General features: G+C 41.9%; 1 protein-coding gene across 6 annotated transcripts in view; it reads right to left on the bottom strand.

The window, feature by feature from the left end:
• Positions 1-72,060: 72,060 nt before the first annotated feature.
• Positions 72,061-72,089, bottom strand: part of LOC132883488 (uncharacterized) — a 22,670-nt gene continuing 22,641 nt past the window's right edge. For all 6 annotated transcript variants that reach the window (XM_060917185.1, XM_060917206.1, XM_060917190.1 and 3 more), the window contains one exon: positions 72,061-72,089. This exon is cut by the window's right edge and continues 1,939 nt beyond it. The gene's annotated coding sequence lies outside the window, so the exon portion shown is untranslated.

Raw genomic sequence — 72,089 nt, 5'->3', positions numbered from 1 at the left:
GGCCACTAGGTTCGAACCCAGAACCTTCTTGCTGTGAAGCGACCGTGCTAACCACTGCACCACCGTGCCGCCCTTTATGTACTCAATACATAATTCCTCATGATTCCTTGAATCTTTTTAATTATATTATGCACCATGGAGGGTGAAATAGCCAAATCCCTTCCCACTTTTCTTTGAGAAACATTGTTTTTAAACATTTCAGTAATGTTCTCATGCATTTCTTGACAAACTGGAGATCCTCGGCCCATCTTTGCTTCTCAAAGACTAGGCCTTTCCTGGATACTGATTTTGTACCAAATCATGATTACAGTCACCTGTTGACATCACCTGTTTGAAATCACATCGTTAATTGTTTTACCTCATTACAAGCCCTAAATTACCCAACTTTTTTGGGAACATGTTGCAGGTCTGAAATGCAGGAATTGATGTATATTAATAAATGAAATTGACCAACAAAACATGAATTATCTTGGGTTCATTCTGTCTGTAATGCAATAAAAGTCAAAGTATATTTAGAAATCACTGCTGCTTTTTTTTTTTGCATTTTCCACACCGTCCCGATTTTTCTGATTTGAAGTTGTATTTTTTCGTCTCTCAATTTTCAGTGCTGTTTGTTTTTTACGCTGGCGTTACCGCTGTGGATTCATGGCCTGCCGAATTTAGAACAAACCAAAATTCAAATCAAATCAAGTTTATTTGTATAGCGCTTTTAACAATAAACATTGTCGCAAAGCAGCTTTACAGAATTTGAATGACTTAAAACATGAGCTAATTTTATCCCTAATCTATCCCCAATGAGCAAGCCTGTGGCGACGGTGGCAAGGAAAAACTCCCTCAGACGACATGAGGAAGAAATCTCGAGAGGAACCAGACTCAAAAGGGAACCCATCCTCATTTGGGCAACAACAGACAGCCTGACTATAATATTAACAGTTTTAACAGGTATAACCCTCAACTGTCCTCATGGGGCCGTCCTTCACAGGAGCGGTGCGATAAAACTCCGACCAGACACAGGGCACCAGGATGGATCAAGCAGGTCCGAGGGGCAGAAGAGGCCAGCATCTCAATCCCAGGACCAACATGCAACCCAGAGGGACAGATTGGGGGGGGGGGGGGAGAGAGAGAAAGAAAACACATTGTTAGGTATGCCCTAAAAATGACAAGTATAAAATCTGTGTGGTAGGCTCGCAGAGACGAGAGTCTTTACATCAGGCATAACACACAACAATGGCATGTTAATATGGTAAAAAATATATCATGACCTGCTCTGGCTGGATGCTTGATTGGGTGATGGGAGCACACTCCTCAGCAATGATGAGATGCAGATGGGACCCTTAGGGCTGGCCAAGACAATTCAGTTACATTTCACCGGGTCTGGGACATGCGACAGAATGTCTGACGGCCAATTCCCTGCAGGTTACGATAGCCAGTCGAGGTCTCCACCCTCTCCACCAAAAGATTTCCTGTTGACTCCATGTAACTCAGAGGGACAGATTTGGGGTGGGGGGGGAGGGAAAGAAAACACAGGTTGTTAGGTATGCCCAATGTCACCTGAATAAGTAGGAGCAGTATACATATTGCACCGAGTACAAGCAGGGACTCCGGCAACTAACTATGACAGCATAACTAAAAGGAGAGAGCCAGAAGGTAACACAGGCATGAGGGAGCCCCGGGACATAAAGCAGCCAGCCACTACACCGTCAACAAACTCGAGTGAGCAAGCGAGTGGGGACTGACAGCATCCATACATCCCAGTTTACCAAAACACTATGTCTGAGGACCCTCCAGATCTACTCCTTTACCTCATAAACACCATTAACAAAAGGCTTGACTAAACAGATATGTTTTCAGCCTAGACTTAAATGCTGAGACTGTGTCTTATTCCCGAACATTACTTGGAAGGCTGTTCCATAACTGTGGGGCTTTGTAAGAAAAGGCTCTGCCCCCTGATGTAGCCTTCACTATACGAGGTACCAGCAGATAGCCTGCACCTTTTGATCTAAGTAGGCGTGGCGGGTCATAAAGGAGCAGAAGTTCACTCAGGTACTGTGGTGCGAGACCATTTAGTGCTTTAAAGGTCAATAGTAGTATTTTATAATGAATACGAAATTTGATTGGGAGCCAATGCAGTGTAGATAAGACAGGCGTGATGTGGTCATATTTTCTAGTTCTAGTCAGGACTCTTGCTGCTGCATTTTGAACTAACTGGAGCTTGTTTATGCACTTATTGGAACATCCAGACAGTAAGGCATTACAATAATCCAACCTGGAGGGAACGAAAGCATGGACTAGTTTTTCTGCGTCATGCAATGACATTAAATTTCTTATCTTTGCAATATTTCTGAGATGAAAGAAAGCTATATGGGTGATGTTATCAATGTGAGTTTCGAATGAAAGACTGGGGTCAATAATCAGTCCGAGGTCTTTTACTGCTGCACGTGAAGAAACAGAAAGGCCATCCAGAGTTACTGTGTAATCAGAAAACTTACTTCTAGCTGTATGTGGTCCTAGCACAAGTACTTCAGTCTTGTCAGAGTTAAGCAGAAGGAAATTAATAAGCATCCAGTGTCTAATGTCCTTAACACATTCCTCAATTCTATTAAGCTGGTGTCTCTCATCAGGTTTTGCAGAGACATACAACTGTGTGTCATCAGCATAACAGTGGAAACTAATACAATGTTTACGAATAATATCGCCCAGAGGTAACATATATAGAGAAAAAAGCAGTGGGCCCAAGACAGAACCTTGTGGAACACCAAACTTTACCTCAGTACGTAGAGAAAGATCACCATTTATATCAACATACTGATAACGATCAGTTAGATAAGACCTGAGCCAGGAGAGGGCCGTTCCCTTAACTCCCACAACATTTTCTAGTCTATCCAGAAGAATGGAATGATCAATGGTATCAAATGCTGCACTAAGGTCAAGCAACACAAGTAGCGAGACACAGCCCTGATCAGACGCCAACAGTAGGTCGTTTACTACTTTAACCAGTGCTGTCTCTGTGCTATGATGAGGTCTAAATCCTGACTGATACATTTCATGGATGTTATTCCTATGTAAATATGAGCATAACTGCTGTGCCACAGCTTTTTCAAGGATCTTGGAGATAAAGGGGAGGTTTGATATTGGCCGATAATTGGACAGCTGACGGGGATCAAGGTCAGGTTTTTTAATCAGGGGTTTGATAACTGCTAGTTTAAAGGATTTGGGTACATAGCCAATCATAAGAGAAGAATTTATTATTTTTAGAAGTGGTTCAATTACTCCAGGCATTATCTGTTTGAATAGATGTGTCGGTAAGGGATCTAGTACGCAAGTTGAGGCTTTTGATGTAGAGATTAATGAAAGTAATTCAGTTTCTTTTAGGGGAGTAAAACATTCTAACTGATGATCTGATACAGTTATATTGTTAACTACAAGGTCACTTTCATTGTCTAACCTTAAATTAGTAGTTTGAATTTTTTGTCGGATATTCTCAATTTTGTCATTAAAAAAATTCATGAAGTCGTTGCTACTACATACTGCAGGTGTGCATGTGTCTATAGTGGACTTATTCCTGGTTAATTTTGCTACAGTATTAAATAGGAATCTAGGATTATTTTTGTTATCTTCTATTAGGGAGGAGAGATATGTTGATCTCGCAGCACTAAGAGCTTTTCTATACTTCAGGAAGCTCTCCTTCCAAGCTAATTTGAACACTACCAATTTTGTTTGACGCCATTTACGTTCCAACTTTCGAGTGGTCTGTTTTAATGTGCGAGTGTCATCATTATACCAGGGTGCTAATTTTTTGTCTCTGACCATTTTCCTTTTTAGAGGAGCTACATTATCTAAAGTATGGCGGAATGTTGACTCTAAGCATTCAGTTGCCTGATCAAGTTCTGCAGGGGCCGACAGTGACCCAATCAAAGTTGACAGCTCTGGGAGATCATTTATAAAGCTCTGTGCAGTAGTTGACGTGAAAGTACGTTTAATACAGTAGCGTGGTGAGGTGCATATATTATTACTCAGACATAGTTTGAATGAGATGAGATAATGATCTGAGATAACTTCAGACTGTGGAAGTATGACTATATTATCTACGTTTAATCTGAATGTTAGTATTAGATCAAGGGTGTGACCACCATTATGGGTCGGTCCTATGACATTCTGCTTAATCCCGACTGAGTCTAAGATGGACACAAACGCTGTTTTTAAAGGGTCTTCTGGGTTATCGAAGTGAATATTAAAATCTCCGACAACTAAAGCTTTGTCTAAGGAAATAACCAGATCTGAGATAAAATCTGCAAATTCAGGAAGAAACTCAGAATATGGCCCCGGGGGCCTGTAAATAATAAGCAATGGAATTAACTGGGTAGACTTATTTTTCGAGGCTACATACATTATATGAGTATGAAAAACTTCAAATGTATTAAATTTATAACCAGGTTTTTGTGTTACACCTAGATAATCATTATAAATAACCGCAACGCCTCCTCCTCTGCCAGTTAGACGAGGCTGGTGTATATAACTGTATCCAGGAGGACTCGCTTCATTTAATGCTATATATTCATTTGGCTTAATCCATGTTTCTGTTAAACACAGTACATTAAACTCCTGATCAGTAATGAGTTCATTAACCATTAGCGCTTTAGATGTAAGAGATCTAATATTTAATAGCCCCACCTTTAGATCAAAGGTGCTGGCAGCAGCTGTACAGTCAGTATGATCTAATTTTATATTGATTAGGTTACTGGAACAAACTCTCTGAAAATTTCTACCTTTTCTACCTTTTTACCTTAAAGAAGATGTTTTTTAAATTCAAGAAGATGTTTATCCCAGTTGTTATAATTGTCACACAGATTAGAGACCACCATGGTTTTAAGAGTTTAGTTAAATCATCTCCATAAGATTGAGCTGAGGGTGATAGGTGGTAGTTCATTTCTGGCTTACATTCCACTTCTTGCATATGCCCTGAAACATGGAAGAAACAAACTGAGTGCCACAGTCAGACAGGATGTAATCTGGCACATCCCACTGAGTCAGAAGGTCTTGGATGAGTACTTGTGTAACTGACTCTGCGGTGGCCTTTCTCAGGGCCATGGTGGGTAGGACTCATGGTGGGTAGAATTGTCAACAAAGTCTAGCATGTATATGTTCCCAGTCAAACTCTGAGGAAATGGTTCCATTAAATCACCTAGTATCTACCATGGTCGGTGGAACACATTTTTCTCCAGTTTACCTGTCCTTTGTCTGCTCTCAGGTTTAATAACACTGTGCAAGCCTGTCAGGTTTGACATGTTTCACATCTAAATTGAGGTTTGGCCAGTAAGCTACAGTGGATAAAGTATACACACCCTGTTAAAATGATAATTTTTTGCATCAGAAAAACCTGAGACCATGATAAATAATTTCAAAACTTTTCCCACCTTTAATGTGACCTATAACATGTACACTTCAATTGAAAAACAAACAAATCTGTTAGGGGGAAAAACATAAAAAAATAAATGTAGCTGCTAGTGGCAATAAAGGGCCCTCGCACATGAGTACATACCGAAAACAATAGGGCATTGCACCCAGGGCCAAGCCTCTATCCCTGAGTAGCAGTGGTCAGGACTGATGTGTGTACCAAATTTCATGAGTCAAAGTTTTTAGGCAATGGAATCATTACTGTCCAGGTCCAAATGGTGGCGCTACACAAAAGGCTCACCTTGGGCATGTGGATATCATCAGAACCATCCTATCCTATAACCTGTGAATTTTTAGCCATATCAGGTAATGCATGGTGAATTTATGACGTTTCCTGTTCATGTGGCATAACAAATTTATTGGTTTGCCATTTCAACATCTTGGAAGATATCAAGTCCCTTTGCAACTTAAAATCAGCAACATCTTGACATGACGATGCCAGTCACCCTCTGCACACCGTCATCAGCAACCAGAGGAGCCTGTTCAGTGACAGAATGCTCCTTTCCAAGTGCAGGACGAACAGACTCAAAAACTCCTTTGTCCCTCACGCCATCAGACTGTACAACTCCTCTCTGGGGGGGAGGAGGGGTAACAGGAGGACAGAGGACGGGAAGGAGCAGTAGCCTAACCTGACAATAAGCAATACTGGACAATGTGCAATATAATGTGCAATATCTCTCCTGCTGGCCCCTCCTTTCACCCCTTATATCTTATTCTTTTTATATTTGTATATGTAAATACTTAATTTATCTAGAAGTTTTTTCCTCTATTTTCTATTCTCTGTTTATCTGTAATGATGCTGCTGGAATCTTAATTTCCCTGAGGGAACCCTCCCAAAGGGATCAGTAAAGTTCTAATCTAATCTAATCTAATCTAATCTAATCTAATCTAATCTAATCTAATCTAATCTAATCTAATCTAATCTAATCTAATCTAATCTAATCTAATCTAATCTAATCTAATGATGTAGACCAAATATGGCATGAATCCAACAAACCGCCTAGGAAGAGTACATCAAAATGTAACACGTGTTTTGGCAATGGAGTCATTACTGTCCATGTCCAAATGGTGGCGCTATACCAGAGGGTGTCTTTGGGCATGTGGATATCTTCTGAACCATGATATCCTATAACATGTGAAGTTTGAGCCATATCAGGCAAAGGATGGTGAATTTATTGCTCACTTCCTGTTTGTGTGGCGTAAAGTATAAATTTACTTGTTTGCCATTTCAGCATCTTGCAACATATCGCAAATCCCTTCAGAATTTAACATCAGCAATGTCTTGCCATGACATATACCAAATATGGCATGGATCCAACAAAGCTGCCTAGGAGGAGCTCGTTAAAACATAACACGTCAAAACACACCAAATCAAAAATCTAACTTCTTGTTGAGTATGGCTGATATATGAATTTTGTTTGTTTAGGGGCACTCCACCAAATTTGACACAGATGGGTGAAGCTGTATACCAGGCAGGAGTCTCAATGTGGCATCCAAAGCTATAAATTTGAATCTAACATTTTAGGGGGCACTATGGTGTCTTCTAGCCTCACCCAAGGCAAGTAACCTAAGAATAATAAACTTTTGCCATTTTACATTTCTTGCCCAACAGGACATGAGATCCCCCCCTAAAAAAGATGTGTTATACATTTCTCGCCCAACAAAATCCCCCCGATTAAAAGGATGTGTTTCCTTTTCTTGCTCAACAGGACATGAGATTCTCCCCCCCACACATAAAAATGACTTGTTGGGGCATTAGTGAGCAAGACATGGAGTAAGAAGAAGAAACCTTTATTCGTCACATGTACACTTCAAGCGCAGTGAGATTCATCCTCTGCATTTAACCCATCTGAAGCAGTGAACACACGCACACACACCCAGAGCAGTGGGCAGCCACACTACAGAGCCCGGGGAGCAGTCAGGGGTCAGGTACCTTGCTCAAGGGCACCTCAGCCCAAGGCCGCCCCACGTCAACCTAACTGCATGTTTTTGGACTGTGGGGGAAACCGGAGCACCCTGAGGAAACCCACGCAGACACGGGGAGAACATGCAAACTCCACACAGAAAGGCCCTCGCCGGCCACTGGGTTCGAACCCAGAACCTTCTTGCTGTGAGGCGAACGTGCTAACCACTACACCACTGTGCCGCCCACAGCTTCCATGGAATCGGCAATATTTTTCTATAAAAACAGTTATTTTTACACAAAGACCAGCCCAAAAGTTCACAAAGGACAACATAAGGACACGAGCAGTCAAACTGTACGCATAGAGTCGATGTGAACGGTGGAAAAGTTCCAAAAATATAAGTACGACGGCAAGGCTAGCACCTCACGGCCTACAAGAACCACGAGGCAGCACACACCAGGTGATTCAGACCAACCCTCGCCCACCCGGACTGAAAGTTTAGATTATGGCTACTGAAGAAATTAAAGCAGACGTCTTCGTGTCCTCCTTGAGGGGAGAGATTTCTAAAGTTATAAGGGCCGAACTTAAAGTGTGCTGGCAGAGGATTTTAGCTCACTTAAAACAGCACCACAAGGGGTGCACTCTGAAATCGCCAACAGTACGAAAGTGATCCGAGCGGAAGATGACCACATAAAAGCGGACATACATAGGGTGACCAGACTTCCTGAGTCTAAAACCGGGACACTTTGTGCGTGACCGTGATACTCGTGCACGCACACGCATTTTGATGTAATCATGCGCCGGCTCAAACCATGGCTCAGACAGGTGCTTTTATCATTTTGTAGAAGCTCACTTTTATCAACATTTCAGAGAATAATCAAGTATTTTCTTGTTATCTACATGTACTTCTATCACAATTCAGTTAAAGTAAGAAAATTAGACAGCAGGTGTGATGATGGGGAATAGGCCAATAGCCTAAATTTCAACTGATTTATTTCACCTTTGTGAAAATGCCAAGAAAATGCATTGCTTGCATATTAACATCAACATTTTATGCAATTAACTTTTTTTTTTAAACAATAGGCTATGCATTGTAACAGGAATGAGCACATGAGCCTAATCGTTGTCACCTCCGAACCTTTACCCAAAATGCCTCTGTTTAATCTTAACCAGTGTCGGCTATTAACTCGATTTTGAAAACGTGAACCCTGAGTTGACAGCAGCATCAAACAAGTCAAGACAATCTGTGATACAGATTAAAGACAGATGAAACAGATGAAAGACAACAAAAAATGTTTCCGAAACACAGCCACCCAACCCACCCACCCTAAAGAAGATGCCATTTTATTGCATATATTTACATGATGAGTGAATTTGCTCCAGTAGCGCTTTATTACCTGAGAGCCTGCTGTGAAACTGCGAGTAAGTATCGCAGCAAGGCTTTGAGAGTAGGCGCGGTCATGCGATCCCTCTCGTCAGTCCAGGTGTTGCTCATGAGTGAAAATATTCGCTCAACTGGAGTATTGGTGCCAGGTAGGTACATAGCAAAGCTGGCTGACATTGATCTAAGGAATCTCCCTATTCTTGAAGTGCGTGAACATCTCCGCCCAGCGCTCATCCGTTCGGCATTGTCGCCACTAGCGAAAAAAACATTATAACGCAGCCTCTATATTGCAACATTGTACATTGGAAGGTTGACTGCGCACACACGCACATTAATGCTGAATTACTAGAAGCTTTACTGACATCTCGTTGGCTATATAGGATCGCTGTAACTGGGACAGTTTGCTAGTGTTTGGTGTAAACCAGGATATTTCAGCATCCCGATGGACCTTTGTCGGGACTGGGGACACGCAACTCAAAATCGGGACTGTCCCGGTCAAACCAGGACATCTGGTCACGTTATAGGTCACGAAGGTGATACCTGGAAGGTGATGTGCACTGAAGCACACCTTGTCACAAACTCAAACACTTGGAGGGAATTAAAATGGAAAATAAATCACCAGATTTTTCAGAACACCAGAAATAACAGCCAAGATGAGCCCAACCAGCGTTGTAGTCGAGTCCCTAAACCTCGAGTCCGAGTCCAGTCTCGAGTCCCCAGTGTTCAAGTCCGAGTCATTAAAGAAAAGTTCGAGTGGAGTCCACTGTTGATCCGAGTCGAGTCTGAGAACAAGACTCCAACCATTCTATTTGACGGTGGCTGTTGCTACCTTCATGTAGGTATCTCATCTCATTATCTCTAGCCGCTTTATCCTTCTACAGGGTCGCAGGCAAGCTGGAGCCTATCCCAGCTGACTATGGGCGAAAGGCGGGGTTCACCCTGGACAAGTCGCCAGGTCATCACAGGGCTGACACAGACAACCATTCACACTCACATTCACACCTACGCTCAATTTAGAGTCACCAGTTAACCTAACCTGCATGTCTTTGGACTGTGGAGGAAACCAGAGCACCCAGAGGAAACCCACGCAGACACGGGGAGAACATGCAAACTCCGCACAGAAAGGCCCTCACCGGCCACGGGGCTCAAACCCGGACCTTCTTGCTGTGAGGTGACGGCGCTAACCACTACACCACCGTGCCGCCCTCATGTAGGTATATCAGGTGGAATTCAATCCAAATCACTTGAAACTGCTCACTGAATTCAGAAATTATTGCAGAACAGACTTTTTACAGAATTAAAATATTTGTTCTTGAGATATTACAAATCAAAGAATGAAAAAACGGCTTAATATTTAGAAAACTGCCATAATATTCTGTTTGAGGATCACATGGTCCAAAATGGGCCTCATTAACCAATCAGATCAAATGTTTTTTCCTTAATAACTTATTTTCAAAGATAATTACATGGAAATTGGCAGGGACACAGATTGTTGTCCACTGAATACAACTTAAAAAAAAATTACTAAAAGCAAGTTATGCAAATTAGTATTTAATAAGTATTAATTATGCTAATAAGGTAAAAACATTAAATTGGTCCACTCTCCTTGAAAGTTTCACCAAATGGCTTTATTTGTGAAATATAAATCTGATCTTAACTCATTTATACATCACAAAGCAGGAAAAATCAATGTTAATTACAAATACAGTTATAAAATATGCATAAAAAACTATCATTCACATCTTTCATTCTCTATAAAAATAAAAAAGTAATAAAAGATTATTTCTAATCCCCTCCTTGTGCTCTGTAGGCCTTTGTATTTCTCAGTAGGGCCGACTAGTGTTTATATGAAAGAATATAAATGATTATTTTGATTAATATTCACAGCTTTCAATGCGAACTTGGAAAAAACCTGTCTGATCCACATCCAATAAACAACTCACATTAACTGAACTGAAATTGACGCTCGCATTTCTGACTTCCGTTTGTTTTTAAATATAATTCCAACCAATAAGATCTCAATATTTTATCAAAACAAGTCCAGTTATATTCTAAAACAGTTATTTATTTACAGGAATCAGTTTGATTTGAAAAAATAAAGTAGGTAAAGCTCTGAAAACTCACTTCAAAGTCGGTCGTGAATCAGAACATCAAACCTAGCAGAGGGAAAATTTTACTGAATCCTTCATCAGAAACAGTGAGAGCGAGAGAACATCCCTATAAAAGTGATCTGATTGATATTGATGAGTAATCCAGTGGGAAACCCATCAGGGGAGAGAGAGCGAGCCTGACCGCTTTCCCATCACTCAAAAAGCAAAGCACCAGCAGTTTCCCGATGTCCCGCAAGCAGAGTTTTTATTCTGTTCTATCAACTTCAACCTGCCGTTACTCCCAAAGTACTGAACAGATCTTACCCAGATACATTTCTTTGGAAAGCAGAGATTATAAGCTTTTTAATGAGAGTATTCACAATAGAAAAGATTCAAGAGTTAAGCAATGACAGATTTGGAAACTTTGATGAGCGTCTGCATGGATGATTTTCACAGCATGGCCAGCGAGCGTCTGATACGACTAGTTTATTTGAATCTGTTTACGGTAATCACGCGAGAGTACACTTGGCACGAGGGTCTGGAGCACGCCCAAGAGTCGATCTGATGCACGTGCCAAGGCGTGCAGGTGACACTCTTGCACGAAATTCATACAAAAATTAATGTAGATATAAATATCTTATGCCAAATTATTATGGCATGTTACAAAAAATAAAGAAAAAATCAGAGTCCTCGTCTCCAATTTACGAGTTCAAATGCAGTTAATGCACAAGTTCGAGTCATCAGTGCTCAAGCCCAAGTCAAGTCACGAGTCCTTAAAATTAGGGCACAAGTCAGACTCGAGTACTACAAGACTGAGCCCAACACATCCCAGTTCATGCTGGAGGAACTGTGGAGCACAGGTTAAGAAGAGGAAGAAACCTTTATTTGTCACATGCACACTTCAAGCACAGTGAAATTCATCCTCTGCATTTAACCCATCTGAAGCAGTGAACACACACACACTCAGAGCAGTGGGCAGCCACACCAGAGCGCCCGGGGAGCAGTCAGGGGTTCGGTACCTCGCTCAAGGGCACCTCAGCCCAAAGCCGCCCCACGTTAACCTAACTGCATGTCTTTGGACTGTGGGGGAAACCGGAGCACCCGGAGGAAACCCACGCAGACACGGGGAGAACATGCAAACTCCGCACAGAAAGGCCCTCGCCGGCTGCTGGGTTCGAACCCAGAACCTTCTTGCTGTAAGGCGACCATGCTAACCACTACACCACCGTGCCGCCCAATCACACTCGTGTATCCTGGCTGTGCCCTAAACTTGGTTTATTCTGGAGAGAAATATTTGATGCTCTCAAACAGGATATCCCACAAAGCCCTACAGGGGCATTATTGGAAGCAACACCCAAAGGTATGGACAGGAGGGCCAATAAATACCTCTTAAATATACGGCTCACAGCAGCACTAAAACGTAGAACTATTAGATGGTTGAAATCGGATCCTCCCACATATAACCAATGGATCCAAAAAGTATGGGACCAAGATCAGATGGAGCAAATTACAGATTCATTAAGACTCCAAAGATCCACTTTTACTAAACGATGGAGTCCTGTTATAACTTTATTAATCCAATCAGACTTTGGCCCTCCTATTTGTTTTACCTACTTAGATTTTTGGTGTGTACACTGTACGTACTCATACCACCTCTTCCGAGAGCAGATACTGCACTGGTGTTTTTGCCGAGGCGATTATACTGCGGAGTGGTTTGTTCTCTCGCTCCCTTTTTTCTTCATGGGCAGATTTGGATGAATTCGTTGTTTTGTCTGTGTGCACCAGGGGCGATTTCTCAGAGACAAGGGAAGCCGAGCTTCCCCTAAAATTCTCTCCCCAAACTGTGGCATCTATGACGTTGAATTCTCATTAAAACAATAACTTGCATAACATAATATATGCCCAAGATTGTATTTAAGTTCATAACTATCCTGTAACTTATTTGAGTGATGTCTGATGAACTTGCAGTTCGCTACGAGAATCACCTTTGCTGCCAAGCTGTAACCAGCGTTACCAGATACTGCTGACGTTTTCCAGCCAAAATATGTTCAAAACCCGCCAAAATGCACTTAAAACCTCCCAATCTGGCAACACGCTGTAACCTTTCTTATTTCAATGGGCTCTATGGCTGGCAGTCGGGTATCCGTTGCAGTCTATGAGACGGCTCTGAACAGCCAATTTTGGCTAGTTGTTATTGGTTAAAATCGACAAAATCGTCACTTCCAGGGAAGCCGGGCTTCTCTGGGACTAAACGAGACAGTGGGAGGGACAAGAAGCCGGGCTGATGAAGGATTATTGGAGGTAGTGTTTGAAAGACATGAGGAGGGCGGGCTCTGTCGGCGAGGAACACGGAAGTATGATCAGTGAGTCCCCAGCGGATGTCATACATACATACAGTGGTGCTTGAAGGTTTGTGAACCCTTTAGACTTTTCTATATTTCAGCATAAATATGACCTAAAACATCATCAGATTTTCACACAAGTCCTAAAAGTAGATAAAGAGAACCCAGTTAAACAAATGAGACAAAAATATTATACTTGGTCATTTATTTATTAAGGAAAATGATCCAATATTACATATCTGTGAGTGGCAAAAGTATGTGAACCTTTGCTTTCAGTATCTGGTGTGACCCCCTTGTGCAGCAATAACTGCAACTAAACGTTTCCGGTAACTGTTGATCAATCCTGCACACCAGCTTGGAGGAATTTTAGCCCATTCCTCTGTACAGAACAGCTTCAACTCTGGGATGTTGGTGGGTTTCCTCACATGAACTGCTCGCTTCAGGTCCTTCCACAACATTTCGATTGGATTAAGGTCAGGACTTTAACTTGGCCATTCCAAAACATTAACTTTATTCTTCTTTAACCATTCTTTGGTAGAACGACTTGTGTGCTTAGGGTCATTGTCTTGCTGCATGACCCACCTTCTCTTGAGATTCAGTTCATGGACAGATGTCCTGACATTTTCCTTTAGAATTCGCTGGTATAATTCAGAATTCATTGTTCCATCAATGATGGCAAGCCGTCCTGGCCCAGATGCAGCAAAACAGGCCCAAACCATGATACTACCACCAGCATGTTTCACAGATGGGATAGGGTTCTTATGCTGGAATGCAGTGTCTTCCTTTCTCCAAACATAACACTTCTCATTTAAACCAAATAGTTCTATTTTGGTCTCATCCATCCACAAGACATTTTTCCAATAGCCTTCTGGCTTGTCCATGTGATCTTTAGCAAACTGCAGATGAGCAGCAATGTTCTTTTGAGGAGCAGTGGCTTTCTCCTTGCAACCCTGCCATGCAAACCATTGTTGTTCAGTTTTCTCCTGATGGTGGACTCATGAACATTAACATAGCCAATGTGAGAGAGGCCTTCAGTTGCTTAGAAGTTACCCTGGGGTCCTTTGTGACCTTGCCGACTATTACACGCCTTGCTCTTGGAGTGATCTTTGTTGGTCGACCACTCCTGGGGAGGATAACAATGGTCTTGAATTTCCTCCATTTATACACAATCTGTCTGACTGTGGATTGGTGGAGTCCAAACTCTTTAGAGATGGTTTTGTGACCTTTTCCAGCCTGATGAGCATCAACAACACTTTTTCTGAGGTCCTCAGAAATCGCCTTTGTTTGTGCCATGATACACTTCCACAAACATGTGTTGTGAAGATCAGACTGATAGATCCCTGTTCTTTAAATAAAACAGGGTGCCCACTCACACCTGATTGTCACCCCATTGATTGAAAACACCTGACTCAAATTTCACCTTCAAATTAACTGCTAATCCTAGAGGTTCACATACTTTTGCCGCTCACAGATATGTAATATTGGATCATTTTCCTCAATAAATAAATGAGCAAGTATAATATTTTTGTCTCATTTGTTTAACTGGGTTCTCTTTATCTACTTTTAGGACTTGTGTGAAAATCTGATGATGTTTTAGGTCATATTTATGCATAAATATAGAAAATTCTAAAGGGTTCACAAACTTTCAAGCACCACTGTATACACATGCATACATGTGTATGTATGCATGTGTAGACTGATATATATGCATTCTTACAATATACATGCACGCGCATGCGTGCACACACACACACACACACACAGGTGTGTAATATATTTTATATATATAAATAATAATAATAAATAATAATAATAATAATAATAACAACAACAACATTTATATAGCGCTTTTCTCAAACTCAAGGTCACAGAAAACACACACAAAAACAACCACCACGTGTTACACATTTCTCCCCTCAGCACATGAGATTCCCCGCCATGATAAGAGCTTGTTAAAATCAAGAACATTACATTTCTTGTCTTTATCTTAAAAAAACCCAAACATTTTTTAAGATACGTGTTTTTTTTAACGATACATGAGAAGAAACAGACACGCATCTTAAAAAAGAAAAGAAAAAAACCCCCACACATTTAATGTTTTAAAAACTTTTCCTTTATACCCCCTCAACCCAGCCCCGAGGTTTAGGGAAGGCTCTCTCACGTAAATGAAAATGGTATGCGCTCGAAAAATGCAAATCAGGACGGGGGAAGAGAGAGATTGCGACTCCCCACTGGTCCAGAGGGTACACCTTTATCTAAAACACACCAACTCCATTTAAAGAAGATTTCTGATTTAAACAGAACAGGCTTAGGATAATTATAGTATAATTATACACAAGTTTAAGATCTTTAATTTCCTGTAAAGCTGCTTTGTGCCAATGTCTGCTGTTAAAAGCGCGATACAAATAAACAGGCTTCTTTTCTTTCCTCCTGTTAAACTGTTGTGTGAGCTTATGTGACATTACAGGCGTTTATCAGAAGCTCTTATGCAGCGCAACGTACAACACACCTACAGCAGCCTGGGGAGCAGTGGGGGGTCAGGGGCCTGACTGGAAAGGTATTTTTCTGCTGGTCCAGGGAATTGAACCAGTTGACCTTCTGGTCCCAAAGCTGGTGCTCGAAGACTGTCCACCTCGCAGATCTGCGGTGGGTCATCCGCCGACTTTACCGGCCCTCTGCTGAGCTGCACTGTGGTTCCTTTTACACCTTCTGACACCATGTTCCACCATTCTGCCTCTGGTGGGTTCTTCAAATCCTATCAGATAACCAAATACACAGAACACAGATCAGGAAATATCTTGACACAAATTACACAACACAAGAAGCAAATAGGCATGATAGATTTTTTTTTTTAGTGAAACAAAGAGGAAACCCAATGTTGGCCACTCCCATCTCTTTCAGAAGCACAGAAAGCTCGGGGAGAGGGGATAACTGCTCTGCATACTGAGAAATCAAAACCCAAAACTCCTTTCCCTCCAGCCAGAGCTTGTGCTTTAACCAGCAGGCTAGCATTAGCTGGAAAACATGCTTGACTGGCTCTGTGCCACGTTCAACGCTGCAGTAATGTCCACGTTATTCAGGAACAGGCGATAAGGTCAAATATACAAACACATTCCTGCAGGTTAAGAGCAGAGGTCACACCGCTAACAGAGGGAGCTCACCAGCTAACGCTAGTGAAAAGAAAAGTTATTTTTGAAGGAGAGAAAGGTTTGTCTTTTCCCCAAATCAGTAACCGTGACAGTCTCACTGATCTGCATCGACAAAAACTGTTCAACACTAACAGACTGAGAAAATGGCAAGAACAGCAGCAGATTATTACACACTCAGACTGACAAACATCTACTGGTTACCACACACACACACACACTCATCTGAGTGATCACCTCATGGGGCTGAATGACTCAGTTACACACACATTACTTACTGCTTTTCGTCGTCATCTTCACTTCCTCAGGAATACACGCTTCACATACAGTACATAAAACAGCAGCAGCAACACCAACAACACCACCACCATAAACACCCACACTGGTATCCCACCACTCTCTGGTCCTGGAGCTGAAACACACAGAAAACATGTCACTAGAGTTGGTATCAGAGCTGCAACAACTAATCCAGTAAGCTGCCCATTTTTAAAGACATCATTCACATCACCAACAAAAATGTGTTAAAAGACACGGCACAGGTATCTGTTCGTGTGTGACATCACTGTGCAGTGATACAAGTGGGTTTTATAAAAATGGTCATTGTTTAGGTCTTCATGGTTCAGCATAAACCTGAAAACGAGAGCGAGTCATGCTTCCTGTGATGAAGTGGCATTGGCCATGTGGTGATACTCTCCATCCCTGTGGTGGATTTGGGCAGGGCATCATCTTGTTGGGAGCGGCACGGGGCACCAACACAAAATAAATTAATAAAAAAAATCCAAGTATTGAGATTTGCACGGTCAGTTTTCAGTCGATCATTTGCACATCAGTGATATCCTGTCACCGTGTAGATCAATGAACCTTCCAGAGTAGCACCATGATTCTAGTTTGATCTGGGCAGCCAGAATACTTCCTGGTCTCCCACTCAGAAGTACGAGATGGGGAGGGGAGTTAGGTTGACCTTTGACCGCAGGTCTCCCCAATGGAAGCCAGAGGTAGGGGGACTGGGGGAATCTATTAAATAGTGCACAGTGTACTAATGCAGAGTAAAATCAGGTCACACTATGAAGTGCTACCAAAGAAACCACAAGTCATTCACTGTGACTTTATAGTTTCACTGACGGTGCTGCATTTTTTTTTTCCTGGTTTGTGTGAAATCGTTAAGAACAATATAAATCCAGTCTGTCCAGCACCAGGGTGAACTGGTTTAGTCCTGACTCAGTGTTGGGGGAGGGGCAACGTAGCGATGCTCGAGTGTGAAATCAACACAAATGGATAAGAACAGGTCTGGGGTCAGCCATCAGGTGCCCAGTTTAGGAGAAAGAGGAAAGAAGAAGAGGAGAAACGTGTAAAAGATTAAAAGGTATGCAGCGGTCATCATTTTATAAGTATAATATTATGCGTGTAATTAAATAGTCTAACACTTAGGCTTGTTAGCCTCAGTTGCTTACCGTGTGATGACAATATTCTGTTTTCTGTCCAGCTAGCTTACAGAAACATTTAATACAAGAAGACAGACTCCTCTATATCCCTCGCCCTATAGACCAACTATACACCAAGTTTCAAGGTATTCTTTATCACATTTTTCCAAGTTGTGCTGCAGGAAACCAACCCGACCTCTTTACACTGACCTCAGCAGCCCATGGCATAAACCCACCGCACCTTTGGTCCAGGGGAGCTAAAAATTAACATCTCACATTTCTTAGTCTCAAAAGACACACATACATTACTGAATCAACACATATACCAACTTTCAAGACCAAACCACTCAGTTTTCAAGTTCTGCTCTGGAAACAAAAACTACCCCTAAGACCAAGTCTGAAATTGTTTGCATGGAAACACGAAAAATTAAAATTTCTCAAATGTCTCAGTATGAAAAGGCACATCTACATCACCTTGTTAACATGTACACCAAGTTTCAAATCCATATCATCAATAGTTTTGGATATATGCTCCGTAAATGAACACTGCTCTTAGAAATCTATTTAAGTAAAAATGTGAAAAACTTTTTTTTTTCAAAAAATCCAAAATAGCAAAAGGCACCAGTTCACATGTTGCTCGATATGTATACAAAGTTTCATGAAGATATCTTCAGTAGTTTTAAAGATATGGCCCAGAAACGAGAATGTGACGGGACGGACAGACGGAACTCGTTTCTTTAATAATTTCACACAGTTTGTTCGTACGTGTACCTTGCAGCAAAAACCTAACGAGCACATCTACTGTAATAATTCTATTGTTCATTTTTACTCACATACACTGTTTGTATTTGTCTGGACTTTTTGATAAATAGATGCAAAAGACAAATTTAAGATGCAGTTTAAGTGTGTGTGTTTGGGGAGGGGGGGTTAATTGTGGATGAGGGGTTTTGTAAGCGATTGCTGTTGTTGCTATGTGGAAGTTATGTGGCATTAGTCCCGTCTCCATTACTGTTCCTCTAGTTACTGAGTGAAGACAGCGTTTTGTACACCGTGATGGTGATGAAGACCATGTTCACATGAAGATGTTGCTCTGTTCAGACCAGTGTGTCCGGACTCAGAGCTGATAGAATCCAGGAGCGTTGTGAAAGCCGTGTGAGGGACCAAGTCATTTTAACCAACATTCAACTGTTGACATTTCTTGAGCACTTTACTAATACACATCAGTGACAACGTTTACTTTCTCCATCATCACGCTGTGCAATAAATCCAGTGCTAGAAACGGGTGCAATATTTATGCGGCAGCAGTTTGTTTATTTCATGTCTGTTGTATCTTTCACTGCACATGGAGCGAGGAGAGATGCAGTTTCGTTCTGCTCTGCACTACTTGGTGTATGGTCTGAATAACAAAGTTGACTGATTTGAGTGGAGTGAGCCGGATTCCTCGCTTCCCAACTACAGTCAAGAAGACGAAACAGGGAAGGTGACGTACTGTAGTGGATTTTGCTGAGGGAGATTTCTCCAGGCTGGAAAAGTTCCCTTGAAAAGGAAGTTGGCTGTCTGACCCAACAGAGCCAGCTATTTCATCACGTCTTTACTCGCTGTTCTATCGTAATCGTGGTGCCGAGCTCAACCCTATGGTACCCCTCCTATACTGCGGTATTGCAGTTATTGTTGCAGTCTACACCGTCAAGTGAGCGCCTACAACATGCCAAGAAGAAAGGACTGTGAGTGAGCGAAGGAGCTTCTTAGGGATGGTAAATCAGTTGGGGAAGTTCATCATGATGGTGTCTGAATCCATCAAACAAAGCTGAGCTGATTGAGTTTTTGTACCAGGAGTGGCATAAAGTCACTCAAGAGCAATGTGAAAGACTGGCGGGGAGCATGTTAACACGCATGAAAGCGGTGATTAAATGTCAGGGTTATTCCATCAAATATTGATTTCTCAACTCATCCCATGTTCAAACATATAACGCCTCTGCTCTGTGCTCAGTGTGAGAGACTGATGGTAATAAAAATATCATTTAAAGGAAGACAGTATATTAACTATACATTATAGACAGGACAGTAATCCCCCTACCTTCAACACTGACTGCGTAAATATGAAGGTCTTCCTTCTCCTCCGGATCTCGGACGATGTAAACTCCCCCATCAGTCGACCGGACTCCTCTCAGTGTGAGAACCGTGTTAGTGAGTGATGTTCTCGAGGTGTATTCAGCTGGACAGTGGAGTGAGCTTCTGTCCACACTGCAGATCTGTTTATCTGAATCTCTGTGGTTATAGATCACCTCCACTCGCTCTGATACGTGCAAATCCAGCAGCAGATCTTCACCAGGCTTCAGCTGAACTGATGAGATCAGTTCTAAGAAGAATAAATTAATTGTATGTAAATGTGATCATTTCCATCAGCAGCAGTTGGTCTGTAGAGCAGGTAAAGACACTTACTGTCGATGCCGAGTCGCACATCATTAACGGCTTTTCCATCACACCAACACGTGTACGTTTTCCTCTGACTGAAATCAGCTGCAGGGATGGTGAGGGTGAGATTTCCCTTCAGGTACTCATCATGGGACATTTTAAATCCCTCCTCTGACCAGCAGGATATCAGATTGCACTGAGCCACTACCTGATTGATACCGAACAGAGTCCATGTGGCCTCACGAGAACAGGTCCGTTCACATGGCAGAGCGGCAGCCTGATTAAACTTCACCCGTACTGTAGTAACAGCTGATACAGGTGCTGAAACAGAGAGAAAATACTTCACACTTAGTGTTTTTAACCCCCCAACACATACAGGTGAGAGACAACAGTGTAATACAGGAAGCTCACATCCAAATATTACTGTGATATACCGGAGTAAAGTCACTTACTAGTGATGGACGTGATCGTGATGACGAAGAGGACACCGCAAAGGACACAGGAGGACGTCATGTCTGAGACGCCACCACCAGCACTTCTTAAGGTTTAGTCAGCAGGGCAGTACTCTGCATATATCACACTGTACGGGTCAGAAACCAACCAGACATTCAGACTCAGCTTCTGCCCAGTCCACACTGGCATTTTTAGCTGTATGGCTAACAAAAATCAGAATAATTGCGTTATAAGGGCATGTATGTCACTAGAGGCACTCTCAGGCTATCACAGTTTCACTGATTAATCAGTTTCAGACTTTACCAAGTATCAGCTGATTTACAGTGGTGCTTGAAAGTTTGTGAACCCTTTAGAATTTTCTATATTTCTGCATAAATATGACCGAAAACATCATCAGATTTTCACACAAGTCCTAAAAGTAGATAAAGAGAACCCAGTTAAACAAATGAGACAAAAATATTATACTTGGTCATTTATTTATTTAGGAAAATAATCCAATATTGCATATCTGTGAGTGGCAAAAGTATGTGAACCTTTGCTTTCAGTATCTGGTGTAACTCCCTTGTGCAGCAATAACTGCAACTAAATGTTTGCGGTAACTGTTGATCAGTCCTGCACACCGGCTTGGAGGAATTTTAGCCCGTTCCTCCGTACAGAACAGCTTCAACTCTGGGATGTTGGTGGGTTTCCTCACATGAACTGCTCGCTTCAGGTCCTTCCACAACATTTCCATTGGATTAAGGTCAGGACTTTGACTTGGCCATTCCAAAACATTCACTTTATTCTTCTTTAACCATTCTTTGGTAGAACGACTTGTGTGCTTAGGGTCGTTGTCTTGCTGCATGACCCACCTTCTCTTGACATTCAGTTCATGGACAGATTTCCTGACATTTTCCTTTAGAATTCGCTGGTATAATTCAGAATTCATTGTTCCATCAATGATGGCAAGCCGTCCTGGCCCAGATGCAGCAAAACAGGCCCAAACCATGATCCTACCACCACCATGTTTCACAGATGGGATAAGGTTCTTATGCTGGAATGCAGTGTTTTCCTTTCTCCAAACATAACGCTTCTCATTTAAACCAAAAAGTTCTATTTTGGTCTCATCCGTCCACAAAACATTTTTCCAATAGCCTTCTGGCTTGTCCATGTGATCTTTAGCAAACTGCAGACAAGCAGCAATGTTCTTTTTGGAAAGCAATGGCTTTCTCCTTGCAACCCTGCCAGGCCTTTCAGTTACATCAAACCTGCGATGGATAGCGTCATAGGCACACAAATTAAAAAGGCACCCAAATTAAGCTGAAACACCCAAAATATGCTACCAAAAGTAAAAAAACAAACAAACAAAACCCCGAAACGTTGATTAAATCAACTTGGCTGCATAAAACCCAATGTCTTGACTTTCATCTTTTAAAACACAGAAATTCGCGAGAATTAGCGTGTATTTCTCGTAATTGACGAAAATTTGCACCATTCCCATGTTGTTCCAGGTTTGTCGAACTAGCCGTAAGCCTCGCGCAGAGCACGAATTCTCCATCAATGGTGATCAGCACGCCATGATTTCGTGGAGGAGTGAGACTCACGTACCAATGACCAGAGTGGGATTTCCACATTAGGGAAATCTTTTATGACAGTTGCCAAACAGCTTTTAGGTGCATTATCACCACCTTCTGGACTGGAGTGTGAACCAGAATGTTTACAACCCTGTTGTGCTAAATTCTCCTTATAATTTCTCTATCATTTGAAAAACCTAAAAATAGCCCTAAAGCCCACATTATCTGACCTCAACTGCAATATCTCTCTGATACCTAGTGTCATATGATTTAAATCGGGTAAAAGACTGAAAAAAGGAGAGCTATTCAGGACACAACTGTGTGTATTTTTAAGATACAGCTTGCATCTTAAATCCACATGGTTGTGTAAGTGTGGGTGGAATCAGTGACTTGGAGCTTGGTCCTCTTGTTGATGATAGTCTTAGGTGGGGTTTACATTAGACCGTATCAGCGGATCATCAGATTAACATTTTTAAAACGATTAGTGTGCACACAGCAACACCAATACACGATTTGCGTGCACACAGCAACACCAATACACGGATACGCTCGGCTCCGCAGGCATCCTGCGCTCCAAATCACTCCGCCCTGAACAGCGAGTGCCCTCTGGAGGGTGCGCACTCCGGCCCTGCGCAGCTCACAGAGCGCGCGAGTGAAGTGCACAAGCAGTGATTCGGGACTGAGCCGCTGTGTGTGTGATACCAGCGCATATCACTTACCACTTGCAAGTGGAAGGACATGATCAACGCCAGCGAATCAGGAAGGTGGAGGTCACAGTGACGTTGTCCAATGACGACGCCAGCTAGAGCTCAGCACAGCGTATCCGCGTATCCATGTATTCTCAATGTTTACACAGCACCGGACCAGACACGATCTGGATTGAATACGTGGACCCTGGCGGATTCCCGTTTCCCGGCATTTCCATGTGTTTTAATGTAAACAGACAGTGCATCCACGAAGAAAACGAGACAGATACGGTCTAATGTAAACTTGGCCTTAGACACTGGCCTTTCATTTAAACTAACATCTTTTACCTGACTACATACTGTGAATTGCGCTGCCAATTCTTGTGATGTGACTGAAAAACCTTTTGTATCACAGGTCTGCTACAGGTTTGCCTCTTTGATGGCAACAGTGCAGAACTTGCTTTTTCATCCAGAGGCTCCTTTCCTCCGGGCTCTCCTCAGGCCCCAACACATCTTTTAAATACTAACTGTATTCTAATTATTTTTGTCATGGACATCAAGAGGAATTAATGCTGTAGATATTTTGCAAAAAGGTAAAAATAACATGCATAGATTTCTTTATTTATTCATAACTTTGTCGCTAAAAAAAGCAGCAGCAGGTTTAAAACACAGAGCCCTGGGAAAACAGCACTTTGTGCGTGCAGAAAAGTCCAAATTACCCTGGGTAATTCCGCCCCAAATCACCAGATTTAGAAAAATGCTCGCCACTGACCATCTCAGATTTGCTTCATACTTTCTGGAAATATTGTCAGTGTGCCCAATAAATAGTGTACAAAATTTTAGGCTTGTACCTTCATTAGTTTCTGAAATATAGGGGCTTAAAAAAGGGGCGTGGCCCCAATTTCACTGTTGAAACACCTCCTACAGAAAACGGACCTAACTTCCATAAGTCATTACTTTTAAACTACTCATGCAAGATGCATGAAATTTTCAAGGATTGTTCTTCAATGCCAGATGCCTTTAAATACTAAAATAGAAAGTTCACAGTTCAATATTTGCCAAGTTATGGCTTGCTGAAAATCATAAAAAAAAAAGTCTTCTATCGTGCTTTGGAGCAGTTTTGACCCCCCATATCTCCACATTAAAGCACACCAGATCTTTCAAATTTTCTTATTTATTACTCATGTTATAGTACTCTTTAGCCAACTAGGTATGTGTTCAAAAGAAATCAAACTTTGATTTATTAGGCTTTAAAATAAAAAAAATAAATAAATAAACATTTTGCACCTATAATTCAAATGCACATTGCAAATGTATGACAAGGTTTATAATAAAAACAATTATACCACTGGAAAGAGCTTGTTCTGATTAGCAAATGCACAAAATATGAAGTTGGTACCCTCAACCAAACTATAAATATTAAGGTATCAAGTACGGCATGTTTTACGATAGACGGAAATGCTGTTTTAAGGCATATTACAATACAATTACAAACCTACAGTGTGGGAAAAATAACAACCTTAAAAATACTTTATTTGAAGAGCTTAAACAGTGTATTGATTTGCTTTTCACATGAGATGGAAGTTTATACTGCCTGCCAGTTGATGTAAGTGGGGCATCAATGATTTTCATGACATGCACCAGAGGGACCCAACAGTTATCCTCTCTCCTGGGCCAGCTGCAAGTCTGAGAGGGACCATGAGGATGCATCAATGCTACTTGTACATCTTGTTCCTCCTCTGATAATGCATGAATGTTGCCTATCCACCACTGTCTGTCATACAGGCACAACATATTTACCAGGAATTGTATCTGCCAGAGAGACTGCTGATTTAACAGGGGTTTTATACATTACTCGTGGCCGATTCCCACTCATATCCACAATGAAGCTAGGACCACCTGACACCCTGCTGACCTGCAGCTGGTTGGACATGATTGAGTGAATGAGTGGTTGTCTCTTGTTCCAGGAATAGTAGCGGACCTTGAAAATCTTGTCTCCAATGCTTTTCCACTCTCCATAACTTCCCCTGTACCAACCCAGTTGAAATGGATGTTCTTAATGTTTTTCTGCCCACAAAAACAGATCAGATGGGGTTAGTATGTGATCACTCGTGACTGCCTGTAAGCTAGCTCGAGCTGCTGACCGCCATTCTGCCAAAAGTCCAAAATCATCTGCATGCTTTATTAGACATGTGAAATTTTTATAGCTTTTGTATTGGGCTGCTGATCCGTCACTGAAGTAAATGACCTTTTTCAGCTGGGGATGTATCTGGCTGGCAAATGGAAATTCAAATATGTGCTTCTAAGGGATAGTGATAAAAATCTTCATGAATTTTGTGGTTTTTCAGTTTTTATGCATCTCTGGATGCATCCAAGTAGATTACATGCCTTAAAACAGCATTTCCATCTATCGTAAAACATGCCGTACTTGATACCTTAATACAACTCCGATTCCAAAAAAGTTGGGACAAAGTACAAATTGTAAATAAAAACGGAATGCAATAATTTACAAATCTCAAAAACTGATATTGTATTCACAATAGAACATAGACAACATGTCAAATGTCGAAAGTGAGACATTTTGAAATTTCATGCCAAATATTGGCTCATTTAAAATTTCATGACAGCAACACATCTCAAAAAAGTTGGGACAGGGGCAATAAGAGGCTGGAAAAGTTAAAGGTACAAAAAAGGAACAACTGGAGGACCAAATTGCAACTCATTAGGTCAATTGGCAATAGGTCATTAACATGACTGGGTATAAAAAGAGCATCTTGGAGTGGCAGCGGCTCTCAGAAGTAAAGATGGGAAGAGGATCACCAATCCCCCCAATTCTGCGCCGACAAATAGTGGAGCAATATCAGAAAGGAGTTCGACAGTGTAAAATTGCAAAGAGTTTGAACATATCATCATCTACAGTGCATAATATCATCAAAGATTCAGAGAATCTGGAAGAATCTCTGTGCGTAAGGGTCAAGGCCGGAAAACCATACTGGGTGCCCGTGATCTTCGGGCCCTTAGACAGCACTGCATCACATACAGGCATGCTTCTGTATTGGAAATCACAAAATGGGCTCAGGAATATTTCCAGAGAACATTATCTGTGAACACAATTCACCGTGCCATCCGCCATTGCCAGCTAAAACTCTATAGTTCAAAGAAGAAGCCGTATCTAAACATGATCCAGAAGCGCAGACGTCTTCTCTGGGCCAAGGCTCATTTAAAATGGACTGTGGCAAAGTGGAAAACTGTTCTGTGGTCAGACGAATCAAAATTTGAAGTTCTTTATGGGAATCAGGGACGCCGTGTCATTCGGACTAAAGAGGAGAAGGACGACCCAAGTTGTTATCAGCGCTCAGTTCAGAAGCCTGCATCTCTGATGGTATGGGGTTGCATTAGTGCATGTGGCATGGGCAGCTTACACATCTGGAAAGACACCATCAATGCTGAAAGGTATATCCAGGTTCTAGAGCAACATATGCTCCCATCCAGACGACGTCTCTTTCAGGGAAGACCTTGCATTTTCCAACATGACAATGCCAAACCACATACTGCATCAATTACAGCATCATGGCTGCGTAGAAGAAGGGTCCAGGTACTGAACTGGCCAGCCTGCAGTCCATATCTTTCACCCATAGAAAACATTTGGCGCATCATAAAACAGAAGATACGACAAAAAAGACCAACTAGAATCCTACATTAGACAAGAATGGGTTAACATTCCTATCCCTAAACTTGAGCAACTTGTCTCCTCAGTCCCCAGACGTTTACAGACTGTTGTAAAGAGAAAAGGGGATGTCTCACAGTGGGAAACATGGCCTTGTCCCAACTTTTTTGAGATGTGGTGTTGTCATGAAATTTAAAATCACCTAATTTTTCTCTTTAAATGATACATTTTCTCAGTTTAAACATTTGATATGTCATCTATGTTCTATTCTGAATAAAATATGGAATTTTGAAACTTCCACATCATTGCATTCCGTTTTTATTTACAATTTGTACTTTGTCCCAACTTTTTTGGAATCGGGGTTGTATTTATAGTTTGGTTGAGGGTACCAACTTCATATATTGTGCATTTGCTAATCAGAACAAACTCTTTCCAGTGGTATAATTGTTTTTATGGTAGACCTTGTCATACATTTGCAATATGCATTTGAATTATAGGTGCAAAATGTTTTTAGTTTTTATTTTTAAAGCCTAATAAATCAAAGTTTGATTTCTTTTGAACACATACCTAGTTACCTAAAGAGTACTATAACATGAGTAATAAATAAGAAAATTTGAAAGATCTGCTGTGCTTTAATGTGGAGATATGGGGGGGTCAAATTTGCTCCAACGCACGATAGAAGACATTTTTTTATGATATTCAGCAAGCCATAACTTGGCAAATGTTGAACTGTGAACTTTCTATTTTAGTATTTAAAAGGAGTCTGGCATTGAAGAACAATCCTTGAAAATTTCATGCATCTTGCATGAATAGTTTAAAAGTAATGACTTATGGAAGTTAGGTCCGTTTTCTGTAGGAGGTGTTTCAACAGTGAAATTGGGGCCATGCCCCCTTTTTTAAGCCCCTATATCTCAGAAACTAATGAAGGTACAAGCCTAAAATTTTGTACACTATTTATTGGGCACACTGACAATATTTCCAGAAAGTATGAAGCAAATCTGAGATGGTCAGTGGTGAGGCCTCTGGTGATTTCACATGGATTGATCCCCCTGTATCACGATGGAAAAAGTCTAAATTCAGAAATTCATGGTGTAGCCCAAATTATGTAATTGAAAGGCCTGCCTGCCATCCACACCATTGTTGTTCAGTGTTCTCCTGATGGTGGACTCATAAACATTAACATGAGCCAATGTGAGAGAGGCCTTCAGTTGCTTAGAAGTTACCCTGGGGTCCTTTGTGACCTCACCGACTATTACATGCCTTGCTCTTGGAGTGATCTTTGTTAGTCGACCACTCCTGGGGAGGGTAACAATGGTTTTGAATTTCCTCCATTTGTACACAATCTGTCTGACTGTGGATTGGTGGAGTCCAAATTCTTTAGTGATGGTTTTGTAACTGTTAGGTTTATATGTAGGTTTATATAAGTATTATTCTTGACCAAGAAGGCAGCAATTTATATTTGTGACAAAATTAAGGATTAATTTCTGTCAGTTAAAATGACCTTATGTCTCGGCTGGACATTGTTTGGGAACATTTTGTTTATTTTGATATGAAATGTGTATTGTTGATCAGAGATGTGTCTAGATGGTGACAGGGTCTGCGATGATATCACACACACTCACAATGGCCTTTGATATCACACACAACCACAGCTGCATAGCCAACGTGTATTGGGAATTAAAAGTTAGATTTAAAGCCATGATTTAAGTTAGTTTATATCTAGGATTGTGATTTAAGAGTGTTAGAGTTAACCAGTTTCTTTAATGTTGAATCTGAAGTTGAAATGATTGAATGTTGGATGTAATGGTAGCCTTATTGCTGAACAAAGTGTTAAGATCCTTTATTATTTCGGACTATTGCCTATACTATGGCAGTGATTTAGATTTAATTGTTAGATCTAAGATGCATTCAATTATTTAAGTTAGTTTTATAATTACAGAATATAATTTAGGATTGTTAAAGACATATTCTTATTTGTTATTTTGCTTATGATTGTTTTACTACATATTGCTGAATCAAGATGTAATTTGCTGACTTAGCACAAGACACACATTCATGTGTTAAGAATTTATGATCTTTTCATCCTTTAGCTTTTAGATCTTTCAAACTATTCCTGTTTAAATTGGCATTAGTTTCTGATGTTCTTTGACTAGACTTTGTAGACTAGATATATTATCTGTGTTTAAAAATTCCATCACCATCTTAAGTACATAGTGCCCTGACCTGAAGGGGTGTACGTGAGCAATGACCTTTAAAATCTGTTTGTACCTTGCTATCATGTCATATCAGAAATATGTCATTATGTTATGATTGACACACACACACACTGATGGAGATTATTTGACCTGCCCCAAGATCAAGCTGCTCACTTGCTTGCAAGTCAAACACACACACATACATCTGAACATTCCATCAGAACAGTGATGTAATTAAGATGAGACCTGCTCATACACACATTCATGCACACACACACAGATATCAAGCAGTGATGTCATTTACACACAGATAACACTCGTATATAATAACCCTCTGTATTCTTGTCCAATCGGGGGAACTTGCGAATAAAGATGTGAACTACATTGGGGTTCCTGTCTTTCTTTGCGACTAACCCCCCCAGACGTCTGGGTGACACGAGGGCGGGGGTCCCGAGAAGTAAGTTGACCGTTTCCGACTGGGTGAACCCCAACAGTAACCTTTTCCAGCCTCATGAGCATCAACAACACTTTTTCTGAGGTCCTCAGAAATCTCCTTTGTTTGTGCCATGATACACTTCCACAAACATGTGTTGTGAAGATCAGGCTTTGATAGATCCCTGTTCTTTAAATAAAACAGGGTGCCCACTCACACCTGGTTGTCATCCCATTGATTGAAAACACCTGACTCTAATTCCGCCTTCAAATTAACTGCTAATCCTAGAGGTTCACATACTTTTGCCACTCACAAGTATGTAATATTGGATCACTTTCCTCAATAAATAAATGACCAAGTATAATATTTTTGTCTCATTTGTTTAACTGGGTTCTCTTTATCTACTTTTAGGACTTGTGTGAAAATCTAAATGATGTTTTAGGTCATATTTATGCAGAAATATCGAAAATTCTAAAGGGTTCACAAACTTTAAAGCACCACTGTACACAGCGGCTTTGATCTCCTATGATGAACCAAATTTCATTGTACATTTGTACAATGACAACTAGGCATTCTATTAAAAAAAGAATAATGGCTGTGGAATAATCTTTTTCCCTATTGCTGGGTTTCAGTCATGCAACTTTTCTTTGCGGTTTTCTCAGAAGTGAAATAGCTGGTGGTCTAAATGGCTGCTGTAATGCAAACAACTAGTTATAAGAGTATGCTCGTAATCTAGAAGCGACTGCTTGCTTTAGATCTATTCAGAAGATCGCTATGTGCAATGGAATCGACCCCTACAGTCTGGGAAAGAAGGATTCGTTATATGATCTTGCAAACAACCCTTCAGTCGAGTTCCCCGACACCTCGAACTATCTGGTGTTGCAAACATCCTTCTACACCGCAAAACAGATGAAAGTGTGGAAGAGTATGGAGACTTACAACTTTTTTGTATGTGGCTGGGTAAAGGACCTCGGTATCAAGTTGCTGCCCAATGAATCCTGGATTGTTTGTGTGTGTGTGTGTGGGGGGGTTTCTTAAAGCTTTTTGTTCATGTCTTTACAACCAGAGGCTTCGTCAGGATTGGGAAGGTTGGGAGTGTTTTTTCTGAAAGTATAGAGTGTAACTTTGATTAGTTACCCTGGGGGAGGGGCAATGGTCTGTTTTGTTGAATATGGGCGTGTACTGTAAGTAACATCACACTTTATGGAAACCATTCAGAAATCCCTCGGAAATCCCTCCTCTGACCAGCAGGATGTCTGACTGCACTGAGCCACTACCTGATTGTTACTGAACAGAGTCCATTTGGCCTCACGAGAACAGGTCCGTTCACATCCAATATTACATATCTGTGAGTGGCAAAAGTATGTGAACCTTTGCTTTCAGTATCTGGTGTGACCCCCTTGTGCAGCAATAACTGCAACTAAACGTTTGTGGTAACTGTTGATCAGTCCTGCACACAGGCTTGGAGGAATTTTAGCCCATTCCGCCGTACGGAACAGCTTCAACTCTGGGATGTTGGTGGGTTTCCTCACATGAACTGCTCGCTTCAGGTCCTTCCACAACATTTCCATTGGATTAAGGTCAGGACTTTGACTTGGCCATTCCAAAACATTCACTTTATTCTTCTTTAACCATTCTTTGGTAGAATGACTTGTGTGCTTAGGGTCATTGTCTTGCTGCATGACCCACCTTCTCTTGTGATTCAGTTCATGGACAGATGTCCTGACATTTTCCTTTAGAATTCGCTGGTATAATTCAGAATTCATTGTTCTATCAATGATGGCAAGCCATCCTGGCCCAGATGCAGCAAAACAGGCCCAAACCATGATACTACCACCACCATGTTTCACAGATGGGATAAGGTTCTTATGCTGGAATGCAGTGCTTTCCTTTCTCCAAACATAACGCTTCTCAATTAAACCAAATAGTTCTATTTTGGTCTCATTCATCCACAAAACATTTTTCCAATAGCCTTCTGGCTTGTCCACGTGATCTTTAGCAAACTGCAGATGAGCAGCAATGTTCTTTTTGGAGAGCAGTGGCTTTCTCCTTGCAACCCTGCCAAACACCACTGTTCTTCAGTGTTCTCCTGATGGTAGACTCATGAACATTAACATTAGCCAATGTGAGAGAGGCCTTCAGTTGCTTAGAAGTTACCCTGGGGTCCTTTGTGACCTCACCGACTATTACACACCTTGCTCTTGGAGTGATCTTTGTTGGTCGACCGCTCCTGGGGAGGGTAACAATGGTCTTGAATTTCCTCCACTTGTACACAATCTGTGACTGTGGATTGGTGGAGTCCAAACTCTTTAGAGATGGTTTTGTAACCTTTTCCAGCCTGATGAGCATCAACAACACTTTTTCTGAGGTCCTCAGAAATCTCCTTTGTTCATGCCATGATACACTTCCACAATCATGTGTTGTGAAGATCAGACTTTAGATCCCTGTTCTTTAAATAAAACAGGGTGCCCACTCACACCTGATTGTCATCCCATTGATTGAAAACACCTGACTCTAATTTCACCTTCAAATTAACTGCTAATCCTAGAGGCTCACATACTTTTGCCATGCACAGATATGTAATATTGGATCATTTTTCCTCAATAAATAAATGACCAAGTATAATATTTTTGTCTCATTTGTTTAACTGGGTTCTCTTTATCTACTTTTAGGACTTGTGTGAAAATCTGATGTTGTTTTAGGTCACATTTATGCAGAAATATCGAAAATTCTAAAGGGTTCACAAACTTTCAAGCACCACTGTAGGAGAGTACGGAAGCGTATTACTGCCACACGAGAGGAAGAAAGTTTGTTATAACAATATATTTTCACTTTATTACATGATAATTCATGTTTGAGGTGTGTGAGGAATAAACTGGGCAAATATTGGTAACCATTTCCTTGTTTACATCAGGATTATCTACGTATCCATGTATGACTGTTGAATATTTACAAAAAGGAATTTATGACAGTGTTCTAAATGTAAATGTTGAATAAAATTTTTCAGGAGAGGAGAGGATTTTTATCTCTGACCATCCAGGAATGATAAACGCTGTGGGATTGAGGTCATGTAGTGTGGAGGTTCACAGATGGGGTCATGTGACTATGGGCTTATACATGGTTTCCTGTGTTGTACCTTTCAGGTTTGTTCAGAATTCAACAGAATGGTGGGGAAAAATCTGATCCTTCTGCCTCCAAGACCTGATCCATAAGTAACTTAATTTGTTGTAAAATGTTGCAGGTCAGGGGCGGCACGGTGGTGTAGTGGTTAGCACTGTCGCCTCACAGCAAGAAGGTCCGGGTTCGAGCCCCATGGCCGGCGAGGGCCTTTCTGTGCGGAGTTTGCATGTTCTCCCCGTGTCCACGTGGGTTTCCTCCGGGTGCTCCGGTTTCCCCCACAGTCCAAAGACATGCAGGTTAGGTTAACTGGTGACTCTAAATTGAGCGTAGGTGTGAATGTGAGTGTGAATGGTTGTCTGTGTCTATGTGTCAGCCCTGTGATGACCTGGCGACTTGTCCAGGGTGTACCCCGCCTTTCGCCCGTAGTCAGCTGGGATAGGCTCCAGCTTGCCTGCGACCCTGTAGAACAGGATAAAGCAGCTACAGATAATGAGATGAGATGTTCTGAGCTGCAACTGTGCTGTTTTTGTCCTTTGGGAATTGATGCAGGAGAGTTTTTTCACTTCTGCCATTGTTGCATCCTCCTGTAGCGGGCAGCTGCAATGTTCACATGAATCCTGTATAGTAAAGCAGTGTTTGTTTACCTTCTTTCTGCGTTGCCGCGGGGGTTGGACTGTCTCCCATGGTAATTACGGTAGTCTAGCCTGGGGACGTCTGGATGAGGAGGATTTTATGAAGGAGTCGAGAGCGTAGTGGTAGGCAGCCGAGGGTGGAAGACCGTGCAGCGGTAGCTCTAAAAAGTCAATAAGTCGAGTGTAGTAGCCTCTGGAACCCGGGTACTGTTGGATTTCCCCGAGAGGATGCTGCAATCAGAGTGTGGAGTTTATTGCTACCGAACTGCATGTTTCTTGGGACGGGGAGAAAATCAGCGCTGGACAGACGGGTTAGAAAAACATTTTCTCTTATTATTCCCGCTGGCCAAATTGCCCTAAACCTCTTCTTCCCCAAAGTTCTCTCTCCCCCTCGCAATTCCCTTTATTCCACTGGCTTATCTGCATAACAACTCATCGGTTCATTTGAACCTCTCATCCCCAAACGTTACACATCAGTTGACGTTATGATTGTTATGATTCATGTTCCGTTTTTCTTTTGCTTGTGTGTTAAAATGGTATCGGCATCAACAAGCCTCGGCCTTCCCTTGGTATAAAATCATGTGCAAATTAATTATTGTAAACTGGAATTAACTTCATTCTACATCTCCCATATATGAACTTTTCCATTTAAAACGAGCATCTCCGTTTTCTTTAATGAAGCTGAACTGCTGTAGCGGGTTTAAAAATCGGCCGTATTGTCTGCCTGGCATCCCTGGATTAACAAACACAAGGGGAAAAAAACCTTAAATAACTCAACCCTAACCTGGCTGGGATATTCTACGCTACACTCGCACACAACACCTGGATTCAACCATTACCTCAAATAATCTTTAAAAGAATAGGGATGCAATACGGATCCTCACTGTTTTCTCTTCTCTCAAACATGGCGGTGTGCACTGTGAGTGACGTCACCTGCCGGGAGCTTACGAACATTTCCGATCATCATCTAAGCAGCAATAGCGTGTAAAATATGCGGAAGTAATTGGCTAACTAAAGTAGTTTACTCTCGTAAAGGGTCAGAAAATGGGCTCTTTTGTGGTTGAAAACCACTATTTGTGTAAAATAAGAAAAACAGGTAGGGTAATTGTCATCTTAGTTGGCGTTTAAATCACATGACTCCCTTCATATCTGCCTAAACTACTTTTTTTAATTTGTTGTCACCAGCTGGAAGGGAGGCAAATGTCTTCAACCCCCAAACTCAAACAGGAGTTTGGGCTGAGTGTGTTATTAAATCCTGGTTGTTAACACCAAGCACGGTCAAAACTCCGGTTTTGTCACATGTCACAAAATGTCACATTTTTGTCACAAAAATGCCACATGTAAACAAGTTTCTGGAGCAGTTTTTCACATCTTGTCAGCGTGATGTGGAACTGAAAGTGGGTAAAGTCTCCTCAGCCTGCAAACAGCAAAACCGCATTCGGTGCACAGTTCTGCAACCAGTACGTGTAATGGACAGATCTAAACACGGCAGGTCAAGAAAAGACAATTTAAGACCAGGACGGTCCTTGTTGAATAATTACTTTACAGTGTAGTTTATACTGAACGATGTTCATTATAAAAATCAGTCTGTGGTACTTTTTGGTGGAAAACGCAGCAGTATCTCGCTGGTATGATTATGTCCTCTATCAGTCTGTTTCCTGCTCTGTTCGGATGGAACTGATGAGGACTTGTACAGACAAACTCCTGCTGGAATCCTTTGTGTTGATGGAGAAAATCCTCGGCTGAACTCGTCCAGAGCTGGGATCATCTCGGAAGGCAGGGTGGTGATGGATGAACTGACCGACCTGCCTCAGGCCTTCCATCTCCTTTATGGACTGATTTATTCCCGGCACCTGCACCACCCCAAGGGTATGATAAACACTGACCTTTGTTCAGCGGGTAATACTCGACCTCGGTAAAGTGAGCTGGCACCCAAAAATTTACTTTTTTGGGGGGAGGGGACCTCACAATCAGCTTGCAATGTAAAATGGGATTCCAAATCATCACACAACTGCTCCAGATATCAAGTGCTTTTGTTTTATGTTGCACTTTTAAAATGCCATGTTTGTTATTGTGCACTGTTGACGGTGCATGTTTTATGGTACTGGCACCGATTTCACCGTTTGATTCCAATCTGATTCACAAGGTCCTGAGTTCACACAGACTTCAGTCCCATATCAAATCAGGTCGGGATATTTCAGTAATAAACTGAAAATCAAAAATACATCAAAAATCTGCCTTTTAAGCTTGTTAGCAGTAGCATCAGAAGGGGAGCTCCCGCCATTGTTCACTCATTCGTTCAAACCTTAATTCTGTCAACCAAGTTTCTGCACACTGCGAGTTCAGAGCCTAGAACCTCTGTGGTTCTGAGATACAGACTGTTATCATGTTCACATGCTTCAGCACCAATAAGCTTGTTAAAAGCGCAGAGGCACGATGTTGCTTGACTTTTGCATGTTGTGTGTAAAAGGTTCTCAGGACATGAACAACAATTTTGCCAGTTTCAAACTTCACAGTTGTTAGCTCTTAAGGAGCTCTCCACTTGTTTCAGAGTCACAAGGCAGTAAAATGCTCATAGCTCTCAAAGAGACAAAGGTTGGAAAACTCAATTAAAAATAAAATGAAAAAAAAAAACACTTGCAGAAAGTTTTCAAGGCAAGACATGATAAATCAGCTGGAGGATCCCTTTAATATAACTAAAAATGTATTACTATTTTTAATTTGTTAAATGAGAGCATTTAAGGAAACAAAAGCAAGATACAAATGCATTCTTTTCGTTTAATTTAAATTTAGAAGCTTGTGTTTGAAATGACATGAGCATCAAGAAACATCGGCAGAAACTGGATCAGACACGAGACACTGTGCTGCAGAATCTTTTTAAATGATCTACAGATTGTGCGTACAATGAATATAAAAAGTTTACACACCCCGTTAAAATGATGGGTTTTTCTGATGTAAAAAACATGAGCCCATGATAAATAACCTCAAAAATTTTCCCAGCTTTAATGTGACCTATAACCTGTACAATTCAATTGAAAAACAAGCAAATCTGTTGGGGGGGACAAATACCCTTCCCTTGGCCAACCCCCCCCCCCCCCCCCAAAAAAGTAACTTCATCAGTATACACCAAATAAATCGTCAAGCTTTATTATAATTTTGTAACTATTTAACACGCAGATAATCATTAAACGAATGCATACAGGGCAACCTGAAGTGGCCAGAATAACTAGCCAGCAGCTAAATAACTCAGTGGGTGTTTGTAGCGTTATTGTGCAACCATTACGCTTATCTATCGTCTTTTCTGACCATACACAGTTACAGTAATCATAACAGCACACACACACTAGTTAAGTTCAGGTCTTTTATTTTACGTATCTATGATCATGTAGGCGAGAGCTGCATTTTCCTGTTGCTTCAGTGTTTGTTTACTGCAGGACTTCTGGGTTTCTGGGTCAAAGGACCTGAACTACGGAGGCCGGGGTGGCTTTGTAGTGCCAGTCTCAGGCACGCACACCAGCTCGGGCATGGATTGGAGTGATTTCACCCAATTAATTATGTGTCTTGTAAAAAGTGTATGCATTTATTGTAATTGGGTATTTTGTTTATGCATGGAAGTTCATTTATTTTTCACACACAAACAGTTAATTCAGGGATGTGCAACAGGTGCATCAGTCTCAACTGAAATGTCAAATAAGTCTCACATTGACAATAAAGATGTTATGTACAGTAAGAATGTGTTATTTTGTAAAATGATTTTAACAATGATTTAGCATTTCTTATTCATTTATCGGCCAGTTTCATTGTCAAAAAAGCCCAAAGTCCGTCAGCTTCAGGGGGACTTCGTATCATCTGAGGGAGTTTTTCCTTGCCACCGTCGCCACAGGCGTGCTCATTGGGGATAGATTAGGGATAAAATTAGCTCATGTTTTAAGTCAATTCAAATTCTGTAAAGCTGCTTTGCGACAATGTTTATTGATAAAAGCGCTATACAAATAAACTTGACACTTCGTCCCCCTGGCCCCCAACCGGGGCCCCGCCCCACCCCCTCTGCCACATTTAATTTCTGAAAAGTGGAGAACCCTGCCCAGTTTACATTTTAAAAGTTATTGCTAGTTTGCATGTTTGTCGTTATTAGGGATGTTAACCGATGACCGTTTGACCGATGGTTGACCGAATCAACATCAACCGGTTAATTTTTTTTTGGTTGTCGGTTAAAAAAAAAAAAAAAAAAAAAATCAATCGTTTTGAAGCTGCCGATTTTGGAGCGGAGAACCTGGAATTCTGTGTTGTAAACGCTTGGGGCATGCCATGCGGTGTAAGGACGACAGCTGACAAATCAGAAACACCCATTCAGTCATGTCCCGCCCTCCCGCACCAGTTGAAGACAGCTGACAAATCAGAAACACCCATTCAGTCATGTCCCGCCCCAGACAGCTGCCACTCGGCAAAAGAAAAGTGTAGATACAGGCTTTTTAGCTTACAAATTAGTATTCTGTTTTTTTTTTATTATTATTATTATTAGAAGGCACATGGAGTTTAGTCCTGCCTTGGCCAGTGCATTCTGAAAGTATGTTTCGGTCTGTAGCCAACAATGGATGTTATTGCAGATCATATCTCTCCACACAAACTAAAGGCGCAGATGCTGTATTTTTCACAGCTGAATTGGGCAGATCCCATTTTTTTTGGGGGGGGGGGGGGGGGGTTGGAGTGTCTGATTATAATTTCAAAGTAAATTCTGTATTCTCATCTCATTATCTGTAGCCGCTTTATCCTGTTCTACAGGGTCGCAGGCAAGCTGGAGCCTATCCCAGCTGACTACGGGCGAAAGGTGGGGTTCACCCTGGACAAGTCACCAGGTCATCACAGGGCTGACACATAGACACAGACAACCATTCACACTCACATTCACACCTACGCTCAATTTAGAGTCACCAGTTAACCTAACCTGCATGTCTTTGGACTGTGGGGGAAACCGGAGCACCCGGAGGAAACCCACGCGGACAACATGCAAACTCTGAGATCCTGGGTTACGCCTGATTTTGTCCTTAGGGTGAACTAGTAGCTGTCGTAGTTTGGTGTGTGGTTTCACAGGTGTTTGTATGTTGCATTTTATTTATTAAACGAAAGTTATGGAAAAGAGTGCATAAAAGAGTTTCGCCGCCTAGAACAACTGACGAAGAAATGGGCACGCCAAAGAAATCATTTAAAATTCAACCTGCGATGCCGAGATGAAGGAATCACGCCGGCAAGTTTAAACATCAAGACTCCCATTCCAACCAAAAACGCAAAGGCGGCCATGGACAGAGCGAAAAAGATACTAATCAAAGAAAGGATACGATACACAACGAACAAAATAAAAAACATCAGCGCGGAGTTAGAACAACAATTGAAACACTGGAAACAACTTTTCCCCCTCACCAAAGAAATGGACACACTGATACAAGAACACCTGCACGAAATACACGAAAAGGAATTCACAAAAACGAAGACTCGGCACATCGGAAAACTGGAAAGATTAATCACCAAGAAACGACAACAAGAGCAGAAGAACATCACGACAAATAAGAAATGGATACACAATATATCAACTCATAAACTGACTGAAGCAGAGCGCAGCATCCTGACGCGAGGACTTAATTATGCCGTCACACCGCACAAGATCCCACACGAGGATTTCATCCTAGCAACGGAGCTGGCATGCGAAAGAATACAGGACCAGGGACATAAAGCAGAATTACGCAATAAAATAGCAGGAATACTCATCTCATTATCTCTAGCCGCTTTATCCTTCTACAGGGTCGCAGGCAAGCTGGAGCCTATCCCAGCTGACTACGGGCGAAAGGCGGGGTACACCCTGGACAAGTCACCAGGTCATCACAGGGCTGACACATAGACACAGACAACCATTCACACTCACATTCACACCTACGCTCAATTTAGAGTCACCAGTTAACCTAACCTGCATGTCTTTGGACTGTGGGGGAAACCGGAGCACCCAGAGGAAACCCACGCGGACAACATGCAAACTCCACACAGAAAGGCCCTTGCCGGCCGCGGGGCTTGAACCCAGGACCTTCTTGCTGTGAGGCGACAGCGCTAACCACTACACCACCGTGCCGCCCCAGCAGGAATACTGAAATCCGCAAAACTACCACCAAGCAACATATCAAAGCAGGAAGAAAGAGCAATAAGAAGTTTGGCCAAGAATAAAAACATCATGATATTACCCGCAGACAAAGGCAGAACAATAGTCATAATGGATACAGCACAATATGAAAACCAAATGAACAGTATGTTGGCAGACACCACCACATATGAGATCCTCAAGAAAGACCCCACAGAGGACAAGAAGAAAAAACTAAAAGCTTTACTGAAGCCTTTATTGGAAGCCAACAAAATTGAAAAACAGACATACAACAATTTAATACCCACAGCCAGCATAACCCCCCGGATCTATGGCACACCAAAAATACATAAACCAGGAGCACCGTTACGTCCGATTGTGGACAGCATCGGATCAATCACTTACAACCTGTCTAAAGCGCTTGCGGAGATAATCAAACCACTACTGGGCCAAACAGAACAACATTGCAAAAATCCAAAACAACTAGCAGAACAACTCAGTAAAATAAAAGTGGAGAAGGATGAAATATTAATATCACACGACATTGTCTCCCTATTCACAAAAACACCGGTGGAAGCTACACTGAGAATCGTACGACAGCACCTCAAAACAGATAAGACTCTCAAGATTCGCACACAGTTATCAGTAGAAGACATCAGTCAACTGCTCAATTTCATTGCCACATCCACATACTTCCAGTTCCGCGGAACAATATACAGGCAGAAGGAGGGGTTTGCGATGGGGGACCCACTCTCCGCCATAATGTGTGGCTTCTTCATGGAACACCTTGAAAGAGAGGCTATTACATCTGCCCCAGAAGAGTGCAGGCCCACATTATGGAGGAGGTATGTAGATGACATCCTGGAGAAAGTGAAAGTCGGACGCACCCAACAATTGACAGATCACCTCAACTCTATAGACGACACCGGCAACATAAAATTCACGCACGAAGAGGAAACAGAAAAATCAATAGCGTTTTTGGACATAAAAATTCATCATACAGACGACGGAGACATCAAAATAACAATCTACAGAAAACCGACACACACTGATCAATATCTGCTCTGGACGTCCGAACACCCCATCGCACACAAACTGTCAGTTGTCAGAACTCTCTACGAACGTGCAGCAATCATAACCGACCCCACAGAACGTGCAACAGAAGAACAACACATACGGCAAGCTCTGATCACATGTCAATATCCACCATGGGCCATACACAAAGGCGCACAACAAGTGAAAACAAAAGAAAAGACAGAAAAAAGGAAGAAAACAGACAACCCAAAAACAGGAAAGTAAAGCAGTAGTGACTCTACCGTATGTCAGAGGAGTTACAGAACAAATCCAAAGAACCATGAAAAAACACAACATACAAGCACCCGTGAAACCACACACCAAACTACGACAGCTACTAGTTCACCCTAAGGACAAAATCGACCAACACAGTAAATGTAATGTCATATATGAAATACCATGCCTGTCATGCAATAAAACCTACATTGGGGAGACAGGAAGGAGTTTTAGCATACGAAAAAAGGAACATAAAAAGGAATGTGAAAAAGAAACAGAACAGAGACAAACAAGAGCAATAAAAGAAAAAGCCATGCAAGAGAACCTGAAATCAGCAATAACGGACCACTGCAGAAGGGAAAATCAAATAATGGACTGGGACAATGCTCAGATCATACAGCAAGAGAACAACAGATACCACCGTTGGATTAAGGAGTCAATAGAAATCAGAAAGCGTAGCCCAAGAACAATAAACAGGGATGAGGGGGCGTACATGCTCTCCCACACCTGGAGCGCCGTCCTGAGGGGGCAACACTGACAGCGGGAGGCGTGACCGACCTGTCAATATTGACAGGGAGGTCACGCCTCCATAACATCAGCTGATTATAAAGGCACGTCACACACCAACATCCGGGTGACCCTCTGATGAAGACGGAAGTTACACCGTCGAAACATGTCAGGTAAAGGTAAAAAGCTTTTACATGTCTGAAACAAAAGAAAAACTAATTATTTTGATTTAAGAAGAAGACATAATGAACGTAATATATTTATAAAACACTCCCGAGCTTCCCAATCCTGGCTAAGCCACTGGTTGTAAAGACGCAACTGAAAAGCTTTTTATAACACACACACACACACACACACACACACACACACACACACACACACACACACACACACACAGGTCCATATATATTTGGACACTGACACAAATTGGTTTTTTTACCTGTTTACTGAAACATATTCAAGTTATAGTTATATACAGTAATGGACATAGCCATAAAGTCCAGACTTTCAGCTTTCATTTGAGGGTATCCACATTAAAATTGGATGAAGGGTTTAGGAGTTTCAGCTCCTTAACACGTACCACCCTGTTTTTAAAGGGACCAATAGTAATTGGACAATTGACTCAAAGGCTATTTCATGGGCAGGTGTGGGCAATTCCTTCGTTATGTCATTCTCAATTAAGCAGATAAAAGGCCTGGAGTTGATTTGAGGTGTGGTGCTTGCATTTGGAAGATTTTGCTGTGAAGAAAACATGCAGTCAAAGGAGCTCTCCATGCAGGTGAAACAAGCCATCCTTAAGCTGCGAAAACAGAAAAAACCCATCCGAGAAATATTAGGAGTGGCAAAATCTACAGTTTGGTACATCCTGAGAAAGAAAGAAAGCACTGGTGAACTCATCAATGCAAAAAGACCTGGACGCCCACAGACGACAACAGTGGTGGATGATCGCAGAATAATTTCCATGGTGAAGAGAAACCCCTTCACAACAGCCAACCAAGTGAACAACACTCTCCAGGAGGTAGGCGTATCAATATCCAAATCTACCATAAAGAGAAAACTGCATGAAAGTAAATACAGAGGGTTCACTGCACAGTGCAAGCAACTCATAAGCCTCAAGAATAAAAAGGCTAGATTGGACTTTGCTAAAAAACATCTAAAAAAGCCAGCACAGTTCTGGAAGAACATTCTTTGGACAGATGAAACCAAGATCAACCTCTACCAGAATGATGGAAAGAAAAAAGTATGGCGAAGGCGTGGTACAGCTCATGATCCAAAGCATACCACATCATCTGTAAAACACGGCGGAGGCAGTGTGATGGCTTGGGGCATGCATGGCTGCCAGTGGCACTGGGTCACTAGTGTTTATTGATGATGTGACACAGGACAGAAGCAGCCAGATGAATTCTGAGGTATTCAGAGACATACTGTGTGCTCAAATCCAGCCAAACTGATTGGTCGGCGTTTCATAATACAGATGGACAATGACCCAAAACATAAAGCCAAAGCAACCCAGGAGTTTATTAAAGCAAAGAAGTGGAATATTCTTGAATGGCCAAGTCAGTCACCTGATCTCAACCCAATTGAGCAGCATTTCACTTGTTAAAGACTAAACTTCAGACAGAAAGGCCCACAAACAAACAGCAACTGAAAACCGCTACAGTAAAGGCCTGGCAGAGCATTAAAAAGGAGGAAACACAGCGTCTGGTGATGCCCATGAGTTCAAGACTTCAGGCAGTCATTGCCAACAAAGGGTTTTCAACCAAGTATTAGAAATGAACATTTTATTTACAATTATTTAATTTGTCCAATTACTTTTGAGCCGCTGAAATGAAGGGATTGTGTTTAAAAAACGCTTTAGTTCCTCACATTTTTATGCAATCATTTTGTTCAACCCCCCCGTGTCCGCGTGGGTTTCCTCCGGGTGCTCCGGTTTCCCCCACAGTCCAAAGACATGCAGGTTAGGTTAACTGGTGACTCTAAATTGACCGTAGGTGTGAATGTGAGTGTGAATGGTTGTCTGTGTCTATGTGTCAGCCCTGTGATGACCTGGCGACTTGTCCAGGGTGTACCCCGCCTTTCGCCCGTAGTCAGCTGGGATAGGCTCCAGCTTGCCTGCGACCCTGTAGAAGGATAAAGCGGCTAGAGATAATGAGATGAGATTTTGTTCAACCCACTGAATTAAAGCTGAAAGTCTGAACTTCAACTGCATCTGAATTGTTTTGTTCAAAATTCATTGTGGTAATGTACAGAACCAAAATTAGAAAAATGTTGCCTCTGTCCAAATATTTATGACCTATACTACATACACACACACATTATATATATATATATAAAACAAACTGGACTCAAACCCAGAATCTTCTTTTTTCATGTTCTCAAGTTTTCATGTTCTCCCCGTGTCCGCGTGGGTTTCCTCCGGGTGCTCCGGTTTCCCCCACAGTCCAAAGACATGCAGGTTAGGTTAACTGGTGACTCTAAATTGAGCGTAGGTGTGAATGGTTGTCTGTGTCTATGTGTCAGCCCTGTGATGACCTGGCGACTTGTCCAGGGTGTACCCCGCCTTTCACCCGTAGTCAGCTGGGATAGGATCCAGCTTGCCTGCGACCCTGTAGAAGGATAAAGCGGCTACAGATAATGAGATGAGATGAGGTCAACACAAATTACATGAATTACAAATAGAGCGAACACATTTATTCACTTCCTGTTGTGCATAAATATTCGCACCCTTTAGAAATGCTGCTGCACTGAGACATGATAAGCAATTTGTAATATGAAACAGAGGCGGCCAGTAAAACAGGGCAGTTTAACATTTTAAGCTTTTGACTCAAAGGAGATTGTCAGTATTTCAGTATGAAGAGAGTTTGATTTCCTGTTGGAGTTCATGATCTTATTTGTGTTGTTGTGGCTTCTGGAGGCTGCAGGACTCATGGTCTGGTTTAAATAGAAAAGGGGTCAAGATTAAAGTTACTAAACAGGAGTTACTATTAGAACTGCAAACAACAAAGAATAAAAGGTATCACTCATAATAATAATAATAATAATAATAATAATAATAATCTTTTGAGATGCATTCACGAACCAAATTCTAAAACTGTGTTCTGGATGCTTTTCTGCTCACTACAGTTGTAAACATTATTTTATTAGAAATATTACACAATTCTTATTGCCATAATTTTACTACTTCTGTGCAACAGTTGTCCAGCATCTTGTGGGGTGTTCCCAGTATGCAGTGGGTAGTACCTACCAGAAGTGGTCCAAGGAAGGACAGCCAGTGAACTGGTGACAGGGTCATGGGTGTCGAAGGCTCATTGATTGACACAGGGCACGAAGGCTAGCCCATATGGTCCAATCCCACAGAAGAGCTACTGAAGCACAAACTGCTGAAAAAGTGAATGTTGGCTAAAACAGAAAGGGGTCAGATCCTTACACTCGCCCATTTTTCCTGCTTCCAACACATCAACTTCAAGAACTGACTGTTCTCTCACTGCTTAATATATCCCACCCCTCGACAGGTGCCCCTGGAATGAGATAATCAGTGATATTCACTTCACCTCTCAGTGGGTTTAATGTTATGGCTGATCAGTGTATGCACTACATTACTGTTTGAGAGAATTGTGTACGCAGGTCAAAACAGTGGTTATTTGAGTGACTGCGGCCTTCCTGAGACCTGAATGAATGAGCAGGTGGACAGATATTCCTAATAAATTGGTCAGTGGGTGGATGAATTTTAGTAGACACTGAGAAAGCAGTGCACTTCCTCCATCATCAGCCAAATCTCCTCGATCCACCGATACTGATGGTTTCTACTCTGAGTAATGACTGATGATAAACAGTAGCTGTATCTCCTCAGTGTGGTCCCACTGTATTCATCTCCTCAACTCCAGAAGAAAGAACTCAGCAGCAGCAGGTAAATTACTCAACACTGACCTCTACTGGCTGACTGTGGCATTACACACTGCAGGCATCAGGGCCACAGTTCCTGTAGGACTCGGTCATGGTTTCAATCTCTGAGAACCTGCTGGGTTTGGACTCTTTTTAGAGGATCTCAGAGCTGTTCTGATGTTTCCCCTGGGCTGGGTGTGTTTTAGAGCCGCAATGCTGGACTGTATCAGTGCATCTACAAACATTACTAACTGCTGTTTGTTCTTCACCTGATCCTCAACCTGTCCACCACCTGCAGTTACGTTTGTCCCACTCCTATTTCTGTAGAGTATTGTATCTTATAATAATTATTAAAATATATTTCTCTACATTTGTAAAAACCAACGGTAGGCTACGACCAGACACAGAATTAATACACTTTTTAGAAAATAAACTCAGAACAGCACCAATGTTTTCCTGAATGGAAATAATTTAATTCTCCTCAGTGACAGTGTGAGAATTCATCATCAAAACAAATTAAAACTTTTTTTAAACACCAAACCCATTTCCCTGAACCATGGAGTTAAAATAAAAAGGCACAGCGACAGTGATGTTGGAATGAACATAGCAGAGACGCCACATGCAGGGAAAATAATCAACACACAAACCGCTTTTAAACAGTAAAAATAACCTCCTCCCACTGGGAGAACTGGATCAGGTCTCACACACACACTCAGGCTGGGATGCGGAGTGTGTGTTGCGATGATGTGCAGCTTTAGAATTTATTTTAAAAACTGTAGCTGAGGTTTATAATAGAAATGAAACGTGCAGTGGGATTTGAAATAGAGTTAAATGAAATCACAGGTGATTAAAGTAAACAAACTGCACTGGGGGGTTGTGGGTAATCACCTGGGTAAACTCCAATAATGAGGACTAACTTTTTTTTTAGTAAAAATAACCACATACAGTGGATATAAAAAGTTTACACACCCCATTAAAATGATCAGTTTTTCTGATATAAAAACATGAGACCACAAAAAATAATTTCAAAACTTTTCCCACTTTTAATGTGACCTATAACCTGTACAATTCAATAGGAAAACAAACAAATCTGATGAGGGGGAAAAGCATAAAAAATGTACAATAAGCAGGTTGCATAAGTGTACACACCCTTAAACTAATACTTTGTTGAGCACCTTTTGATTTAATTACAGCATTCAGTCTTTTTGGGTTCACACTTGCCATCAATTAAAATGACTCTGATTAACCCCAAATAAAGTTCAGACATTTACTCAGTTCCATCATCCAGCAAAAGCCAGGGTTCACAGAGAGCTTACAAAGCATCAAAGGGATCTCATTGTTGAAAGGTATCAGTCAGGAGAAGGGTATAAAAACATTTCCACGGCATTAGATATACCATGGAGCACAGTGAAGACCGTCATCAAGAAGTGGAGAAAATATGGGACAACAGTGACATTACTGAGAACTGGACGTCCCTCCAAAACTGATGAAAAGACAAGACGAAAACTAGTCAGGGAGGCTGCCAAGAGGCCTACAACAACACTGAAGGAGCTGCAGGAATTTCTGGCAAGTACTGGTTGTGTACTACATGTGACAACAATCTCCCGTATTCTCCATAGGTCTGGACAATGGGGTAGGGTTAAAGAAAAACATCCAGGCCTGGCTAAATTTTGCAAAATCAACTCTCCCAAAAGCATGTGGGAAAACGTGTTCTGGTCTGATGAAACCAAGGTTGAACTTTTTAGCCACAATTACAAAAGGTATGTGTGGCAGTTCATAGGAGTGGGAGGAGCACAGAAGACGGCAGGCCAGAACTGAGTTTCGTAACTCTTTTGTTTTTATACACTTTTCAATAGTCTCTCATAACCATTCATACAGCCAGACGCGAGCACACGCACATCAGGTGTCTGGTTTGGGAGAGGGCTCTCCTCTGCTCTCGCTCTCTCCTTAAATAGGGCGCGGTCACTGGGGAAGACACACAAACACACGTTAATCAACATCAGGTGCAGTGATTCTGCCACTTACCTTCCCTGACTCCACCCTCCGGTCACAGACCAATGCTTGACCACGCCCCCGCTGCCACATACCCCCACCGCCCGACTCAGGCCGGGTGGCCGTCCGGCTGCAGCCGACCCCCCCCCCCTTGACGGGAGAGGAAGTCCACCACGACCATCTGCGCCCCCGGCCTGTGGATCACCTTGAAGTTAAAGGGTTGGAGTGCCAGATACCAACAGGTGATCCACGCGTTGGCATCCTTCATGCGGTGGAGCCACTGGAGGGGCGCGTGGTCTGAACAGAGGGTGAAAGGGCGTCCCAGCAGGTAGTAACAGAGGGTGAGGACCGCCCACTTGATCGTGAGGCACTCTTTTTCAATGGTGTTGTAGTGCCCCTCACGCACCGACAGCTTCCTACTGATATATAGCACTGGGCAGTCCTCCCCCTCCACCCGCTGAGGCAAAACAGCCCTCAGCCCTCTGTCTGACGCATCCGTCTGTAACATAAAGGGGAGAGAAAAGTCAGGGGAGTGTAATAGTGGCCCCCCACACAGTGCAGCCTTCACCTCAGAAAAAGCCCGCTGGCATTGCTCCGTCCACTGGACCGGATCTGGTGCCCCCTTTTTAGTCAGATCAGTCAGCAGGCTGGTGATGTCCGAATAATTAGGTATAAACCTACGATAGTAGCCAGCCAGCCCCAGGAACTGTCTCACCCCCTTTTTGGTCTTGGGCCTCGGGAAGGCCGCAATTGCTGCTGTCTTGTTAATTTGGGGACACACCTGCCCGTTGCCCAAGTGGAAGCCCAGATACTGTATTTCCACCCGCCCAATCGCACACTTCTTCGGGTTGGCTGTGAGACCCGCTCACCTCAGCAACCTAAGGACGGCCCTCAGATGTTGTAGGTGCCGTGGCCAGTCATTACTATAGATAATGATGTCATCCAAGTATGCGGCCGCATAGGTGGCGTGGGGGCGGAGGACCCTATCCATCAGTCGCTGGAACATAGCGGGCTCCCCAAACAGCCCAAAAGGAAGTGTGACAAACTGGTGTAAGCCAAACGGTGTGGAAAAGGCCGTTTTTTCTCGGGATAATGAAGTCAAGGGGATGTGCCAATAACCCTTTGTCAAATCCAGTGTCGAGTAAAAGCGAGCCATGCCTAGTCGATCGAGCAACTCATCAATACGAGGCATTAGGTACGCATCGAATTTAGACACTGTGTTGACTTTTCTATAGTCTACACAGAACCGGACCGACCCGTCGGCCTTGGGTACCAAGACCACCGGGCTGCTCCAGTCACTGTGGGACTCCTCGACGATGCCCATTTCGAGCATGGCCTCGAGTTCTTCCTAAACCACTTTTTTCTTGTGTTCGGGTAGCCGGTAAGGGCGGCTGCGCACTACCAGCCCTGGGGGCGTCTCAATGTGGTGCTCTATGAGGTCGGTGTGGCCGGGCAGGGGTGAGAACACGTCCGAAAATTCGGGCTGCAACTGGGCAACCTCCGTGAGTTGGGTTGGGGAGAGGTGGTCTCCGCAGGGGACCGGAGAGGTACGCGATGCCAATGTTCCCTTTGGAACCTCCAGCCCCAGCTCCGCCTTCTCCAGAACCACCGACACCAACGCCACGGGGACCTCCTCGTTCCAGAGTTTGAGTAGATTGAGGTGGTAAATCTGTAGCGCCCCACCCCTGTCCGTTCGCCTCACCTCATAGTCGACGTCCCCGACTCGCCGTGTGACCTCAAAGGGTCCTTGCCACTTGGCGATTAATTTGGAGCTCAATGTGGGCAACAGTACGAGTACTTTATCTCCTGGTGCGAACTCCCTAAGTCAAGTCAAGTTTATTTGTATCGCGCTTTTAACAATAAACATTGTCGCAAAGCAGCTTTACAGAATTTGAACGACTTAAAACATGAGCTAATTTTATCCCTAATCTATCCCCAATGAGCAAGCCTGTGGCGACAGTGGCAAGGAAAAACTCCCTCAGACGACATGAGGAAGAAACCTCGAGAGGAACCAGACTCAAAAGGGAACCCATCCTCATTTGGGCAACAACAGACAGCATGACTATAATATTAACAGTTTTAACATGAAGTCAGTTTCGTTGAAGTTATAAACTCTTCATTGATGGAAAATTGAGTGCAAAACTGTTCATGATAACTGCAGTCCTAAAGTTAGCAAGTCAACTGTAGTCCTCAGCCATAAAAGCATTACTGTAAGAGTCCAGAGCATCCTCCAGGTATAACCCTCAACTGTCCTCATGGGGCCGTCCTTCACAGGAGCGGTGCGATAAAACTCCGACCAGACACAGGGCACCAGGATGGATCAAGCAGGTCTGAGGGGCAGAAGAGGCCAGCATCTCAATCCCAGGATCAACATGTAACTCAGAGGGACAGATTGGGGGGGGGGGGGGGGGAGAGAAAGAAAACACGTTGTTAGGTATGCCCTAAAAATGACAAGTATTAAATCTGTGTGGTAGGCTCGCAGAGACGAGAGTCTTTACATCAGGCATAACACACAACAATGGCATGTTAATATGGTAAAAAATATATCATGACCTGTTCTGGCGGCACGGTGGTGTAGTGGTTAGCACTGTCGCCTCACAGCAAGAAGGTCCTGGGTTCGAGCCCCGGGGCTGGCGAGGGCCTTTCTGTGTGGAGTTTGCATGTTGTCTGCGTGGGTTTCCTCCGGGTGCTCCGGTTTCCCCCACAGTCCAAAGATATGCAGGTTAGGTTAACTGGTGACTCTAAATTGACCGTAGGTGTGAATGTGAGTGCGAATGGTTGTCTGTGTCTATGTGTCAGCCCTGTGATAACCTGGCGACTTGTCCAGGGTGTACCCCGCCTTTCGCCCGTAGTCAGCTGGGATAGGTTCCAGCTTGCCTGCGACCCTGTAGAAGGATAAAGCGGCTAGAGATAATGAGATGAGATGACCTGTTCTGGTTGGATGCTTGATTGGGTGATGGGAGCACACTCCTCAGCAATGATGAGATGCAGATGGGACCCTTAGGGCTGGCCAAGACAATTCAGTTACATTTCACCGGGTCTGGGACATGCGACAGAAAGTCTGACGGCCGATTCCCTGCAGGCTACAATAGCCAGTCGAGGTCTCCACCCTCTCCACCAAAAGATTTCCTGTTGACTCCATGTAACTCAGAGGGACAGATTTGGGGGGGGGAGGGAAAGAAAACACAAGTTGTTAGGTATGCCCAATGTCACCTGAATAAGTAGGAACAGTATACATATTGCACCGAGTACAAGCAGGGACTCCGGCAACTAACTATGACAGCATAACTAAAAGGAGGGAGCCCCGGGACATAAAGCAGCCAGCCACTACACCGTCGTCAAACTCGAGTGAGCAAGCGAGTGGGGACTGACAGCATCCATACATCCCAGTTTACCAAAACACTCTGTCTGAGGATCCTCCAGATCTACACCTTTACCTCATAAACACCATTAACACAAGGCTTGACTAAACAGATATGTTTTCAGCCTAGACTTAAATGCTGAGACTGTGTCTGATTCCCGAACATTACTTGGAAGGCTGTTCCATAACTGTGGGGCTTTGTAAGAAAAGGCTCTGCCCCCTGATGTAGCCTTCACTATATGAGGTACCAGCAGATAGCCTGCACCTTTTGATCTAAGTAAGCGTGGTGGGTCTTAGAGGAGCAGAAGTTCACTCAGATACTGTGGTGCGAGACCATTTAGTGCTTTAAAGGTCAATAGTAGTATTTTATAGTCAATACGAAATTTGATTGGGAGCCAATGCAGTGTGGATAAGACAGGGGTGATGTGGTCATATTTTCTAGTTCTAGTAAGGACTCTTGCTGCTGCATTTTGAACTAACTGGAGCTTGTTTATGCACTTATTGGAACATCCAGACAGTAAGGCATTACAATAATCCAACCTGGAGGTAACGAAAGCATGGACTAGTTTTTCTGTGTCACGCAATGACATTAAATTTCTTATCTTTGCAATATTTCTGAGATGAAAGAAAGCTATCTGGGTGATGTTATCAATGTGAGTTTTGAATGAAAGACTGGGGTCAATAATCACTCCGAGGTCTTTTACTGCTGCACGTGAAGAAACAGAAAGGCCATCCAGAGTCACTGTGTAATCAGAAAACTTACTTCTAGCTGTATGTGGTCCTAGCACAAGTACTTCAGTCTTGTCAGAGTTAAGCAGAAGGAAATTAATAAGCATCCAGTGTCTAATGTCCTTCACACATTCCTCAATTCTATTAAGCTGGTGTCTCTCATCAGGTTTTGCAGAGACATACAACTGTGTGTCATCAGCATAACAGTGGAAACTAATACAATGTTTACGAATAATATCGCCCAGAGGTAACATATATAGAGAAAAAAGCAGTGGACCCAAGACAGAACCTTGTGGAACACCAAACTTTACCTCGGTACGTCTAGAAATATCACCATTTATATCAACATACTGATAACGATCAGTTAGATAAGACCTGAGCCAGGAGAGGGCCGTTCCCTTAACTCCCACAACATTTTCTAGTCTATCCAGAAGAATGGAATGATCAATGGTATCAAATGCTGCACTAAGGTCAAGCAACACAAGTAGCGAGACACAGCCCTGATCAGATGCCAACAGTAGGTTGTTTACTACTTTAACCAGTGCTGTCTCTGTGCTATGATGAGGTCTAAATCCTGACTGATACATTTCATGGATGTTATTCCTATGTAAATATGAGCATAACTGCTGTGCCACAGCTTTTTCAAGGATCTTGGAGATAAAGGGGAGGTTTGATATCGGCCGATAATTGGACAGCTGACAGGGATCAAGGTCAGGTTTTTTAATCAGGGGTTTGATAACTGCTAGTTTAAAGGATTTGGGTACATAGCCAATCATAAGAGAATAATTTATTATTTTTAGAAGCGGTTCAATTACTCCAGGCATTATCTGTTTGAATAGACGTGTCAGTAAGGGATCTAGTACACAAGTTGAGGCTTTTGATGTAGAGATTAATGAAAGTAATTCAGTTTCTTTTAGGGGAGTAAAACATTCTAACTGATGATCTGATACAGTTATATTGTTAACTACAAGGTCACTTTCACTGCCTAACCTTAAATTAGTAGTTTGAATTTTTTGTCGGATATTCTCAATTTTGTCATTAAAAAAATTCATGAAGTCGTTGCTACTCCATACTGCAGGTGTGCATGTGTCGATAGTGGACTTATTCCTGGTTAATTTTGCTACAGTATTAAATAGGAATCTAGGATTATTTTTGTTATCTTCTATTAGGGAGGAGAAATATGTTGATCTCGCAGCACTAAGAGCTTTTCTATACTTCAGGAAGCTTTCCTTCCAAGCTAATTTGAACACTACCAATTTTGTTTGACGCCATTTATGTTCCAATTTTCGAGTGGTCTGTTTTAATGTGCGAGTGTCATCATTATACCAGGGTGCTAATTTTTTGTCTCTGACCATTTTCCTTTTTAGAGGAGCTACATTATCTAAAGTATGGCGGAATGTTGACTCTAAGCATTCAGTTGCCTGATCAAGTTCTGCAGGGGCTGACAGTGACCCAATCAAAGTTGACAACTCTGGGAGATCATTTATAAAGCTCTGTGCAGTAGTTGACGTGAAAGTACGTTTAATACAGTAGCGTGGTGAGGTGCATATATTATTACTCAGACATAGTTTGAATGAGATGAGATAATGATCTGAGATAACTTCAGACTGTGGAAGTATGACTATATTGTCTACGTTTAATCTGAATGTTAGTATTAGATCAAGGGTGTGACCACCATTATGGGTCGGTCCTATGACATTCTGCTTAATCCCGACTGAATCTAAGATGGACACAAACGCTGTTTTTAAAGGGTCTTCTGGGTTATCGAAGTGAATATTAAAATCTCCGACAACTAAAGCTTTGTCTAAGGAAATAACCAGATCTGAGATAAAATCTGCAAATTCAGAAAGAAACTCAGAATATGGCCCCGGGGGCCTGTAAATAATAAGCAATGGAATTAACTGGGTAGACTTATTTTTTGAGGCTACATACATTATATGAGTATGAAGAACTTCAAATGTATTAAATTTATAACCAGGTTTGTGTGTTACACCTAGATAATCGTTATAAATAACCGCGACGCCTCCTCCTCTGCCAGTTAGACGAGGCTGGTGTATATAACTGTATCCAGGAGGACTCGCTTCATTTAATGCTATATATTCATTTGGTTTAATCCATGTTTCTGTTAAACACAGTACATTAAACTCCTGATCAGTAATGAGTTCATTAACCATTAGCGCTTTAGATGTAAGAGATCTAATATTTAATAGCCCCACCTTTAGATCAAAGGTGCTGGCAGCAGCTGTACAGTCTTCAACATAATTGCCATAACGGAGACCTGGATTGACCTGGAGAAAGGAGTGGATTTCTAACTGGCTGGGTATGAATTTAATTCTATCAACAGGAAAAATAAAGGTGGTGGAGGAGTGGCGGTGTATGCTGACTGTAATTTGAATTATAAGGACAACTGTGATTGATAACTTATTAGAATGTTTAACAATCTAAATCAATATTGAAAAAAGTAGAAATGTATTAATTAGCTATATATATATATATATATATATATATATATATATATATATATAGAGAGAGAGAGAGAGAGAGAGAGAGAGAGAGAGAGAGAGAGAGCACCAGAGACGAGTATAGAGGCGTTTAAGGACTGGGTAGAAAAGACATTTACAGTAGATAATAAAAAAGTTATCTTCATTTGTGGGGATACTAATATTGATCTGTTGAACCCTAATAAGCACAGTATGACTGAGGAATTTATTAATACCATGTACAGTATGAGTCTCCACCCAAAAATTACCAGACCCACCAGAATTACTGACCATAGTGCTACCTTAATAGATAATATATTTACCAATGGTATAGATGATAACATTATAAGTGGAATATTAATCAATGATATCAGTGATCATCTACCAGTTTTTACAATTTATGACTGTAATCATAAGAGAAATGTGACAGACCATAAACTTAAGTATAGAAGAGTTAGGACTGAGGAGGCCATGTTTGCATTAAATAATGATTTATTAATACAAGACTGGGAATCAGTTTATATAGAGAATAGCATTAATAGAACATATGATAACTTAATTATATTCAAATTATTATATGATAAAAATTGCCCACTGAAGCAATATAGTACAAAACAAAACTATAATGACCAACCTTGGATTACTAAGGGATTACAAAATGCCTCTAAGAAGAAAAACACTCTATATAGAGAATTTATTAAATTAAGAACCAAAGAGGCAGAAAATAAATATAAAAAAATATAAAAACAAGTTAACGAGTATCATAAGGAGATGTAGGAAGGATTATTATGGTAAATTATATAATAAAATAATATTAAAAGAATATGGAATATATTAAATAGTGTAAAGGACCACACTAGTCCTTGTAAGTGCTTTGTTATTTTCTTGAGTAAAATTTATATAAATGTGTTTTCATTTGTATTTTATGTTATTTACGAATATAAGATTTAATCAAATTTCTATTTGTGCTTTAGAATGGTTGGGCTATGAGGTTGAGTGAGTATTCTATGTGTGTGGATTTGTATGGACTTGGGGTGCTGTTTGTCCTTTAAGTGACACCGTAGCTCCACAAGAGGGAGATTTGTAAAGGTAGTAACCAGGTGTGATCAATTAAGAAGCTGCTTTGTTTGAGCTTGACCTAAGAAGGCTTGACTTCCATGCTCCACCACTCAAGCTTCACTGCAAAAGAAAAGGATATTTTGACGCCTGTTTTATAACAGAAGAGAAATGATTATATGTTGCATCCTTGGTGAGCGCAGTGAGGTATGTTTTGTTTGAAGTTTTTGTAACTTTGCATTAAGTGTTGGAACCGAATGTGAATGCCTTTGTTTTAATATTGATGTCTCAATTAAGAAATGTTGTACCTGTGAGAACGGTATGGTGATTTGCTGTTTTGTATACCATGATACAGTTTTCACGGTGCTATGGGTGATGTTGGACTGACTTTGCTGCAAGTAAAATAAAATACACCTTGAGCATCAGTCAAGACTCTCTTTGGGATCCAAGGGTTGCTACAGTGAAAACTCAGCGCTACATCTGGGTCGTCTGCTGGGTCGTTCCTGCCGGTTTCGTGGCGGAAGACAAGGCCTCTTGTGTTACCATCTTAAACAGAGACTGCAGATGTGGTGAGAGAACTTTATGAAGAGAGAATTCCAGATGAACTGAACCTTCTTGGCACAGTCCTTCACCCATGGGTACAGTGACTTTGGTTATGAATGAAGTTTTGAGTTAAATGCTTGAGAAGATATGGCTATCTAGAATGCTTAAAATGGAAGAGTAAAGTGAATGTTTAATGGTTTTATTTGAATGTTTTAAATTTTTATTTGAGTGTTTCAAATTACATGGTAAAGAGAAGCCTTGTTTACATTCTGAGGTTAATACAAGCCAGCTCAGGCCCATATTGAATGCAGTTTAAGTAGTAGCCTAATGATTTGTGTTGGGCCTATTGTCTTTTTTTCTTTAATGCTTGAAAGGGATTGGTGCAATAGAACACAAATTAATAAGTCCATTTCAGTTTTATCACATAAAAGGATAACTGCAATTATACAGTTTTAAGTTCAAAATGTCAGTGACTGAAGAAAAGGGTAAATCCACTGGTGAGAGAGACCTCTCTGAAGAACCTCCAGCAGGAGAAGAAAATTTAGCTCGCACACAAGAAGTAGTCTCTGGTACTCGTGAAAGGCAACTCACTGACAGAGGCAAACAGATGCGTGAAGATCAAGCTAAAAAGCATGTAAGGGCATTCTTAAAATCTTATGAATCCTGGAAAGGGATAGCAAAAGAATGTAGGAAAAGCCTAAAGCAATTCTGTTCAAAGGAGGATCTTGATAAAATAAATGAGTACATTCAAGGTGGATATGATCGTGTACATCAGAATTATGAGCCACTGTAGCGCAATTCAACTAACACAAGATATTGTGCGGAAAATGGATGCTTGTAATACACTGACCACAGAAATATGTGATATAGTGAGTAAACGAATGGAAATGGGCGTTGCCCGTGATACCTTTAAAGCAGAGGTTGAAAAGCAAAGAGTGAGAATGATTTTAAACAGAGATGAATATAAATCCATCTTTGGTGGAACAAACACTGAAAGTGTCCTCTCAGAAGGGACTGAAGGATTGGATGACATGTCTGTAGCCAATTCTAAGGTTTCCAGTAAGCGAGCAGATGCAAAAGCAGATCTTGCAGCCAAATTGGAGCAAGCAAAGTCTATGCAGGAGATACAAGCTCAACAGAGTAAACTCAAGTTGGAAAGTGATTGGAAACTTCATGAGTCACAGGTGATGGCACAAATGAGGCAAAAGCAAGCTGAAGTTGAGTTGAAACTAGAGGAGGAGAAATCAAGGCTGAAAATTATGCAAGCAGATATGGATGTTAAGATGGCTGCAGCTCGGGCTCGGATATATGACAAATTTGAAGGTGGAGTGGAAAATGAAGTGAGGGAGTGCCATGAATTAGGCCCTGCTAAAACCACTACACTTATGAATTCAAATCGACATCTGAGTGTAGGATCCACAGTGTTGCACACACCATCTCATAGTTCAACAACCATATTGGCTGACGCAATTGCAAGTTCATTAAGTTTAAATCGCCTTCCTGTTCCTGAACCAGCTGTCTTCTCTGGTGATCCTCTGAAGTTTGTTGATTTTAAAATGTCTTTCCTAACCTTAATTGGTAGAAAACCTATTCCTGCCAGTGAAAAGATTCTCTACTTAAAAGGCTACCTGACAGGAGATGCACGTAAAGCAGTAGAAGGATTCTTCTACCGGAGTTCTGAAGATGCATATGAGGGTGCTATGGGTGATATTGGACTGACTTTGCTGCAAGTAAAATAAAATACACCTTGAGCATCAGTCGAGACTCTCTTTTGGATCCAAGGGTTGCTACAGTGAAAACTCACTGCGCTCACCAAGGATGCAACATATAATCATTTCTCTTCTGTTGTAAAACAGGCGTCAAAATATCCTTTTCTTTTGCAATGAAGCTTGAGTGGTGGAGCATGGATGTCAAGCCTTCTTAGCTCAAGCTCAAACAAAGCAGCTTCTTACTTGCAGGCCAACCACACTTTGACTGGGGATAACTATATCTACAGCAATCATTGTGCTGAGTTTCAATTGCAACGGTTGAGTGACTACATTCAGCTCTCTGGCAAGATCTTCCAGGACAAAGGTTGAATCACTCTGTGTATCAAGAAGAGCATATGTGAGAATTTCTTTTTTAGGTTCATTCACAGATGACAGGTAAACAGGAACAATACTTGAAGTGGCAGATGCCTCTCTAATGACGGCATGGGAGTTAACTTTATGGATGTCCTGAGTTACTTGCCCCTCTGTTGAAATGGAATCTTTCACCATAGTTTCTCCAGGTTTTCTCCTTCTCTCATCATGCAAACAGGTTGGATGGCGGCGGCGACACCCCACAGATATGTCTTGTCCTGCAATCTTTTGTGATATGACCTTTACGCAAACATCCAAAGCAAAGATGATTCTGATGTACAAATGTCTGTTTGTCTGCCATGGACTTTGCAGCGAAGACTGGACACTTGGCTATGCCATGTGATTCTTCTTTGCAGATGAGGCAAGGCAACCTGGGTCTTAAAAATGATACACGTTCTGAGACCTTTGTGTAATCTTTTGATTGGGCACTTGTGCTAAGAGCCTTTGCTCTTTTAGATGGCTTCTCTTCTGGGGTTCTAGAATTCAGAAAGAAGGGAGAGGCTATGGGATTACAGGCTATTCGTGCCTCTTTTAACACAAACTCTGTGAAGTGATTGAAAGCTGGATATTCCCCTGATGTATCAAGCTCTTCTACAGTAATTCTGCTCCATTTGCGCACAATCCAATCTGGCAATTTTTTCAGAAGTTTATGATTTTCCTCACAGTCATTCAGAATGGCCAGTCCTTTAACATGGGGCATTGCTTCTACACAGCTTTTTAAGAAATCTGCAAACTCTCTTAACGCCGAAGAATCATTTGAATTAATCTTAGGCCATTTCATAAGTTTGTCTCTGAATGCTTTCTGCACAACAAATGGATTTCCATAGCATTCCTCTAAAACTGCCCAGGCACCCTCAAGTGAAGCTTGAGTGGTGGAGCATGGACGTCAAGCCGCCTTAGCTCAAGCTCAAACAAAGCAGCTTCTTCATTGATCACACCTGGTTACTACCTTTACAAATCTCCCTCTTGTGGAGCTACGGTGTCACTTAAAGGACAAACAGCACCCCAAGTCCATACAAATCCACACACATACAATACTCACTCAACCTCATAGCCCAACCATTCTAAAGCACAAATAGAAATTTGATTAAATCTTATATTCGTAAATAACATAAAATACAAATGAAAACACATTTATGTAAGTTTTACTCAAGAAAATAACAAAGCACTTACAAGGACTAGTGTGGTCCTTTACACTCCCACCAATCATGTCATGTTGCCACAAATCACACATGATTCTCAAATTCCAAAGGACCAATCACCACACCAATATGTGCAAATAAGTATAAAACATGTTCACAAAATACAGTAAGCTATGTATATTCCAACCGTTTGTGTGTGGTGTGTGTGTGTGTGTGTGTGTGTGTGTGTGTGTGTGTGTGTGTGTATATGTGTGTACACTCTTCGTAACTATTCACTCTCAAGTAACAGAACCAGCTTTTGTATTGGTCTTTCTATAATGGAGGGTCTAGATGGAGAACTAGTTTTAATTGACCTCTGGGCCCCTAGTTGCACTTTGACTCTTCGCACCAAGCCATCACTATCAACAGTCGTTTCCACCACTCATCCTAACTGCCACTGGTTCCTTGGAAGGGTTTCCTCTTTGACAATGACCACATCATTCACTTTTTCAGATTGCGTCGGGGGACATGCCACTTCTGCCTTATGGAGATATTAGACAGGTACTCCCTTTTCCATCGACTCCAGAACTGCTCAATCGGATACTGAATCCTGCGCCATCTTTTGGTGCCATATACATCCTCTTACAAATTTCCCAGGAGGTGGAAGAGCCAACTTTGATTTCATTAGAATAAGATGGTTAAGTGTTAAAGGCTCAAGAGAGTTGGGGTCATTTGTTCCATCTGTGCTCAGAGGGCGGCTGTTGACAATAGCCATGGCCTCATAGAACAATGTTCTCAGAGAGGCATCATCAAGCCCACCTGCACTTTGGGCCAATGTAGCATCCTGGACAACACTCCTAAAGGTAGTGGGAAGAATTAAAAGACTTACCTCTGTACAAAAGTGTCTCTCAGATGCGGTGACTGTTAAAGAACGTGAAGGTGCAGTCAAAATCTTGATTAGCCTTGTCCAACAGCAGTCATTTAGCCAAGAGATTAAAGCACTTGAAATGGGGCACAGTCTCCCAAGTTCCAGTCCTCTCTTTAGGCTCGACCCAATCTTGAAGGAGGGCATACTCCGTGTTGGCGGGAGACTGAAACATGCAGCTCTCAGTGAAGAGTTTAGTCATCCAATCATCTTGCCCAATAAGGGTCACATTACACAGCTCATTCTGTCACATTATCACTCTAAAGTATGCCATCAGGGCAGAAGTCAAACTCAAATGGAGCTCAGAGCAAATGGATTCTGGATCCTTGGCTGCAGTAAGTTGGTCTCTAAGCTCATTCACAAGTGTGTGCCGTGCAGGAAGCTGAGGCGTCCTGTTGAGGAACAGCGGATGGCTGAGCTGCCTAAAGAACGTGTTGAAGAATCTGCTCCATTTACAAATTGTGGTATGGACTGTTTTGGCCCATTTATCATTAAAAGAAGTCACAAGGAGCATAAGAGGTATGGCTTGATACTTACCTGTCTTTATTCCCGAGCTGTGCACATAGAGATGTTGGAAGACCTGTCCACGGATTCATTCATCAATGCTCTTCGGTGTTTCATCAGTCTAAGAGTATTATTAAAGATGGCTCTGGACAAATACATTACCCTAAATACTTTAATGACAAAGGTATTGAAAATTATAACATGGATGTAGTTGCTAATAGTTTTAATTTTTTTGTTAATGTTGGACCAAGATTAGCTCAAAATATCTCTGATCTGGTAACAAATGATGATTGTATAGATAATATTATAAAGAGGAATTCTTGTTCTATGTTTCTTACACCAGTAGACGAGAGGGAAATTATTGATATAGTTAATAAATGTAGTAATAAGATATCCACAGATTGTAATGATATTGATATGAAACTAGTGAAAGCTATTAATGGGGGGATTTCTAAAACCATTAACATACATCTGTAACTTGTCATTTCAAACCGGTACATTTCCAAGCAGTATGAAAATAGCAAAAGTAATTCCATTGTATAAATCTGGGGACAAACACAACTTCACAAATTACAGACCTGGGGCCTCATGTACAAAGACCTGCGTGGATTTCCCACTAAATATGTGCGCACGTCAAAATCGGGAAATTTGCGTACGACCAAAAAAATCCGGATGTATCAATCAGTGCGTACGAAGGTTTCCACGCACTCTCCTGTTGTACATCCCAATCAACGTGGAATTCGGCGCACATGCACGAGCCCCGTTCCCTGCCCCGTCTCCTCCCTCAATTATTCCACACTGAATATGTTAATTAGTATAAATAGACCTGCAGTAAGGCCCGCGTTAGGTAAAAGGCATGGCAACTTTTACTAACGCATTAATGTCAATTAAATGTTAGAAATCTCACGTTAATCAAATTAACATTTAACATTTATTATTAACATTTAACATTAACATTTATTCGCGTTAATCCCTGCCTTTAGCACAGTGTAATAGAATTCACATACATCACTTAATTGTTCTGTCACCTCCAATTAAAGTGATGTTCAAAGTGTATGCTATGAGACATGCAACGGTCACTGATTGTATGCCACTGAATGTAGCCTATACCAAGATAACGGTATGATTCGCATCGTCCGCAGTGCCTGCACCACAATGAGTGTCTATTTGAGTTACATGGGTTTTGAAAACAAAAAAACACCTTTAGTGCTCTGTGTACATTTTTTCGGGGACACCCTGTATTTGAGGAAATGTCTTCCTCTCTTAGTAGGCCCAATATTCCTAGCCACATGTAACCAGAAATAAAACGTGCACATATTTTCCACAATAGGATTTTAATGACAAATGTATTCTAGCAGGGTGCCAGGGAACAACAGGAGGACCCCAGTCCATCCCACCCGAGCAGGAAGAGGACCCCCAGCCGAGTGGATCCAGCGTCACTGTCACCTGCCCCCCTTCTCCACCGCCTGCCCCTGTCGCCAGGTCCACAGGCAGGGTGCTGACGCGTGCGGTCCTTGAGTCGCAGGGGGAAATTTTAAAGGGGATAGAGGTGATTAACGACAACCTCGAGGGAATCTGCGAGGAATTGGAGGAACTGAATAACACATTAAAAGAATATCTTCAAAAATGAATGGTGTCCCCTTTACTTTTCACATTGTGGCTATTAAGCGCTGCCGGGTTTGTATGCCATGTCGCTGTGGCACCTCGTTATGAGGCCCAGGGTCTGGGTCCTCCGGCAGGTCTCGCTCCATTATTGGCACGCCGTGCCGCTGCGCCACATTGTGTAACATGCCACACACCGCGGTTGTGTCTGATTTGTACGCACTTGGAAATCGTTTCATATATTGATCTTGGTAATTATGTGATAAGGCTACCCCACGCAACATTAACTAATAATATTTCAGTCTGACACCTCGCGGCAAATGCGCAAGGAAGATCTATTAAGCTAGCTGCAATGCATGGTCCTGCATGTGCATTCTTTAATTTAATTAATTAACCAATAGTCAATGGGAATAATATCGAAATGATATTGCTGGGGTTTCTCATTTCCCGTAATTACAATATGGAAGGGATGGTTGATGGATCTGTTGGCATTTACCCAACTGTGGGTGCAATCAGTTAGTTATTGATATTAAGTGATCAATCTCGTTAAATCAGTCTCATTAAATTTTGAAGGTCAATAATTAAAATGAATCAATCCCATTGAATCATTTACTTTGACTCACTTGAAGTGAATCATACCATAGAATCAGTCTCATTCAGTGAATCGTTCAGTGAATCGTTCAATGAATCATTTAGTGAATCATACCATTAATCCTGGTGCTTAATAATAAATTACCAAACAGCTAAATTATGGTATATTTCCAAATTATTACAATCACTTACCACATTACATAACTTTTATATGCACCCTTTTGAATTCGAGGGAGATTGGGGACTTCATGTATATATTGTTGTTCACACAAATAAACACAGTTTGTTTAATAAATGAATTTATTATACAAATATAAAAAGAAAAATAAATCAATATATACAAGCAGTGAGGGGTGTGTGTGTGTGTGTGTAGGACTTGACCATGTGTTTAGCCTCGTGTAGCTAACTACACGTGGTGGAGGCCTAGCTTGTTGGTAGCTAAACAAAAGAATTTTATCTAAACAGAACAAAGGATTAGCTCTGTGTTTAGCCTTGTGTTGCTAGTGTGAGTTTGCTAAAGGCCCTATGGCCTAGCTAAAGTGTGTTTGTTAGGCCTGGTGAGGCCTACTGAGCACGTGTTGCTAAAGACAAGGGTATTAGCCGTAGCTAACTAAAAGCTAGCTTGTAGATTTCTAGCTGAGGTGTGGTTTATCAGGCCTGATGGCCTGCTGAGCACATGGTAGGCCTTGATTAGCTTTGTGTTGCTAAGCAGACAAAAGGGAAGCTGTAGCTAACCCACTAGCTCATAACCATACTGAATCCACTGAAATCTTGAGATCAAGATGTATAATAAGAGAACTATATGTTAGTAGTAAAGAAAAGCATGCACAGCCTATCTATTAAAAAAAAAACAATTGAGAGAACATAGATCCAAAATAAATCAACACGCTGCGTGTTCAACAGTGTAACAATAAACCTGGGTTTAAATTCACACTATTTCAATAAAAGCAAATTCCCTAGACTATCCTAATTATGCCAAAATCTTACTTAATCCTGCCTTTAGCAAGATATGAAGAACTATTCGCCGGTGTAGTCTCGGGCCTCGCCGTGGGAGCACGTGAGCCGCTCGTGATGGAGGCGTAGAAACTTTCTGGTCCAGCGGAGCACTTGGGTGGTTCCCGTGGAAAGCAGAGGATTCTTGGTCCGAACCTCAGCGTTCGTGAGGAAAAGTCTCTGATCAGAATGAGATGCACAGCGCTTTGAGTTAAAAAGGATTCAATCGCTTCTTAACTTTTAACTGCCTGGGCTGCAGTCGTGACGTCACTTCTAATGCAAGTAAACCAGTTGTAACTCAGGTTGAGTTTAAAGATCGCGCGACTCTAGAGTTTACCTTTGCCAAGGGTAAGAAAGAAAAATCGCGCTGAGTGATGGATCTTGCAAGAAAGAAGACGTCTTTCTGGGTGGAGAGCGCCTCTTTATACGTCCAGATTCATCGGAAGCCAGACGTGAGAGACGAAGATGGTGGAGCTTCCGCTTGGATTTATGCGTGCATGGCAGACTGACGTAGGTGATCCCGCCCACGCGTGACGTAGGTCACACGGAAGTTGCCTGGGAATTGTAGTTCTGACACAAGATGGCGGCATGATACCTACAGTCCCCCTTTTGGTCTCAGGGGTATGACGGAGTCGTAGCACTGAGAGCACCGTATCGTATCATCGCCGTGTCCATAGTCCTTGAGGTAGACTTGCTCTGCACAGTCCATGGTGTCCTGCGAAGACTGTGTAAACTTGTGAGTTCCAGTAAGACAGTTGGAGACAGAGGCATTTTGGGCATATAATCACTATGGGCATTTTGGGCATATAATCACTATCTAACTAACTAGATCAAAACCACATCAAAAAAAAAAACATTAAACATGAAACATGTAGTGTTTAATTTCTTATGCATAAAAAAAAGAAAAGAGAAGAAATGAAGGAAGAAAAGAAGTATTAGTGTTTGGGTTGGCAAACCTAATCTTCTGGGAAGGTGATAGCAGTGGGTGGTCTGGCTAGAAAGCGTGCGCTACTGCGGCTAGCTGTCGGGGACACAGACCATCTTATCTAGCTAGGCGTGTAGTGTTATGTATGGGTTGCCTGGGCAGACCCAGTGGATGTCTTTCGTGAAGGTGCACATCTCTAAGTTTTGTGGATTCACAAAAGTGAGGATAGCACTGCCAAGACTATATGCCAGGTATATTTGCGATGAATACACACTAGTAATAATAGCGGATTTTAGTATTTTATCTACCATGTTATACTGAAGGGTTACTTCATTGTGTTGGTGAAGTCTGACCGGGAATGTTAGTGTACGCTTATGGTTGAGTGATGCGTACAAACTAGGTGGACAGGATGGGCCTAGCTGTCGTCCACCCCCTTTTTGGAGTGAGGACTGTTCAAAAGGTTTGATTCGATTATCATGGAAATCGATATGAAAGCATTTGATTAGGCCTAGATGTCCTAATGTGATACGCGACGGGGAACGGTTTTCCCACGATCGAAAGGTCTCGACCAGGGTGGTAGGAACTTCTCTGAGATTCGGGCGTAGTAGGCTTTGTGTCCTTCTACTCTCGAATCGAGATTCTTTTGGGCACCTGTAAAGGTTGACTGTAGGTGGCGTCGTAGGTCGGCGACATGTTGATGTGTGGTGTATGCAATCGCGACACTCATGGCCTCTGGTTTGTATAGGAGATGCGGGGGAAGAACCGACTCTCGCCCAGTCATCATCCCAAAGGGTGTGACTTCAGTGGCACAATGAGGGGTGGACCGAATGGCCCTTAGCACCAAGGGAAGTTTCACGTCCCAAATTTGACCATGGTTTGTGATATACTCTCGCAGCATGCTCACAATGGTTTGAATGGCTCGTTCAGCCTGACCAGAGAATTGAGGGTGGTACGCGATATGGAATTTCGCCTCGACGCCTAACATGTTCCACAGCGCAGCCATTACACCAGCGGTGAAATGGGTGTCTGTGTCTGAGTCGATGGATAGAGGGAGATTTTTGCCACTAGGGGGAATCGCGATGTCGGGTGTTTCGACACCGGACTCGGTGTGCCAAGACATGAACTGAAGTTCATCAGAAATTTGATCTCGCGTGGCGCTTGGTTGATCGGTGTTCGCACTAATCTCGTCGCAACGGGTTTGTGCATATTTTGTGGGATCCAACGACTGTGGGGTTTTGTTTTGTGTGAAGTTGACTAAGTTTATGTCGCAGGGCTTGGTTGGGATTGGGTCGCCTTGTAAGAGCCGTGTGTCTGAGAAATGGTGGTGAAGACTTTAGCGCACATGAGAGGTGCGTCTTGTGTGTTTGCCTTCGCCACCAGGGGGGCCCTACATCCTGACCCTCGCCTGCTGTTTCAGAGGGATCTCTTCCCCCTTTCACGAGATATACCCGTGGTTCCTGGCCTAGTCATGCCAGCAAATAGCTTTTTGCCATTTTTCTTGGGCTCTTTTGTTTTCTCTGTTGAGGGGTCTGACGTCTCCTGTAACAGTTCTTTAAGCTCAGCCAACTGGGCTTATAAAGAGTCCAGCTCTGAGTGGAACTCACCAGGTTGGTCTGAGTCACTGTGTTGGTCGTCTCTACCCTTGCGTTTAGAGCTATGGTCGGAACGCTTCTGCCGTTTCTGGTCAGAGCAGGGATGACGGTTTTGCTGCCAACCGTTTTGTTCCCTACGACCCTTTTCATGTGATGGGCGATTGCCATAGTCACTGTGGACTCGCCCTCGGTCCCTCCTGGCCTTACCTTGTTGATTTTTCCACTCACCCTTGTGATGGCTCGGCAAGGATCGGGCTGGACCGGAATTTTTCCAGGTGGGTCCCCCTTTCGGCGCTTCACCTCCTTCTAAGGTTAGCGGGGGCTTGTCCTCACCCTGGAGACTAAGGACTCTGGGTTCATCATCATTTCCGTTTACGGTTTTGACAATGGTCTCCCAGGTCATTTGGGCTAGTCGCCTAATTTCCCTCATCGAATAGCGACCTTGTCGACACGTCAGTGTGACATGGGTCCGCACGCTTGGGTGGAGGTTATGTAAGAAGAGAGATATGAAACCTCTATCTTCTTCCAACCCTGGTGCGCTACTACCTTGGAAATAGGCAGTACGTAGCCGTCTGTAATATTCACGAGGCGCCTCAGACCGTTTTTGTTTGATTTGTAATGCACACAATATCGCGGAGGTTTCGTCCGTGTATGGCGCATATTCTTCCCTCATGTAATTGCGAAGTTTCGAATAACTATCGCGAATGTTTGAGGGTAGTGTCTCTAAAAAGGCACGAACGCTACTACTGGAGGTCTTCCAGATTAGTCTAAGTTTTTCACGTGTTGTGGCGTTCAGCAGGTCCATCAGGCATCGATCAATTTCTCGTAAATAGTTATTTACATTAGTTCTTTGATTGTCGGGATCGAATTGTTCGACATCTTTGGCAAGTAGGTCAATTTGCCGTAAGCGAAGGGTTTGGTGCACGTCCTTGTGCGACCTTCTTGGCTCTTCTGAGCACTCACTATCTAAGCTACTCTGGTGTTGTTCCCATTTCGCACTAGATTCGTGGTCTGATTCATTTGAAGATGGATCAGGGAGACTGAAGCGCACTGACCTAGGTGTGCTACGGGCCTGGGCTCCGGATGAGCGCAGGATGGCTCCATCTTGGCTAGACGACGGAGTCGTGTAGCGAGTTGATGGAGTTTGGCAGGATGTCTGGTTCTCGACCAGATCATTTACGGTGTCCGGTTCGGACGCCTCTTCCCGCTCTGAGCTTTGGCGCATTGTTGGGGGTCTTTCACGCCCCTTGCGCTGCTCTTGGGGGGTCTGCTCCTGGGCAGCCCTCTTAGCAACCATTTCGGCTTTCTCTAGCCGTTCGGTGCAATCATCAAGGGAGGTCTTCAAGAGCTCACACTCCCTATGTAAATCATTATTATCGGCTGTCAGCTTGGCGTTGCTGGTGGTCAGCCTTTCAACCTCTCCGCGAAGGCATCTGATTTCTGAATCAGCATTTTGGAAGTATGATAGGAATAGCTTACCTAGTGCCGCTTGGACACTAATAGTTGTTCTTTTTGGATCTCTCATATGTTTGTTTGAATTGTCTATGTTGTTTTGGCATTCACTCTCACTCATGTACTTAATGTTTGCCTTTTCGGAAGCAGAGCAGTGAATGAGGTCTGCAATGACCTCAAGGAGAGACACGTCTTGAGCGTTGTCTTCCATTTTTGAGACATGAGGGGATGCCATTTTACTTAGGCTGGATACTAGATAATTAATCAAGTTAATTATTAATTTAATCATTATTAATTAACTATGTAATTAATAAGGTTTATTTGGAAATGCTCTCTTATCCTAAGTTAAATAGGTTATGATTATTTGTGATATGGTTATCACACTACTGTTAACCGTTTCAACACACTTGGGGATATACCTTAGCAGTTGCTGAATCAACTGATAATTTATTTGTTGTTGAACAATATTCCAGAAGTCAACAAACCAATCGCCTCACACAGGGCACCAATTTAACTGTGGGTGCAATCAGTTAGTTATTGATATTAAGTGATCAATCTCGTTAAATCAGTCTCATTAAATTTTGAAGGTCAATAATTAAAATGAATCAATCCCATTGAATCATTTACTTTGACTCACTTGAAGTGAATCATACCATAGAATCAGTCTCATTCAGTGAATCGTTCAGTGAATCGTTCAATGAATCATTTAGTGAATCATACCATTAATCCTGGTGCTTAATAATAAATTACCAAACAGCTAAATTATGGTATATTTCCAAATTATTACAATCACTTACCACATTACATAACTTTTATATGCACCCTTTTGAATTCGAGGGAGATTGGGGACTTCATGTATATATTGTTGTTCACACAAATAAACACAGTTTGTTTAATAAATGAATTTATTATACAAAGATAAAAAGAAAAATAATAAATCAATATATACAAGCAGTGAGGGGTGTGTGTGTGTGTGTGTAGGACTTGACCGTGTGTGTAGGACTTGACCATGTGTTTAGCCTCGTGTAGCTAACTACACGTGGTGGAGGCCTAGCTTGTTGGTAGCTAAACAAAAGAATGTTATCTAAACAGAACAAAGGATTAGCTCTGTGTTTAGCCTTGTGTTGCTAGTGTGAGTTTGCTAAAGGCCCTATGGCCTAGCTAAAGTGTGTTTGTTAGGCCTGGTGAGGCCTACTGAGCATGTGTTGCTAAAGACAAGGGTATTAGCCGTAGCTAACTAAAAGCTAGCTTGTAGATTTCTAGCTGAGGTGTGGTTTATCAGGCCTGATGGCCTGCTGAGCACATGGTAGGCCTTGATTAGCTTTGTGTTGCTAAGCAGACAAAAGCGAAGCTGTAGCTAACCCACTAGCTCATAACCATACTGAATCCACTGAAATCTTGAGATCAAGATGTATAATAAGAGAACTATATGTTAGTAGTAAAGAAAAGCATGCACAGCCTATCTATTAAAAAAAAAAAAAACAATTGAGAGAACATAGATCCAAAATAAATCAACACGCTGCGTGTTCAACAGTGTAACAATAAACCTGGGTTTAAATTCACACTATTTCAATAAAAGCAAATTCCCTAGACTATCCTAATTATGCCAAAATCTTACTTAATCCTGCCTTTAGCAAGATATGAAGAACTATTCGCCGGTGTAGTCTCGGGCCTCGCCGTGGGAGCACGTGAGCCGCTCGTGATGGAGGCGTAGAAACTTTCTGGTCCAGCGGAGCACCTGGGTGGTTCCCGTGGAAAGCAGAGGATTCTTGGTCCGAACCTCAGCGTTCGTGAGGAAAAGTCTCTGATCAGAATGAGATGCACAGCGCTTTGAGTTAAAAAGGATTCAATCGCTTCTTAACTTTTAACTGCCTGGGCTGCAGTCGTGACGTCACTTCTAATGCAAGTAAACCGGTTGTAACTCAGGTTGAGTTTAAAGATCACGCGACTCTAGAGTTTACCTTTGCCAAGGGTAAGAAAGAAAAATCGCGCTGAGTGATGGATCTTGCAAGAAAGAAGACGTCTTTCTGGGTGGAGAGCGCCTCTTTATACGTCCAGATTCATCGGAAGCCAGACGTGAGAGACGAAGATGGTGGAGCTTCCGCTTGGATTTATGCGTGCATGGCAGACTGACGTAGGTGATCCCGCCCACGCGTGACGTAGGTCACACGGAAGTTGCCTGGGAATTGTAGTTCTGACACAAGATGGCGGCATGATACCTACACCAACAGTCTCGCATTATGCGTCTCGACAATGTCGTATGACTGACATACATTTCAATTCACGCATCCTGATGTTCCGATGCATTTTTGGATGCCTCTTATCGCCATGTCATGACTCTTGACCGAGTAGGCCTAAATGTAGTTGCGTTGCTCTGCCTCTAAGTGTCGCCAAGTACCATGATGCACCAGAAATGTGCATACGCCAGCCATGAGGTTTGCGTAGAGTACCGCACTTTTCCACGCCAAGTCAATCTTTGTACATACGAATGTTTGCGCAGAAAGTGACGTACGTAGCTTTTTTGTGCGTACGCAAGCTTTGTACATGAGGCCCCTGTTACTTTACTTCCTCAATTCTCCAAAATTCTTGAAAAACTATTCAATAATATTAGATAAATTCATTGAAAAATACAAACTACTCAGTGATAGTCAATATGGATTTAGAGCAAACAGATCAACAGAGATGGCACTAATGGAATCAACTGAAGAAATCAGTAACTCTATAGATAAATGTCAATGGGATATTTATTGATCTTCAAAAAGCTTTTGATACTATTAATCCTAATATATTAATTAATAAGATGGAACAATATGGGATAAGGGGAGTTGTATTAAATTGGATAAAAAGTTATTTAAGCAACAGGACACTTGGGGTTTTGCTGGGGATCGAACCCGGGTCGCTGGTGTAGTGATCCAGCAAACCCCCCACTAGGCTACCAGGGGAATGACTCAGGTGCAGAGGAGTGAGCAGTGAGGCGAAAGTAGAGTAGAAAAACAGTTTATTTACAATATACAAAATCCCAGGCAAAAACAAAAAAAGTATAATCCAAATGCTCAGAAGATATACAAGAAAAATAAAAAATCCAAAAGTTCAAAGTCAAAACAAAAAGCCAAAGATAAGAAAAGGCAAAAATCCAAACGCTCAGAAGATCCCAAAATGCTAAACACAAAGTCCAAAACGTCCACAAGAAAACAAAGTACAAAAGACCACAAAGGCAAGGAACTTGGAACAGCGATCTCAGGTGACAACAGCACAAAGACTCCGTGACTAGGGACCAAACTGAGGAAGTATTTATACACAAACTAAAATAGAACACAGGTGGCAATAATGAGGACTAGGCGGGGCACAAGGCACATGGAAAAACAAAACACAACACACAAACAATAGCAGCCTCTAGCAGTCAAAACAAACATGACAACAACAGAAAATAATAGCGGCCTCTAGAGGCCGAGATAGTTCAAGTCCTAACAGACACAATTTGTGAAGTTGGGTGACTCTGTCTCAACTCGTTTGAATATTGATTGTGGTGTCTCCCAGGGGTCAGTATTGGGTCCTAAACTGTTTATTCTTTATATAAATGATATGTGCAATGTATCAAAGATATTTAAGATGGTATTACTTGCAGATGACACAAATATGTTTTGTTCTGGAACAAATTTACATGAGTTAGAAAACAATCTCTTCAGAACTGTGCAGGTTAAAAAGTTGGTTTGATCGAAATAAATTATCATTAAATCTGTCTAAAACAAAAATATCATGTTATTTAATAATTATAAAATAAATAGGGCAATAAATGTACAGGTAGATGGTGTTGATATTGAAAGAGTTTCTAATAATAAATTTCTTGGGGTAATAATAGATGATAGAATGAATTGGAAATCACATATAAAATACATACTAATGAAACTATCAAGAAGCATATCTGTGTTGAGTAAAGCTAAGCACGTCCTGGACTATAATTCACTCCACATTCTTTACTGTTCCCTGGTTTTACCGTACTTAAATTACTGCTCAGTGGTGTGGGGAAATACGTATAAATATTCACTTCATGCAATAACTATACTTCAAAAAGAGCTATAAGAATAATTCATAGTGCTGGTTACCGAGATCATACTAATTCACTATTCTTAAATTCAAAATGTTTAAAATTCAGGGATATTATAGAATATAAAACTGCCTTAGTAATGTACAAAGTAAGGAATTATAAAGTACCAAGGAATATCCAAATAATGTTCTCGGACAGAGAGGGGGGCTATAATTTTAGGCGGAAATTGAAATTTAAAATTTGCAGTGCTAGGACAACGTTAAAAATGTTCAGTATTTCTATTTGTGGAGTAAAGCTATGGAACAGTTTGAATGTGGAGCTCATGAAATGTACAACTATAAACCAGTTCAAAAAAAGGTATAAGGAACAGATGTTTATGAGGTATAGGGAGGAGGAATTACAATAACATGCTATTGATAATACAAGTGTATATATGTGGGTATGGGTACATACGGATATATTATATAAAAAGTGAGTATCTGTGTGTGTGTGTGTGTGTGTGTGTATATATATGTGCATAATTGTATATAATATATAAGCATAATATGCATAATTATGATATGGGTGTCTGTGTACATACCATATGGATGTGTATAGTTATAGGTATGTGTATATGTATGTACTGTATATATGTATTGTATGTGTGTATATATGCATAAGTATTTGTGTATATATGATTTGGGCGATATTATACCATGTTGGTATGTCTTGGTATGTTTGTTTGTTTTTTGTTGATTTTGCTTTCTTTTGTATATATAGTTTATTATGGCAGAAAGTGACGTTTGATTAGCGGTGGTATAGAGGGTTAGGATTTGATAAGTTATTTACTTCTTCCTAATCCTTTCCGAACATTATGTTACTGCCTTGTGGCTACGCTATTCTGTTTATGACGATGTTTTGATTATTGCATTTTTTATTTTAATTTTTTGTTTTTTTGTTTGTTTTTATATCTTCTTTACTGTTCGGAATAAAGCAATCAATCAATCAGTCTATAATTCTCAACATAGGAATGAGCAGCGTTAAAAACTCTACCACAACCAGCCACGAGATGGGATCAGAGATACTTTCTCTTCTGAATCCGTTTTGATGTCCACCCATTACATTACATTATATACAGTCACTGATCTAGATGCTAGTGAAAAACTCCATCTCAGATACTTCCCAGTTAGCGCAGCACATTGTGGGATACCCATCCATCCATTACCTGTCGCTGCTTATCCTGTTCTACAGGGTCGCGGGTGGGCTGGAGCCTATCCCAGCTGACTACGGGCGAAAGGCGGGGTACACCCTGGACAAGTCGCCAGGTCATCACAGGGCTGACACATAGACACAGACAACCATTCACACTCACATTCACACC

This window comes from Neoarius graeffei, chromosome 1 (genome assembly GCF_027579695.1).
Source record: "Neoarius graeffei isolate fNeoGra1 chromosome 1, fNeoGra1.pri, whole genome shotgun sequence".
Classification (NCBI taxonomy): domain Eukaryota; kingdom Metazoa; phylum Chordata; class Actinopteri; order Siluriformes; family Ariidae; genus Neoarius; species Neoarius graeffei.
Note: the sequence above shows the minus strand (reverse complement) of the source record. Positions and strands in the feature narration are given on the sequence as shown.